Genomic DNA, 72089 nt, shown 5'->3' with positions numbered 1-72089 from the left:
TATTAGTTTATAAAAAACAAATTGTTTATACCTTAATTTCAAAAAAAAATTGTATCGGATAAAATGTAAAACTTTTTATATTCACATAAAATAAACAAATTTATAAAAAAAAGAATTGGACAATTTCTCCTCAAAATTAAACGTTAAGTGCCGGGTTACAATAAAACCATAATTGGCAATGTTGTATAAAAGTTGGGAATTTAGTTTTATTTATATAGGTTATAAATTACTATTACGTGGCCATAAAATAATTGTTAAAAAATATTGCATCATTTGACATCAACTATTGAATTATTATAAAAATTTAATCAAATAGTTACACATCACATTAGTAAATATTTCAATTTTTAAATACTGCAATGAAAATATTCAATATATTCTTATAAATTGTTAAAATAGGGGTAGGGAGTACAGCACTTTTTTTTTTGGTCATATTGTAATAGTCATTCAAGTACATATGATTCGAATGTGTTTTTGCTTAGTTAAAAAGAACATTAAAAAAAAATCATAATTATGCAAAAAAAAAAGTTGCTGCACAAAAAACTGATTTCAACCACAAAAATCACATACTTTTTGATTTTTCAACTTAAACAGTAATAAAATTACTTATACATGTCCTAGACTTATAATTTATATCGTAAATAAAAGTTTATAATTTTAGGCATAAATTAAAAATATTTCAACTGCTTTTGTTGTATTATGACGTCATTATTACACTAAATATGCAAACTTTGTCTGTAAAATTGTACTTTATTTTCTAATATAAAAAGTATTCTGTCTTCTGCTTTTTACTTTTAGTTTTTTGATTTAGAATATAAAATGTGTCGAGTCAGCTAGGCAGAAAGATATTACTGATGTAATGTCATTTTAATTGCATGTTGGTATATATATAAATTACATTTTAAATCACTTTCCGTTATTAGAAATTATGACTACTGAGAGCATCTGTCTAAGAGTAAAAGATCTAGACTTGTATATCATAGAACACATATGTAAATTTATTAAAATTAGTGTAATTTTGTTCTTTGAAATTTTTTATAATTAAACAATAAATGTTTATCTGTATTAACTTTTTTTAGCTTGAAGTATATTATTGTTTTAAAATTACTATTAGTTTAAGTATAAGTATTGTACATCTAAATGAATTAAAACTTAATTTTTTAGTTTGTTTAAATGTTTTAATTCTCTAATTTTAAAGCTTTTTATTAAATTTTTTTTTAATTTTAAATTCATAGCAGTTAATTGTTATTGTAATTACTTATATAAAATGATCTAAATAATCATAATTTCTAATAACGGAAAATGATTTAAAATGTAACTTATATACATGCAATTAAAATGACATTACATCAATATCTTATTTACATCTTAAATCTTTCTGCCTAGCTGACTCGACACATTTTATATTCTAAATCAAAAAACTAAAAGTAAAAAGCAGAAGAATTTTCTTTTTATATTAGAAAATAAAGTACAGTTTTACAGACATAGTTTGCATTTTCAGTGTAATAATGACGTCATAAGACAACAAAAGCAGTTGAAATGTCATTAATATATGCCTTTAGTTATAAGCTTTCATTTAAGATATAAATTATAAGTCTAGGACATGTATAAGTAATTTTATTACTGTTTAAGTTTAAAAATCAAAAAGTATGTGATTTTTGTGGTTGAAATCAGTTTTTGTGCAGCAACTTTTTTTTTTGCATAATTATAATTCTTTTTTTAATGTTTTTTTAACTAAACAAAAACACATTCGAATCATATGTACTTGAATGAATATAACAATACAACCAAAAAAAGTGCTGTACTCCCTACCCCTTCATTCTACAGACAAATTTTGCACATTTAGGGTGATTATGACGTCATAATACATCAAAAGCAGTTAATATGTATTTAAATATATGTCAATAAATATAAGCTTTCTAAGACATAAATTATAAGTCCAGGACATGTATAAGTGATTTTATTACTGTTTAAGTAAAAAAATCAAAAAGTATGTGACTTTTGGGGTTGAAATTGATTTTTTGGGCGGCAAACTTTTCTTTTTTTTTTTTTGTATATTTTTTTTTCAGATTTTTCTTAATGAAGCAAAAACACATCCAAATCATATGTACTCATAAGTCTAGCAAACATCACCCAAGTACTCGCTACCCCTAGTTTCCTACAAGACTATAAAAATACAGGAAATAAAGCATACTTTTTTAAGTCTATGCAAAAAGTATGTCCTAAAAAAAAGAAAATATAACAAACTCATAAAAATTTGTGCTTCAAAAATTATCCAACAAAACATAAAAAAGATTCCAGCCAGATCAGAATACTTTTTAGAAACCAAAATCTGGCTGGATATGAATACCAGAATAAGGTAGATTTACTGATTATAAAGAAATAAAAATACATGCAAAACTTAACAATATCAACAAAAATTACAACTTTAATTATCATTTTATTAAAATTAAAGAACTACTACTATTTAAAAATTTTAAAAAACTTACAGGCAAAAGTTTGCAGCTGAAGATATTGGAAATTGAATGTTCATCTGCAGTTACTTCAAGCAGTTTTCTGAAACAAGTAAAATAAATTTAATTATGCCTCTTTTCATTAAAATCTTTATTTAAAAATTTGCATAAGCAGATAGTTTTTGATGATAAAAAATTAACATTTACATATGAGAATAATGATGTATAAAAACTACACTTTTCACACTCAACTAAATTTCAATAAAATAAAAATTTCTATAGAAACTAATATTTAAAGACTTTAGTAGATGGTAAGAACATCTTATCTTAAAAGAAAAACCAGTTTAACATTAATAGTAATATTTGTTAAGTTATTACAACTTATTGGCAAACAATATGCTATTATTAGCTAAGTTCTTTTTAAACATAAAATCTGTAAATAATTTAAAAGAATTGTTCATTGAAAATAACCTACTTTATTAAGTTTCCATACACTTTTATTTGTTAGATTTTTTCTTTTTCGTTTTTATAATATAATAAATAACCTCTATACATTTTCAATTACTAATAATACTAAATAAGGCTATAGTGGTCCACCTTACAATTTTTAAGTTTGCTAAAAATTTGTATAAATTTAATTTAAAACTCAGAACACTTTTTTCAGCTCGATGAAAATAGAGCAATTTCTGAGATACTAAAAATCACAGTTGATAATTTAAAACACTCTGTATAAAAGTTACAAACTGGAATAATTAAAAAAAAAAGTTGATTTATTTTATAAATTTATTCTCATTTATCTTTTAAATCATCTGATTCAAACTTTAAAACTTTGTTATCAATTTTCCCTTTTTTTTTTTTAAAGCAGTAAATTTTTTATATTTATTACATTGAAACAAGGATTTTTTTGAAATTGTATCAAAAAACCATTTATGCGCTTCTAGTCTTACACTTTCAAGTTTTTCAAAAGTAACTTTATAAGAATACTTAAGTATTTAAATTTAAAAATATAGATTATGACATTTGTAAGAAATAACTCCTGAGTTTTAAGTTTGAATCAGAAACTTTGCACAAAAGTAAATACATTTCAAAAGTTATTTTTTTTATTTAAATAGTCCAGACCGTTTAAAAACTGACTTTTAGTTCACAGTTGAAGCTTTTTAATAAGAACTTATGATAACTTTTTTTGTAAGTAAATTACCCAACATGCAACAACCTTAAAAACAAACTTTTTTTTTTTTTTAAACAAGCTACTTTGTAAAAACCTCTATTATTATTATGAACTTGGTTGTCAAATAATCAAGTCAAATTATTACAAAAACAATGCAAAAAAGCAAGTGTATTAAAGTTATTGAAACATACTTGCTTGTAGCAACAAAGTCAAATTATTCGACAGCAATTCAAAAAAAATATTTATAATAAACTTCAACCTGAACATCTTTATGCGAATGTTGTTGTTGACATCAGGGTGGTTCAGCTACATGGTCCTAACATCTAATTTTTCTTTTTTCATACAACTGGTGTGGTTGTACAATAAAAGGGGATGCAAGTAATTGTGTTGGAAAACAATATTTATATTTAAATTTCACACTGTTGATAAATAGAAAGAGCTTTTTTATTAAATAAGTACTGTAATGCAATAAAGAGCATAAATATTACTATATCCAGATGTTTCTTTGGTTTTTAAGATTAGTAGTGTGTGTTTTTTTTTAAGTATAAAATGTCAATAAAAGCTTTATTAATGAGACAAATCACTGAATATTACATACTTAATCTTTGTATGAAAATTTATACGTTTATTAATATTTTTTTATTATATTTAGTTTATTTTTAAGTTACCTTTGCTTTTTGAAACAAAATATACTTAATAAGTTATACTATCATAATGTTAGATTAAAAAGATTGTAACTATAAATATATAATTACATCAATACTGAACTTTTTTTATTATTGTTTTTTATTATTCAGTTAATACTTGAAAATTAAACTTAGTCTTACCAACAGCAGGGTTTCCAGTAAAATTTCAAACAATTTGGTGAAATAAATCAAAAACCCTGCTTTCATTTTTTCATATAAACTTTATCGGTTATAAAAATCTGGATTTATAAACCATATCTATCTCTATTTTCTTAATAATACAAAAAAGGTAATACAAGTAAGTGGGTTTTTATATAAAATTTATAACTATTTTATCAGACTCTAGTTAAATTAAAATATTTTATTTAAATTAAATAAGTATTGTAGTGTAATACATAACATATATATAATTACTTGCTTATGTTTTTAGGTTCAGTAGTAATGTTTTTTTCATATAAAAAATGTTTAAAAAATTGTTCAATTTTGTAAACATTTTTGAAGATTTTAGGTAAATGTTTAACTAAAGTTTAATAACAAAACTGTTATAGTATAAAAAAAAGTTTTGTTACTATGATAAACTATTTTCGATAAATCAATAATCTCCTGATTACTTTTTTGTTTATTCTGCATTAAATTAATAATCTTGAAAATATTTAGTAACAAAAGGGTTTCCAAAGAAATTTCCAAAATTTTAGTAACAAAGACAAAGTAAATAAAATTTTAGTTTTCCTTTGTCTGAAATACAGCAGGATTTTCTAAACAATATCTTTTTATTTCTATAGCTTAGTATTTTTATTTATTGTATAACTTAAACTTGTGTAGTTACAATTAAGTAAAACAATAAAAACAAAATATTTTTAAACATAAGCATTTGTTTACAAATCTGGTGTGCACAGAACTTTATGGTATTTTATGTTCACAGATTCACTTAAAAATTACTAAACTTAACATAATTTTCATCTCTTTTTTTAACATATTTTATTATAAAAAAATTTTGTTTGATTTTTTTTATGTTAACACAGATATATACTAACATAATAGTGTTGTAAGAAACAACAGGGTTTCCTAAAAAATTTCAAAAAATGTAGGTCTTTATTTTTAGAATTAATTCTATCAACTAGAGAGCAGGAGTTTCTAAATATCCTATAAAAATCTTCTTTTTCTTTTTTGTGGAAAGATTTTTAAAGTTACAAGTTTTAATAAAATATAAGTAATTAATATGTTTTTATTTTCAAAGACATCAATTTAAGAACCTAGTGTCCACATACTTTTTGCTATCTTCTGTAGCCAGATTTGTTTATCAGTTACCAAGCAACTAACTTAATATAACTTTCATCTTTATCTTAACAATACTTTTAAATAGTATATTAGAATAATTTATAAGTTATCCTATATGTAAATGTAGATTGTTACTAACATACATGTATTTGCTATAGGCAGTATAAAATTAGCTCAGTATATAATCATCATAAAACATTAATGTAATATTTTTAGTATATAAAAATTTTGTTTGTTATTTTATATGTACAAATATATTTATACAACATAAAAGTGTTGTAAAAACAACAAGTTTTCCAAAGAAGTTTCAAAAACTTTAGTGTTAGAACACAAAATTATTGTCTTCATTTTTAAACAAATTCTATCAGCTAGAAAGCAGGACTTTTTAAATACTTTTTTATATACATTTTAATAACTTTTTCTTAATAGAATTTATAACACTATAAAATTTAATTCTAATAAAAATAATCAATATGTTTCATTTCTTTCAAGCGCATTAATTTAAGAATCTGGTATCTATAAAACTTTTTGCTATCTTCTGTTATGTTTAAAAGTTACCAAGCAACTTACTTAACATAGCTTTGGTTATTTCTTTAAAATACTTTTAGATAGTAGATTTAACTATTGATACTTATACTTGATACTACTTTAAAGTTAAAGTAATTTTCAATATACAAGGGATCAAAGTCAATGACTTAAACAAGTTCCTAAAGGATAGTACAACCAAAAACTAGCTAAAAATACATTTAAGTATAAATTTATTTTTAACCTACCTCCCTTAAATTTTACTATTTAGACCTTTATTAATACTTGAAAAATCTGAAAAAATAATTTTTGAATTAAAAGAAAGTTTTTACCTTAATTCTACTATTAAAATTCTATTGATAAGTATTTTTTTAAAGTAGAACACTAAAAACTTTTTAAACTACTTAAGAAATGTTTCCTAAAAATATGAGGTTTGTAGATAAAAAATAAATTTCAACAATTATAACAATGAAAATATATGGTCAATGAAAATCTCTAAAAAAAGATAAATTTTAGAACTTTTTTAAAAGTTTAATATTTTTTGAAAATTGATTTAAATTTAATTTTAACGCTTTTACAAAACATCGAATAATATGTACTTGTAAAACATACTCCCCTCTGGTCATTGATTTACTGCATAACAGATAATATTACTTTAGGAACAATTTAAAAACTAAATTATATTGTTGATAAGTCAATTAGGGGATTAAAAGTTTTATTAGTTGTTTGTTTTTTAACTTCCTGAAAGCAACAATAAGTGCTAACAGTATAAGACTTGTACCAAACTTTTAATATATATAATGAATAACGTTGTGATTACTAAAATATGAAAAGAAATTAATCTTTAAATAATGAACCATTTTCTGAGCATAGAACTAAGTTTTGTATTAACTTGGTTTGTTATTCTGATTCATAAAATGACTGACATTGTGATTATGAATATATGAGTGGTGTACAGAGTAAGGAAGTTAAAATAAAAATTAAAGAAAATAAATAATGATTTTGTTCTTTTAGCACTTTTGTAAACTATAAGAGAACATAGTATCTTAAAATAAAAGTGCAAACAGTACAACTAAAGTATAATATTTATGATACTTTTAAATTGAAAGTCCAAATAACTAATGTATAGGGAGGAAAAAAATTAAGTAGCCCAAACTTAAACTATAAATAAGTGCTAAACTTTGGTCTATATTTAGATATTTATTAGGTATAAGTATTCTATAAATAGTTTTTTTTAATCCTGACAATCAGTACTATTACCTGCTTTTAAGTTGGTGGTGTAACTTAAAGCAAAATTTGCAACAAATATTTTCATGTGCTTGCTCTGACCATAACAAAAAAGACTGATTTGCTAAAGATCAATGGTTTGATTAGTTATCAAGAATCTAGTTTGTAAACTAAGCCAAATATCTATGGAATTCCATGTTTACCCAAACAAATTTACACATGTTATTTTTAGCATCAGCAACATACTAAATTTTTCAAATAGATTGACTATATAGTTTTTAACTGCATAGAAAAATTTAGCTTTAACTTACTAGAAAATTAAAAACCAAGGTTTTACTAAAAGATTATTTTGTTAATTGCTAAAAGATATTAATTTGGACTACTTCGACTGTATGTATTTTAAATCATGTTGTGTATACAGATACTTAAGAGTTGTCTGATGTTTTTATAAAGTCTCATTACATTTGTGTTTATGTACATTTTACTAAATTTTGGTACTAACTTGACTATGACTGTTCATTTTCAGATGAATAATAAGCTACAAATTTCAATTTAGCTTTTTCTAATTTTTTTCTAGCAAAACAAAACCATAAATTGAGTTTTTAGTTTGTTGAAGGTATATTTTCTAGACAATATGGTATACTTTTTTGTTTAAGGTGAAGAAATTTTTATACTGGTATTTTTGTTCATATCAGTTTTTGTTGGTTCACTGTGATGGGACACAGTGATCACATGGTTGGACTAATGCAGGGGTTGGCAGCTTTCTATAAATTGCTGGCCAATTTTCCTAGATAAATTTTCTCAAGGTCTGCACTGTATAAATAAAAAGTCTTCTGCAGGCCGAAAATTTTTTAAACATTTGTAGTATCCAATATAGAAAAAAAAAAACAAAAATATGGTAGATTATTTTTCTAAGAATTTTTTATCTATTAGATGACATTAAAAAGAACCCAAAGAAACCTTTACTGTATCCTGGACAAACTTAAGTGTTATATTTGATGCATAAACCTTGGTTGAACAAAAATGTGATAAAATATGTATTTATCAAGCACTAGTAATGAGAAATTGAAAAATTACAAGCTTAAGTGTAATTTTTCACCAGTGATTTTTTTTTAACTGCTTTATAACTCATTTGTTCTGAGATGAAAACTAATTTGCAAGCCACAAACTTTTGTTTTGAGGCCCCCGTTTGCAGACCCTGGATTATTTTTACTTAAATTAATTGTTTTTGTTTTTAACTTAGCTTTGATAAACATGTGTTTGGAGATTAGAACTTAAGACAGGATTGCTACTTTTTGAGTTGAAAATACTGTCATAAGTTACAAAACCTTGTCCTGAGTCATCTTGAGTTTTTTTACTTTTAATTTTTTAAATCTTTGTTTTTTAACTTTTCAAAATTTAAAAATACAAGTTTAAAAAGAAAATTGGTGATAAAATTATTAGTTATTGAAACTATGTAAAATAACTCCCATTCAAAATCTAGAAAAAAAATTTGTTTAAGACTCATGTTTGCCACTGGTTTTTGAGGAATACCTTCCAAGTTTTCTAAAAATCTTCAAGGTTTTTGAAAGAACACCTTTTTTGTCTATTCTTAGTTTTAAGTTAAGTTTTTGGTAAAAAAACTGTATTAGTAGTATAACAACACTGAAAAGATACTGTAAGACTACTTTAATATGTTTTTTAAAGGCATAGGGGGAGGTACAACATTTTTTATCACTAAAAATAACATTGGCCCTTATATAAAAGCTTAAGTACATACTACAGTCATTTAACTTTTAGTATTGTAATTATTGTAAAAGGTTTCCAATAACAAACGTATGGACCACAAAATTTTTGGACTTATTAATCTCCAAAAATTAAAAGTCATTAAAAATCTATCTTCCCCCTTATTTTTTAAACTGGAGACCTCAAACTTTCAGGAAATGTTCTTTTTGTAATTAAAAAGACTTTGAAAGTTGCAATTTTATAATTATATAAAAATAAATTTTTAGATAAGTTAATAAAAAATAGGTGTTTTTTTTTTAATATATATTTTTTTTAAATAGAAAAACTCCTGCATTTAATTTTTTTTTTTTTATTTAATAATGGATTTTGTATGAAAAAATGAAGAAGATTGGTTATAAAATGAAGGAATAAATTTTTAATGAAATAGTCTTATTTTGCGTTTTTTGTGGTTTGCAACTTCCATTAGGAACTTGTTAAGGTCACAGACATTGAATTTTTATAAGGATTAAAAGGTCTTATAGCTCAGATAAAACTCAATATAATGAGATTAAGTTGTAAAAATTAAGGTGGACCCTCCCTATGACCTAATAAAAATATTTTTGCTGATGACATAATAATTTTGTCTATATAATAGATTTTTTCTGTCAAATCAAAATTTTACTTCTTAACATGTAAAAATTGATAAAATTGCAAGATTTTTAAGTGATTTTTGTTAAAAACTCCAGACATTTCTAGCTTTTTTTCAAATTTCTCAAATTTCAGGATTCCAGGTTTAGTAGCCACCTTTTTTTGTAAATTTAATGATGTTTTTAAATTAAAAAATTTAATTGTTAATTCATTGTATAAAATAAAACTTTTGTAAATAAAACTGTCTTGAACAGTATGAAAGCATTGAAAAGATACTGTAAAGCTCCTATAAATGTGTTGTTTTATAAAAGACTTTTATTTATATAATAGATTTTATGTATCTTATAAAAATTTCTTACATGTAAAAGTAATTTCTTGAGTTTTAGGATTTTTTTTCAGGATTTCAGGTTCCTTAAAAACCCTGCCTGAGTAGCCTAAGTGTGTGGTAACCCTGTTGTGAATTTTTCTACATTTAATGATTTTTTGTTCAATTTTGTGAATTTTATCCAAATTAAAAGTATATCTCTTTCTACCTCAAAAATAAATGTTTTACTTGCTTTCTTTCATATGTTATTAGATAGAGGATATAAAAATTCAATTGTTAATAATAATTGTTAATAATTTATTGTTGCAAAGGGTCGAGTAAATACTGATGTTTTACACAAATAAGCTTATTTGAATCTTTTAAAAGTTTGAGGATTTTAAAGGATTTAAAGATAATTATGAAACATAAATGATTGTAAAAGAATGAAGACATAACATAAATCTAGCAGCTTTTAAAAATTATTTAATCAAAAATAAATTGCCATAAAACATTTTGTTTTGAAATAATAATTATCACTAATAAGTTGTTGATTTTTTTCTTAAAATCACTAACCATGTGCTTTAGAATAAAATTTACTGTAATAAATATGCTATAAAAAACTTTATTTTGAGCCTTTAAATTGTTTATAACACTCTATCATTTCACAAAAAAATATATATCTACGGTTGCAAAACCTCATTTAAAATTTATCTCTATTTTTCATAGTAAACTACTTTTTAAAATTGTAAAGTAATGTACTGAAACCTCATTGAAACTAACTGGAAAACTTTTTTAGGTTTTAAATTAATTTTGAAACTCAAAGTACAGCCAAACATCAAAATCAAAACATTATCATTATGATATCAAAATATTTTATTTTGATGTTCATTACCACTTTGAGTTGCATGTTCAGAGAACGTTTTAGACCTTTACCAAAAGCTAAAGATATTGAAAACTAATTACACCTCTTCTCAAAAATTTTTTTTTTTTCAAATGCAAAAGTACAACTAATTCTTTTTTATTCGTTGAAAGTTGAAAAATTTAAACATCATTTATAAAATGTACACTAACAGATTAAACTTTAGAGTTGACTAAAAGCGAAAAGAAAAATCTTTATTTTTAATACTTTACAGTATAATTTTACAAATAACTTACAGTAATATAAAAGTCACATTCACAATAAACATCACCATAAAAATTGGTAAAAACTAAAATCAAGTGGTGAAACTCTTGTGTGTCGCTAACTTTTTAAATATTTTTTATCATTTGACTTTTGAGCACCTTACTCTAGCTTGCATTTTTTCAAATTAAGTGCAGTTAAAAAATTGACTAAAACTAAAAACAGACTGCTGGTAGACTTTAAAGGCCCTTGAAAACAAAACTTCTTAGTTTGTATTATTCTATTTCCTCGGGGAAACATCTTAAAATTACTTTGAATATTACCTTCTTTGGCTTAAAAGGTGTAAAGTTAAAGAAATCTTTAAAACATTCATTTTTTAGTATAAGTGGGTTTCCGTCAACAAAGTATTCTGAACACTGAATACATTGTAGTAATTGTGTTGTTTTATTTTTAATTAACGTCTTAGGCAGTATACGTAAGTTAAACAGGTTTAAAATCACAGCTGTGTTGGATAACTGTATTTGCAGGCATATTTATTAAACATAATTTAACTAATTTGTCCTTGACAAGATTTTAAAAGGTATCCGTGGTGTGAGTGACTTGATAACCGAATGGTTTTTTTGTGCACCAGGTCTTTAGATCAAACTTTTTAAGGGCTTATTTTCTGTTATTCAGTAACAAGTAAAAACATTTTTTTTAATATAAAAAATAATACAATGTATAAAAATTTAGTTTATAAATTTACTGTTAGTATTTGTTATAACGCTTGTTTGTAATTTTTAAATTTAAAAGTATCCGAAAAATAACTAATGTCAATTTGATAACCGTAAGCAACTAAAAGCTTAAAAATACATAACAAAAAGTATTTTTTATGCTATGAAAAACATAAAGTAGAAATTATTCGAAAAATTGGTTCATAACTACTTTGTAAACCTTACAACGTTTAAATAAATCTTAAGTTTAATAGAAATACCTGACGAAAGTTAGAATATAACAAATTATCAGGTTTTCTTCGGTTGTTAAAAATATAAACAATTAAGCTGTTATTTGTAAGTTTTGTTTTATTTCTTTCACTATTAGAAAATATATACTACAAAACAATGATATATTAAGAACATAAAATGTTTTTGCAACTAGTTTAAACCAACTTTAAAAGATAACACAAGTAGAAACCAAGGAGTAATTTTACATTTCAACTTTTGATAGCTTACTTTTTAATTTTTTAGATCAATTCAGACAATAAGCCCTTAATTATGTCTTTTTAATACTAATTGGCTATAATAATATTTTTTATGACGCTTTTCTAAACTAAAGATTAAAGTAATATTGAACATTTTTACATAAAACTTTTCAAAAAAGTTTCAATTATACTTACTACTCAAATCATCTAATCAAAATAACCAAAAGACTTAGGTCTAGGTTTCGTTCTTATAAAATTCATCAGCTAATACGACCAAAAAACAGTTGGTCATAAGTTCACAGACAATTTCATATATTTAGTTATAAAAAATAAAAATTTTAACGCAAGAAATTTTAGCGGAAAGTTTACAAAAAAAAGCATTACGTTATACCGATATCAGATTAGCTAAATAATAAAGTATTCTTGCTATAAAGTTCTAATTAGTACAAACTTAAGATCAACCCATTTCTTCGTGTGGTCGGTTAGTACTGATTTAGTCATTATCATGCCCAGTATGTACACTAAAAACTTGAACATTTTCTGCTTGTGAGTAAAATTGCAAGCTACGAAAATAAATTTAGACTAAGCATTAAAACTAAAACACAATTTAAATAAAGTTAGCATTTGATCATCACGTTTATCCATATGATCTTGAAAAAACTAGATTCATAAACCTGAATAGGTGATAGCTTAACACAGAAATTTATTTTTTTCGTAATATAAGTAATACATAAAACAATTAATTCATTTTTTGTATTTTGTTTACTGCTAAACTAACTTATATAAGAGTTGTAAACTTAGAAGTAATGGCTTTTTTTCATATTCTTCAAAACTTAGAAATTTTCCTGTTATTATACCTGCTATTAATTGAAGCACAATATCTTCAAAAATTTGAAACTAACAGTAAATTTTTATGGTCTTGCGATTTAGTGTAATGCTTAATAATTATTGAAAACTTTTTTGTTTTACTAAAAACTCTTTTAAATGCAATCTTCCTTGATAGAACAGAAATAACTAAATTTATTAAATTTCCAAAATTGGATAACTTGATTAAATTAATAAATTATAGTTATTTTAACTACTGCAGTGTATAAATTCCTTAATTTATCGTGTTTACCATACTTTGTTTTTTTTTTAATATGTTTAAGACGTTCAGCCCATTTCGCTTTTCTTGTCAACTCTGCTACAGTTTCAAGTTTTACGCGTTTCATACACTTTAGGTAGTTTAAGAAAATTTAGTCTTATGAAGCTAATGGTTAACTCTTTATCGTGTCCTTTTTTAAAAATGTTTATTTCTTTTCAGTTGCACTTACTTGAGAAATTACAGCTTAAAAATTCAAAAAAGTATAAAAATGAAGTATAAGAGTTAATTAAAAATCCTTAATAGGCAAACTTATTAATACTCACTTTAGTTTTTTAAACTTGGATTTATATATTATTACTTGGGCGATATATAAGATATAAAAATTTTTTAATATTAAATCTTTTTAGTTAATTAATTTTTTACTATTGAATGTATAATATAGAAAAGTAGTTATATTACTTCATATAAAAAATTAGTAGTGTGAGTTACATTTTTATGATTTTTTGTATAAAGAATAAACATAAAAAGCAAGATTTTACAACATAAGTTAACAACCATAATGGCATGAAACTATTTTAATTTTTATGTTGTCAAAAATCGAAAATTACTAAGATGGTAGAAGTACACAAAGTTTTTCCATCATTAGATTTTTATTAACCAGCCTTTAGTGTTTCAAAACTTTATTTTAAACTTAAAAAAGAAAACATAAAAAGCCTGTATATACTATTTACTAAACTGAGTTGAAAGTTTATTATGTTTCAAGTGAATTTCAAAAGTTTAAGTAGCTGCTATTTAATAAACAAATCTAAATACAACGCTATTATGACACTTTCATATAATTGCTCATGCATTTTATTCTATTTCGTTATTGTTTTAAAACAAAAACCTTAGCTAAGGAAACTTTGTATGTTTTAAAAAACAAAATAAAGTGCTAAAATATTAAACTATTAGATTAGACCTACTGCTTCAAGTCTTCAAGTTAAACAAAATCTGTGCACCCCAAACTGCAAAATAAAATATGCGCACCCCCTAAGTTCAAGTGTCTTGAATTTTTCCGTAATATCTAGTACAAGTTTCAAAATTACTATTCAAAACTCCTTTGACTTTTTTTGCTTTTCTACCAGATCTCAAGAACATCTAGTGTAAACTTCAAATTTTAGGATAATTTTTCATGAACACTTAAACAGATTTCGGGCACACTACAATAAATTTCATGCACACTTTGAAGACCACTGGGTTAGACAACGAACGAATTCTGTTCGCAAAAACTGTTTTTGGTATATTTGGCCCACTGAATAAAAAATATATTCACTCCTAGATTGGATAGAGCAAATTTTTTTTTGTTTGTGAATTGTAAACATCAAACATAACTTACTTATATAAAGTATATTCAGCCTTAGTAGAAAATGGTACTTTTTTATCGAGCTGTTTTGAAATTTTATACCGTAGAAATTTAAGTAGAACTATTAAATTACTTATAATGTAAATTAACAAACATAAAAAATTTACTATTCATACTAGTTAGTTATAAATAGTCGATTGTTAACTTTTATTTGGGAAAAACTAAAATTATGACAAAGGGTGTAGTTGGAACATAAGTAAAACAATTTACAAATCACTGCTTCTTGAAAAATTTTTACGTTCCGAAAAATTTATTCTTCTGTTCAAGAGTTACAGAAACGTGACTACTCAAGAAAAAATTATTATTTGTACAAAAGCAAAATTTTATTCAGCAAAAGTGACACTGACTAGTTTTAACTTGTCCCCATAAAATATTAACTCGGTACACAAGTCGTGTTTATAGAAATAAACCTGAATTTTATAATAAAAAACATCAATCGAAAATTAATATTTAAATGTACTTGTTAAGTTCTGATTGTATCAGTACACTTTTAATTAGCTTCCATTTTTATATTTTAACTCTTAGTTAGCTTGTAAGAGCGGGTATTATTTCAATACAACAAGAATTAAAATGATAAACACTGCTCTATGGTAGTGAAGTAGAACGATTAAATAATAATAATATCCTTAAGCTGTCATAAACTCTTCAATATGTAAAAATTAGTTTATTAAAGTATGTGCATTTACTAATAAATGATTTTTTGTTTTAGAGCATAATTGTTTAAAACTTAAATATTTTAGACTTTTTATTAATTGATAAAAGTTGTTCTTAACTACTTGCACATAATCAATATCATAAATAGAATAGTAGGTCTTAGGACCAAGTATTTTGAGCATCTTTGTTTTTGTTGTAAAACATAAGTATAAATTAGAGTTTAACAGCACAGGGTTTACACTAAATAAAAATTATATTCTTAAATGCAAAATTTTCTAAAACATTGCAATTTCATTAATTTTATTTCAAGCAATATATCAGAATTCGAATTTTAGACAAAACCAAACAAGCAATGCTTATGTTTTAAGAAATAGCTTTTATTTAACTACATTGAGATTATTTTTAATAGTTAACTTGTATTTCCTGTTTATTTGTTTTGACTGTAAAAAATTTAAATAGAAAACTATATTTGTTTTACTTTGATAAATAATTAGTGTGCTAAACTGTAAACCTTATTAGATAATTATTAGTTGCATTTTTAATTTTAATTGTGTTTTATATTACAAAATTCCTTTAGTTACGCGACCAGCTAAGACTGTTTTTTAATCAAATCCGTTCGCAAATCTGATAAACCCTGCCCCCTAAACAGAAAATTTGTCCAAATCTAGGTTAGAGTGTAAGAGACTTTACTTCCTGTTTGTGAAGAAAACAAAGTAGTATTGTGACGACTCCGTACAAATATTTTGCTTCGTACAAAAGTAACAATGTTTAGATTTGACTCGTTCCAATAAAACAACGATTGGGTACACAAATCAAGTTTATACAAAGAATGTTAATCTAATACTCACATACAAGTTTTCAAGTTGTTAAACGTAAAAATTTCTTCATTAAATTCTGATTATATTGGTATATTTGTTAGTGGGTAACAAAACATACCGTAGTTACAAAGATAAAATTAGTTATAATACCACAAGAACTAAAATGACAGGTACTTTTATTTTTTATTTGAATAACATTCTTTAACAGTACTTAATCATTTAATAACCTGCACTTAACATTTAACATTTAAACATTAAAAAAATGATAAAGTAGCTTGTATATACTATTGATATATAAAAAACTAAAATCACTATTAATTGAGAACTTTTTTATAAATAAAAGTTATTCTCTACTACTTAAACATAATCTATATTAAACTAAACATTTAGATTTGATAAAAACCAAGTTTTAGAATTTGAAACAAATAAAAAATTTAAAATAAAGTTTTTATTATATTATAGTAGTTAAGCTTTAAATTTTTAGTTTGGTAGCAAATATTGTACCAATTTTAACTAGAATGGATTTTGAATATTATTTAATGAAATGCACATGTATACAGAGCAATCTTAATTTATTAATAGTTTAGAAAATCTAAACAGTAAATCTAATTTATTATTTTATTTTTTAATTGTAAAGTTAACTTATCATTATATGTACGAAAAGCACGTATCCACAACAGCAGTATTAAATTATCAATATCTAACAAAGTTTATATAATAAATCAATTTTAGTTTTTTTTAAATCATAAATTAGAAATAAAATTATATTAATTAGTAAGAAAAGTAGAGATCTACAATAGCGTCTTAATTTATTTATGGTTTACAAAATCTGATAGCAAATTTACTTAACTTTTTTATTTTTAATTAAAATGTTAACTTTTCTTTATTAGTACGTATATATTTTTAAAAATTAATTATAAAATATACACTTAATAAAAATTTTAGTTGTTTGTTTTGTTTGTTATTAGCTGATAGTTGTATGTATAACTGTTTGTATGCTTGGGTTTATTTAGTGTGATATTTTTATAGGATAAAAAAATATTTTACAACTTTAAAGCTATAGATTGAAAATTCTTAGTTCACAGTTTTTATAGATATACTATTTACAAGCCTTTTTTAAAATTTAACTTTTTCTGTTTTTTTTTATTTTTTATAAATTATTAATTTAAAAACAAATTCAATATTAAATAGATTTAACATTAAAACCTATCATACCTTCATTATGATTTAGTTATAAAAGAATTTAAACTTTAATAAAAAGTTTATTCAAAAAAGTTAAAAATTTAGTCAAACAGCGATATAATTTAAACATTAAAACATAACGGTCTTAAAAAATAAAATACTATAAAAATGATTGTATTTTTTCCAAGGTACAGATTATTTAAAATAGTATTAGTATGTATAATTAGTTTCTTATTTTTATCTATTTTACGTAGTTTAGTTAAGTAATAAGTTGGCTGATGTTTTTTTACATGTTTATTGTTTAAAGTATTTTTCCTACTAAAACATGCTTAAAATAAAGATTTTATTGCAATCAGAATAACAACTTCACTTGCTGATCTAAAAGCATAAATAAACATTAAAACAAGCAAACAATTAAAACAAATTTTAAATTACTTTAGCAAAGTTAAACTGAAGTAAATTTATTATACTGTTTTTCTATTCAATCAACACCTAATATTATTTTTTTAAAGACAAGAAATACTATCAGGTTTCCAATAAAGTATCACAAATTAAAAAAAGTATATATAAGTAATATTTCAGTTTGAAGCTTTTTAAATTTATAAAATATATTAAAAAACAAAAAAAAAATATTAATAATGTTTATTAAACTAATATATTACTCAGACAAAATTTTCAATTATCAAAGACTTATTATTTAATGTAAAGTGTTTAATTTTATTATCTTAATTTTTTTTTATTACTAAATAAAAAAAAGTAACTATCAACAAAAGTATCAGTGAATAATTTTGCAAAAACAACTTAGACAAAAAAATTTAAACTATGTATTAAACAAAAATATGCAAGTTTAAAATGACTATCTTCTCTCAGAAACAGCAACAAATCTTTCTTTCTCTATATTTTTTATACTCTATTTCTCCATGATGTAGTATGTAAACACCAACAAATTAATCTATCACTACAAACTGGCGCGTATAAATATGAACTTTGGTGTTAGAATCAGTACATAAGCGGCCAATCACATACATAAGACGTTGATATTTGATTGACCCCTTATGTTTTTACATTTCTCTGTTTATCATTTAAAAACCATTAAATGCCTAGCTGTGCTAACTTTTTATGTATAGTTTTCGGTGTTTTTTTTTGTTTCGAGTTATTTAAAAAACGAATTAACATGTAAAACTATTTTTTAAAATGTATAAAATATTCACCTTATAAATCTTATAAAAAATTAACGCATCATTTAGTTGTTCTTTTTCTGTTTTTAACAATTGTTTTTTTTTTATACACTGTTAATCCTTATCATTAACATTTATTACTGCTTAAGATATTATGACCTATAGAATATGAAATATATTACAAATAGCAAAATCTGAAAATAAGTAATGTAAAGAGTTTAAAATTTTCTTTAGGTGGTACATATACCTTGACCACAAAAAAAAAACGAAACTAAAATTATTAAATATGGTATTTAAAACCAATTTTAGATACCTTTTGAAAAAATTTTCAATTTTTCATTAAAACTGTATTTCTATTCTATTTCTTTCTATTTATACTAACATTTCACTTAAATGAGACTAATACTGAATAAGATATATATTTCAAAAAGTCGAATATTAAGTTTTTTTTAAGTAATTATTTAACTTTGACAAACTGAAGTACTAATAAAATGTGAATATTTTTAACGAAAAAGCATTTGTAAGCTTTTTAACAGTTAATTAATTGCACTTAAAGAAAATAAACTAAGTACATTTAACAATAAATTATATTAAAGCTGCAAAAACATACTAACTTATCATATTACACAAATTGTAAAATGAGGTTTAACTTTACAACTACACAAGACTATATATTTTCTTTTTTTATTTTCTTAAGAAACTCACATCCACTAAATAAGCTTATTTAAAGTTAAAGTTTTACTTTTTGTTTCATAAATAGGATTGAAAAGTAATCTTTTGTGCTTTAATTATAAAGTATATATGATAGGACAACATAAAGTGTTTTAGAAAAAAAAAAGATTAATTTCTAAAAAACAACAATCTTCAACGTTTTTTTTAATCCTTTTATAGACTGACCGTATTCTATTATAAGTCATAAAAAACTATTAGAACTTATGTTCATAATTAAATACATTTAATTATACAATATAGAAGTATATATTAATTGTTTTATATTTAACTATGAAGCATAAGTTCTAATAATTAAATATAAAACATTTAAACATTTCATTACATAGAAGATAAAAAGCCTTGATTAGTAGTTTGCTTTTATAAACGAAATATTGCAAGTAAAACCGTTTTGTTTATGTTTATATAAAATAAAAAATTAAAAGAAATTGAACAAACAATTAATTAAGAAAACATTTTCTTAGATTAATTACTATATAAGATTTAATAACTCAAAAAGGTTTTGAATCTAAACATAAATCATGGTTATATATGAAATTTTATAGCTTTTTTTTTCAAATCTTATGTTGTAAGAGTTATATTTATTTTAATTTTTGACTTCAAATTGGCATAAAAGTAGAGGTCAGCAGGCATTTGGCGGTCGCGGGACCTGATGGTCAGGAAATTAAACTATTTTTGGGTCGCAGTTAAGTTATAATTATTCATGTTAGACCCAAAATATCTAGGGTAAAGCTTCGAATTTAAATTAGTTAAGACATAGTATTAAGACATATTCTGTGTCTACTTAACTATTTGATTTGCTTGTAAACATCTGATTTAATATTTTTTTTCAAAGGATACGTTTAAAAAAATACGATTTCATGTAATCTTTATTATATGAAATTTAAATATAGTTTTTAATTTATAATTTTAAAAAATTATACCAAGTACTTTGTATAGCTTCAGTCACATATAGTTTTACTTTAAAACAGTTGAGAAAATAAATTTAAATACAATAATCAACATTTGTAATAAAAGTTTAATTTTCTAACAAAGTTCTTCTACATTTAGAAAGCTAAAGTGTTTATAGACAAGCTGTTTCTGCTTATATTCAAATAAAATTTTCTAAAAATACTTTGCAGCAACTAACAGACATTTTCAGACACGTAATTTTAATTCATATGAATTACTAAACTGTACTTACAGGCTAAGTTCCTTTGAAAAAAACTGAACTGACAACTAATTAAGTTCTTTATGTTACTCTGAATGTATTTATTGCTTTTTGTAAAGTTTATTTGATTGTCCTAATATTAACATTAATTTATTACACTTAGGTATTTATAAAAACTTGAACTTGTGTCATACGCTGATAACTTCGACTAATTTAAGGTTTTCACGCTAAATAATAAATTTCGTTAGACTTGTATGAAAAAATTTTTGTGAGAAAAATATTTTATTAATTAGATAAAATTCAGAAGTAAATTTAATAAACTATTTTATATACATACACCAAATGCTTGTTTTAATTAAGAAATGAAAAGTTTCGATATCAAAGTCATCTTTTAGAGATTTTTAGTAAAGAGCAAGTTAAGAGGTAGTTTACGTTTTAAGGTAATTTTTTTATTACTCCCTATAATCAATCATTTTAAAATCATCAAAAAGTCAAGCTTATACAGAATAAAACTATAACATTTAAAAGAAGTTTCATGTAGGCAAATTAAACATTCTAGAAAATTGTTACGAAAATTTAAGTACAAATTGTTTAACTGAAGTTACAACATAGACTTTACTGGAAAAACGTACAGTTACTATCATAGTTAGTGTTAGTTAGTGTTTTGATAATTAGTATTACTATAATTAGTTTTGATAATTAGTAATATATAGTATTGCTATGATTGTCCTGGTCATAACATTAAACTGTATCCTGATGTATAAGTCAATAACCAAAAGGTTTTTTAGTACACCAGGTCGTTGGACCAAATATTTTGTGCATTTTTTTTGTTCAAAAAACAAAATATAATTACTCATTTTAAAAACGTGCGTTAGGTTTACTATTAAATTAACACCAAAATCGGCAAACTTTTCGTTTTATTTTGAATAAATTTTAAAGAACTGCTGCCTAATTTAGTTTGTTTCTGTTTTTATAAGCAAGTTCTCAACCAAACTTTGAGTGGTAATTTAAGAACCAATTAATCATATATTTTGATAACAAATAATATTTTTCAAAAAATTACGGTACACATAAACAGCAAATCTTACAGCTAAGCTAACTATGTTTAGTTTACATCTTTTATTTTTTTGAGAAGTATTATAAAATTTATGATAATCAGTATTTCCTTAACTTCTATTTTAAAAAAGTTTTTTCAAAGTAGGCCGTATGGGTCCCTTAATGGTTGTTTCAAAATTTTAGGTAACCATAAGCTGCAAATAGGCAACAGGGGACCCTGAGGCCAAGATATTTTAAAGATGACGGTGAAGAGCAAAAAAAGGTCTTGGGCGTATTATCAGTTTACTAGGGCCATTAGAATTAGTTGTTTGGGAGGGGGGGTTTTCTTTGAAAGGGGCATTATAAAAAAAGTTTGGAAAAACCTGGTTTAAACCCTCCATAAAACCGGTATTAAATCTGAAACTTAGACGAAAATGTATTTTAGACAAACAAAATACAAACATTCAATAAATATACAAATCAAGTTAGGTTTTCAGAATATAGCATACAATCGATATCATTGAACACCTTTTTGTATTTACTAAGTGAAAAGAAGTGTAATTTTTTAACTGCAAAAAGAAATTTAGAAAACATTTTACGTTTTTAGTTTCTTTTTAAATCTAATTATGTAATGAACTAACTGTTGGTAAACACATCATTTGTATATTAAAACAATAAAATCTTTTTAAACCAGCATTTTTTCTTAAAATTTTTATTTTTACTGCCCAGTGTGTAAAACAGTAGTTTATAAGTATTCCACATTGCACAGCTTTTGAAGAAGTTCAATACCACTGATCTAACATATAAAACATGAATCCTATTAGTTTGATCGTCCCTGACAAAAAGTTAGACTGTTTCCGTCTATTCCGAAATATAATATAGAAAAGAAGTTATATTACTTCATAGAAAAAAATAGTTAGTAGTGTGAGTTACATTTTCATGGTTTTTTGTATAATGAATAAACAATAAAAAACTAGTTTTTTCAATATAAGTTAATAATCATAAGTCCATGAAACTATTTCAATTTCAGTGTTGTCAAAATCGAAAATTACTAAGGTGGTAGAAGTACACAAAGTTTTTCTATCATTAGATTTTAATTAACCAGCCTTTAGTGTTTCTAAACTAAATTTTAAACTTAAAATAGAAAAAATACAAAGTCTATTTAGAATATTTACTAAACCGCGTTGAACGTTTTTTATGTTTCAAGTGAATTTTAAAACAAAAGTTTTAAGTAGCTGCTATTTAAGAAAAAAAGTTAAATACAAAGCTATTTTGACACTATCATATAATTGCTCATGCATTTTATTCTATTTCGTTATTGTTTTAAAGGAAAAACTTTAGCTAAGAAAACTTTGTATGTTCTAAAAAAATTAATAAAGTACTAATATGTTAAACAATTAGATTAGACCAGTAGTCTTCAAGTTTAACAAAACATGTGCACCCCTAATTTCAAGTGTCTGAAATTTTTCCATTATATCTAGTACAAGTTTTAAAATTACTACTAAAAACGCCTGTGACTTTTTTTTTCTATTCTACCAGAACTCAAGAACATCTAGTGAAAACTTCAAATTTTAGGATAATTTTTCATGCACACTTAAACAGATTTCGGGCACACAAAAACAAATTTCATGCAGACTTTAAAGGCCACTGGATTAGACAACGAACGAATTCTATTCGTAAAACTAATTTTTGGTATATTTGGTCCACTGAATAAAAAATATAAAATAGATTAGAGTGTGCAGAGTTTATTTTTTGTTTGTGAATTACAAACATTAGAAATAATTTACTAATATAAAGTATATTCAGCCTTAGCAAAAAATGGTACTTTTTTTATCGAGCTGTTTTAAAGTTTTATACCTTAGAATTAAAAACAGAACTATTAAATTACTTATAATGTAAATTAACAAATATACAAAAAGTAACTATCCATACTAGTTAATTATAAATAGTCGATTGTTAACTTTTATTTGGGAAAAACAAAAATTATGAAAAAAAGTGAAGTTCAAACGCCATAAGTGAAACGATTTACAAAAGTACTGCTTCTTGAAAATTTTTCTGTTTCGAAAAATTTATTCTTCTGTGTTACTTCTACTCAAGAGTTAAAGAAACGTGACGACTTTTAAATTATTATTTGTCCAAAAGCAAAATTTTACTCAACAAAAGTAACACTAACTAGTTTTAACTTGACCCCATAAAATATTAACTCGGTACACAAGTCGTGTTTATAGAAATAAACGTAAATTTGATACTAACAACCATCAGTCGAAAATTGATATTTAAATGTACTTGTTAAGTTCTGATTGTATTAGTACATTTTTAATTGCTTACCATTTTTACATTTTTTATTTTTTGTTAGCTTGTAAGAGCTGTTATTACTTCAATACAACAAAATTTAAAATGATATTAACCGCTCTTTTGTAGTGAAGTAGAACGATTAAATAACAATAAAAATAATCTTAAAACTGCAATGAACTCTTCAATATGTAGAAGTTAGTTTATTAAACTATGTGTATTTACTGATAAATTATTTTTTTGTTTTAGAGTATAATAGTATAAAACTTTAATATTTTAGATTTTTTATCAATTCATAAAAGTTGTCTTAACTACTCACACATAACTAATATCATAAATAGAATAGTAGGTCTTAGGACCAAATATTATGAGCATCTTTGATTTTATTGTAAAAGAAAAATATAGATTAGAGTTTAACAGCACAGAATTTACATTAAATTATTAAATGAAAATTTTCTAAAACAAAGCAATTTTATTAAGTTTAATTCAAGAAAAATATCAGAATCCGAGTTTTAGACAAAACCAAACAAGCATTGTTTATGTTTTAGGAAATAGCTTTAAAATAACTACATTGAGATGATTTTGAATAGTTAATTTTTTTTCCTGTTTATTTATTTTAACTGTAAAAGTTTTAAACATCAAACTATTTTGTTTTATTTTGAAAAAACATTTAAAGTGTTCTTAATTTGGTATTTAGTAAACCATAACCCTTATTAGATAATTATTTGTTGCATTTTATTATTTTTTTATATTACATGACTCCTTTAGTTACGCAAAAATCCAAGACTGTTTTTAACTAAACCGTTCGCAAATGTGATAATTCTGCCCCTCAAATAAAACGTTGTCCAACTCCAGATTAGAGTGTGGAAGACTTTACTTCCTCTTTGTGAAGAAAACAGAGTTGTATTGTGACGACTCTGTAAAAATAATTTGCTTCGTACAAAAGTAAAACTGTTTAGATTTGACTTGTTCCCACAAAACAACGATTGGGTACACAAAACATGTTTATATAAAGAATATTAATCCGATACTTACATACAAGTTTCCAGTTAAATTTACTTATTTCTTTATTAAATTCCGGTTATATTAGTATTTTTGTTACTGGGTAATGGGTCATAATGCCAACGATAAAATTAGTTGGAATACCACAAGAACTAAAATGACAGGTACTTCTATTTTTTATTTGAACTTCATTCTTTAACCATACTTAATCATTTAATAACCTGCACTAGACATTTCAACGTCTTAATTTTTTTATATGATTTACAAAACCTTATAGAAAATTTGTTAAATTTCTTTATTTTTAATTAAAAAATTAATTTTTTTTTATTAGTAGGCACATATTTTAAAAAATTAATTTAAAAAAATATATTTAGTAAAATTATTAATTTTTTTTTTGTTTGTTATCAGCTGATAATTGTATGAATAACTGTTTGTATGCTTGTGTCCATTAAGTATGATATTTTTATGCGACAAAAAAATTTTTATAACTCTAAAACTATAGATTAAAAAACATTAGTTCATAATTTTTGTAAATATACTATTTACAAGCCAATTTTAAAATTTAACCGTTTTTCTTTTCTTTTTTTGATAGTTATTATAAAGTATTAGTTTTGATGATTTTTTTTATATTAAATAGATTTAACTTTAAAACCTATCATACCTTCATTAAAAATTAGTTATAAAAGATTTATTAAAAGACATTAATTTTAATAAAAAGTTTATTCAAAAAAAGTTAAAACTTTTTCAAACAGCAATGTAATTTAAGCATTAAAACATGACAGTTTTGAAAAATAAAATGCTATAGACTTGGTTGTATTTTTTCCAAGGTACAGATTAATTAAATAACAATAGTATCTATATTTAGTATCTTATTTTTATCTATTTTACGTAGTTTAGTTATCCCTATAAGTGCACTGATGTTCTTTTACATGTTGATTGTTTTAATATTTTTTCCTGCTAAAATGCTTGAAATGAAGATTTTATTGCAATCAGAATTACAACTGTACTTGCTGATCTAAAAGCATAAATAAACATTAAAACAAACAAACAATTGAAACAAATTTTAAATTACTTTAATAAAATTAAACTGAAGTAGATTTTTTATACTGTTTTTCTATTTAATCAACACCTATTATTATTTTTAAAAACACACGAAATATAATGCAAGCTTCCAATAAAATATCACAAATTAACAAAAGTATGTATAAGTAATATTTCAGTCTAAAACCTTTAATATTTAAGAAATGAATTTTAAAACAAAAAAGTTTTAGTAATGTCTACCAAACTAATTTTTTACTCAGACAATATTTTCAATTATCATAAACTAATTATTTAATGTAAAGTGTTTAATTTTTTTATCTTAATTTTTCTTTGTTACTAAGTAAAAAAGTAACTATCAACAAAAGTGTCATTGATTAATTTTGCAAAAACATCTTAAACACCAAAACTTAATTCATGTACTAAACAATAATATGCAAGTTTCAAATTACTACCTTCTCTCAGAAACATCAACAAAGTTTCTTTCTCTATTTTTTTATACTCTCTTACTCAATGATGCAGTATGTTAACATCAACAAATTAATATATCATTACAAACTGACGCGTATAAATATGACCTTTAGCGATATAATTAATACTTAAGTGGCCAATCACATACATAAGACGTTGATATTTGATTGACCCCTTATGTTTTTACAGTGTATACCTTTCTCTATTTATCATTTAAAGACCATTAAATGCTTAGCTGTGCTAACTTTTGATGTATAGTTTTCGGTATTTTTTAATTAAAAAAATGAAATAATATATAAATTTATTGAATAATTTATATAAAGTATTCACCTTATAAATCTTATAAAAATTTAACTCATCATTAAGTTTTTCTATTTCTGTCTTTTACAGTTATTTTATTTCTACACTTTTAATCCTTATCTTTTTAAGTCATTAACATTTGTTATTGCTTAAGGTATTATGACTTAGAGAATAAGAAACATATTATAAACATCAAAATCTGAAAATAACTAGTGTAAAAAGTTTAAAAATTTCTTTAGGTGGTACATATAAGTTAACCAAAAATAAACCTAACTAAAATTATTAAATATGGTTTTTGAAACAAAATTTGTAACCATTTAAAATATCTTTTTTTAATTTTCCAATAAAACTGTATTTCTTTCTAGTTATACTAATATTTCACTTAAATGAGATTAGTACTAAATAAGATAAATTTTTTAAAAATCGAACATAATTTTTTTGTAAAAGAATTGTTTAACGTTGACGAAGTGAAGTACTAATAATATGTGAATATTATTAACAAAGTAGCATTTGTAAATTTTCTAACATATAATAAATTATACATAAAGAAAATTAATTACTTATATATAAGAATAAATTGAATTACAGCTGCAAAGACATACTAACGTATCATATTACACAAATTGTAAAATGAGGTTTAACTTTACAACTACACAAGAACTATTTACTGTCTTATTTTTTTCTTGATGAACTTGACATCCACTTGTTGGACACTTATGCAAAATTTTATTTTCCCTTATGTGTCCAAATTTTGATAATTTAAAGAAATTAATGTGTTTCACTTGATATTATGTTTTTCAATAAAAACAACAAATAAATATAGTAAAACTAATTCCCAAAAAAACTGTTTTTCATAAACAAAATAAGTGTTAATTTATAATGAGTGTGTTTCTGATTTCTTGATTGAACTGGAAATAACTTGTTGGCTAAGGGAAAATAGGAGAATCAAATGAGAGAGCGCGTGATCTACAGTCCGTGAGAGAGAGCGCGAGATCTACAGTAGAAAAAGAATCAAAAAACTATAAATACGCCCAATCAGAGCGTGAAGCAGGTCATTTACCTCGAAACAAGCACAAAGCGACACTCTGCTGCTCGCAAATTTGAGCGTTAGCCGCCATCTTGGAAAAGCTAGCTGATCTTTCGGAAAACCTTCTCTTGGCGCTCTGAACATAAGTCGCCATCTTGGAAAAGCTAGATGACATCCGAAAAAACCTTCTTATTCAACAACGTCGACGGGGCGAACAACTCGATTTGAGTTGTTAACGTGCCACACTCTTAAGCCTACGCATACTGTAGCAGACAACTTCTTTGGATCAATTTAAACACTGAATTCCACGATTGAGTCCACAGCGTTCAAGGAAACAAACTTGAACATTCATCTTATCGAATAAGCCCACACAGACTGTGGCGTCAACCTTAGCTACACTTCTACGAACAAGTTGTTTTCGTACTTTTAATTAATTCTGTCGTAATATTTATACATATTTATATTATCGTATCTACTTACTATTGTACTTGTATTGTATTATTTATATATATTTATAACATCGTGCCTATTTAATATTGTATTTTATCGCCACGCTCCGATTACGGAAAGGAACCGAAAGAAGACCAAGCAAACGTTCATCAAGATTCTGTACACGAGACGGACCAACGTCGAGTGCCAGAAACTGAGCGACCGGAGACCTGTGACACGTCAAGGAGGGAATCCAGAGCACATTTTCCTTCTAATTATTAACTTTAAATGTTTAGACTTATTGTGAGCTGTCATTGCGTTTATTTGTACGTAATAAAACAACATTACTTAGTTTTATTATATTTGTTATATAAATTATATAGTTATGTCCTTAAAACCCCTAAAAAAGGCATTAGTCTTGAAAGTGCCACGCACACGTTCGCGCACCGAAATGAGTTGTTCTGAGACTACTGCTAACCTGAAATCTGAAGAGATTGGCGAGCCTGAGACCGAGGCAATTTCGAAGGAAATCAGTGAGGCTCCTAGTCTGGGTAACAATACACTGAATAAGCTTATAAAAAGTTAAATTTTTAATTTTTGCTTCAAAAAAAGGATAGATAAGTAATTTTTGTGCTTTAAATATATAGTATATATAACAGGGGCGTGTTTTGACTGGTTTCCTGTTTCCTGTGAACCCCGTGAAAAAAAAGAAAATAAAAAAGAAAAAACTATTCTTAGAATATTACTAAAATCGTTGTTTATTGACTTCATTTTGGTTATTTGGTAAACTTTGAATAATGAATGTTAAATTAATAACACTGATAGATTAAAAAGTTACAGTAACAAAAAGTACTCGTTTTTGTCCACCTGAAATATTTTTTAAATAAAATTTTAACTGTGACATCATAATAAGTAAAAGTTTTAAAGAAGATTTTTTTTATGTAACTTTTTACTAAAATGCTCTTAGTTACCATTATAAATTGTTACTTAGTGTAAATAACTTTTGATTAAGTATTGCTTTTGAACTACTAAGTACAATTTTACTTAGAAAATATCCAATATGATCACTAGAGTTTTATTTTACTTAGTTTATTGTATATAATAATGTTGTGTGAAGCTTTTGTGTTATGTTGTTATATAATAACTTTGTGTTTGTACTTAAACATTTATATTATTTATAAGTCAACCAACTGGGTTTAAACCTTTAAAAGTTAAATTCAGAGAGTTTTCAGAATCATTTTTAGACAACTACACCATCTAGCAATTTATTCTTTTATCATTTGACGGTATTTGAATATTTTTATTTAAGTTGTTTTGTTTTTGTATATCTTTCGGCCACAAAATTGATTCTTAAATTTTAGAAATTTTTAACTCAAAGAGATTTCAAAACCATCATAAGAATCCCTGCACCATCAGGCAAACATTTAAAGAAAATTTAAAGATATTTTAATTTAATTGTATAAATCTAAACATTTTTTAGTGAAATTTTAATTTTATAGATTAAATTACTTGAAAAAAAAATATTATAAATTGATATATAAATGTAAAGAGTTAAAAATTTAAAAGAAAAATTTGTAAGAACTCCATCTATACTAACATTTTATCAAAACTTAAATTCTCTTAAAATTTTATTTAAATGTTATGAACTTACAAATTGTATATCAAAATTCAAATCTGTTATTTAATACAAAAATATTACAGACATAACTAACTTACTCTATAAAAAATTAACTTTTTTATCAGGAAACAATATTATAAAATAATTAAAATTAGAATAAATTTTCATTTAAATTATTTTAATTTGATTATATAAGTCCAAACATTGTTTTAGAATTTTTATAGATTAAATTACTTGAAAATAAATATTTTTATTATAATTACATATCTAAATGTAAACATTTTTAAGTTTAAAAGAAATATTTATAAGAACTCCGTCTATACTAACATTAAATTTAAAATTGAAATTTTCTTAAAAAAAAATTATTCTAGTTTTAATTATTTTAAAGTATTGTTTCCTGATAAAAAAGTTAGTTTCTTATAGATTAAGTTAGTTATGTCTATAATATTTTTGTTTTAAATAACAGATTTGAATTTTGATATACTATTTGTAAGTTCATAACTTTTTTCTAGTTCTTTTAGTTTTAATTCATCTAAATTTTATACAGAATAATAAATAATAATAATAATAATAGTTTATTGAACAAAAAGCGAAAAAAAAAAACAAAAATTTTTGCTCAAAAATGTTTTGGTTCAATGACCTGGATAGCAAAAAGACCTCTCGGTCATCGAGTTGCATACCCAAACTTAATCAATATTATAATGAGCTAAAAATGAAAAAAAAATAAAAAAATATTACATTTTTCTAATACTACATATATGTTTTTTAAGCAGAAAAAGACATTTTAAACACAGAGTCTCTTGGATAAATATTGCGTACTTAACTGGCAGTGCATACCTAAGAAATGCGTACTTAAGCAGCAAATTAAGTAGAAAAACATTGTGAACCCCCTTTTAAAAAAGTCTAGACAAGCCCCTGATATATAATAGCAAAACATTAAGTGTTTTAGAAAAAAAAACTAAAATGCTTAAAAACATCAATCTTCAACGTATTTTATTTTGTAAAATCCCTTTATTAATTGATTTCACTTTAAAATTAGTCCTAAAAAGCTATTAGAACTTATATTCATATTTAAAATATAAAACGATTATACTTTTCAATACATACCAGATAAAAAGCCTTGATTAGTAATTTGATTTTATAAACGAAACATTAAAACTAAAACCGTTTTATTTATGTATATTTCAAACTAAAAAATATAAGAAAGTAAAAAACAATTACTTGTGAAATGAAAGTTTTCTTATTTGATTACTATATAAGATTTAATAACTCAAAAAGTTCTTGAATCTAAACATAAATCATGGTTGTATTAGATATTTTATAGCTTATTTTTTCAATTTTATATTAGAAGAATTATATTTATTTTGATTTGCAACTTCATATTGGTATAAAAACAGAGGTCAGCAGGCATTTGGTGGTCGCGGGACCTGATAGTCTAGAAAATAAGACTATTTGTGTGCTGCAGTTAAGTTATAATTATTCATGTCAGACCCAAAATATGTAGGATATGTCTTCAAACTTATTGTATAAAATATTTTAGATAGTATTAAGACATACTCTATGTCTACTTAACTATTTGATTTGCTTATAAACATCTGATTTAGAAAAAAAATCAAAAGAATACGTTTAAAAAAATACAATTTTAGGTAATGTTTATTTTATGAAAATTAAATATAGTTTTTAATTTCTAATCTAAAAAAATTATACTAAGCTTTTTGTATAGCTTCAGTCACATATAGTTTTACTTTAAAACTATTAAGAAAAAAAATATTTAAGTACAATAATAAACATTTGTTATGTAAGTTTAATTTTCTATTTAAGTTCTTCTACGTTTAGAAAGCTAAAAGGTTTATAGACAAGCTGTTTCTATTTATATTACAATATAACTTTCTAAAAATACTTTGTAGCAACTTACAGACATTTTAGACACGCAATTTTAGTTCAAATGAATTACCACAACTGTACTTACAGGCTAAGTTCCTTTAAAAAAAAACTAACTGACAACTTACTAAGTTCTTTATGTTACTCTGAATATATTTTTTATGCATTTTGTAAAGTTTTTTTAATTATACTAATTAGTAATACTGTTTGATTACACTTAGTTATAAAAACATTATATTGTTATAAAATTTATTACATTTAGGTATTTATAAAAACTTGAATTTGTGTCATACGCTGATAAATAACTTTGATAAATTAAGGTTTTAACGTTGAAATATTTCGTAAGATTTGTATAAATTTTTTTTTGTGAAAAAAAAACTTTTTTCTGATACAATTTAAAAGCATGTTCAATAAACTATTTTATATACATAGACCAGATACTTGTTTTAATAAAGAAATGAAAAGTTTTAATATTGAAGTCGTTTTTTGAAAATTTTAGAAAACAGCAACTTAAGAAGTAGTTTTTCTTTTGTATGGTTAACTTTTTATTATTCCCAATAATCCATCAATTTAAAATCATCAAAAGTCAAGCTTGTAAAGAATAACACTATACCATTTAAAAGAAGCTTCATGTAGGCAAATTTAACATTCTAGAAGATTGTTACAAAAATTCAAGTTCAGATTATTTAATTGAAGTTACGACATAGACTTTACTGGAAAAACGTACAGTTACTTTAATAGTTAGTGTTAGTTAGTGTTTTGATAGTTAGTATTGCTATAATTAGTTTTGATGATTAGCAATTCTTATAATGTTGCTACAGTAGACTACCGCTTAAGTACGCAAATTGAACCCGACAAAAAAGTGCGTATTTAGCACGATAGTGCGTACTTTTTGACGACATAGTTTAATATGAAATTTAGTTGTTTTTTTTTTCTTTCTTATAACTAGCCACCAAATAATTAAGCAAAATAAACAAGTTTTTTTTTTAATTTCATTTAATACATATATCTAATCTGCAAAACTTTTTTTAAGATTTTAAAATGATTTATTTTTCCTATAAAAAGTTTCTACAGAATTAATACATACATTTAATATAGAAAGTCAATGTCAGTCATTGATATAAAAAAGAATATTAGCAGTATTTTCCATATTTTGTTTTGTTAGAGGGACAGTACCAAACTACATTGTGTTTACCAAACATTTTCAAAACATTAATGTGTGTACAGTTAAATTAAATTATGACTTAACTATGTTGTATTTGTAGGTTTTTTTAACTTTGTCATCTAGACTTATATATTTTATAGCTTTTACAGCTTATTGAGCTTTTACAACTCAAATATGATTATTCTTTTTACTTTTCTGCAACCACTACATAAGTATTTAGTTTATTAACATTTAATAACAGGACAGTCACAATCTCCGGCACAATATTTGTTTATTTATATTTGGTGTAAATATATTAAAAAAAAAATATGTAAAAAATTTAGATTTTTTTTGTCTTTCTGGATAAGTGGGTACTTAAGACAGGGTGCGTACCAAAAAAAGTCCGTACTTAAGCGGTAGTCTACTGTATAATTGTCGTGGTCATGACTTTAAACTGTATCCTGGTGTTTGACTCAATAACCGAAAGTATTTTTAGTACACAAAGTCGGTGAAGACAATTTTTAAACGTTGTTTTTTTCGTTTAGTAAACAATAAATAATTAAATATTTTGAAAACTTGTGTTAGGTTTACTATTGAACTAACACAAAAATCGGCAAACTACTCACTTTATTTTGAATAAATTTTAAAGCATTGCTGCCTAATTTAGTTTGTTTCCGTTTTTATAAGCAAGTTTTTAAACTAATTTTGAGTGGTAATTTAAGAATCAATTAATCATATATTTTTATAACAAATAATATTCTTTAAAAAATTACGGTTCACAAACACAATAACTACTACAGTAAAGCTACTATGTTTAGTTTACATCTTTTACCTTTTTATAAAGTGTTATAACTTAATTATAACCAATATCCAACACTTCTGATTTTACAAGATTTTTCAAAGTAGGTCATATAAGTCTCTTAGAAGCCATTCCAAAGTTTTGGTAGCCATAAGCTGCAAAGGGGTCACAGGGGGCACTGATGCCAAGACATTTAGAAGTTAAGGGTGAAGAGTAAAAGAAAGTTCTTGGGCTTGCTATTTTTACTTTACGTATTATTTACTTGGGCCTTTAGTATTTGTTTTTTGAGAGAGGGGCTTATTTTATATCTTCGAAAGGCGCATTATCAAAAAAAATTTACCCTGGTTTAAACCCTCCGTAAAAACGGTAAAAAATCTGAAACTTAGACGAAAATGTTTTTTAGACAAACAAAATAGAAACATACAATAAATATACAAATCAAGTTAGGTTTTCAGAATAAAGCATAAAATACATATTATTGAACATCTTTTTTATCTATACTAAGTGAAAAGAAATGTAATTGTTAAACTGCAAAAAAAAATTTAAAAAAAAAATTTACGCTTTTATTTTCTTTTTAAACCTAATTATGTAATGAACTAACAATTGGTTAATACGTTATTTGTATTTGAAAACACTAAAAATTTTTTGAAACAACATTTTTTTAAATTATGTTTTTTACTGCCCAGTGTGTACATAATTTTTAATCATTCCACGTTGCACAGCTTTTGAAGAAATTCAAGACCACTGATTTGACATATAAAGCGTGAATCTTATTAGTAAGATCATCCTTGACAAAAAATTAGATTGTTTCCGTGGTGTATGACTAAAAACCGAAAGGATTCTTCATACTCCAATCCATGGACCGAAGGTATAAAGCACTACTTTTTTTCGCTTAATCAACATTAATTTGACTGTTTTGTTTAAATTTTATGACTATTTGTATCTATAAAACAGTAAAAGGGGTTTATAAAGTACTCATATAGGATATATAACCGAATTGTATAATTTCTGTCTACATTATAGTGTTTTAAATCCTATTTCAATTTTAAAATTTGTTTAGAATTAAATATTTAGCTACAATCTGTGGTAACGCGTCATTCGAACATAAGTTTTAGCTAAATATCAAATTTTTTTACTACTAAAATATAAACTGCATTATATGTATAAACAGTACTAATATATAAATTACTTGCTAATCGTTTGATAATAATCATCCTAAAGAAACCACTATACGTTTTAATGTACAAAGCAAAATTATAAACAAATTTTCAAGTTTTTTTTTGTTCATTTTACACACGTCAGAGAATACACAGAGAAGCGTTATTTAAATTAAGAAAAGTGCTGTGCAGATCAATATAATAATAATAAAATATTATGAAGTATTCCAAGTTGCTTTGCTGTCCTACAGCTAGTTTCATATACAGCCTTTAGCTTCAGTAAAAAAAAAACTTTAGTACAACAAAATTTAATAATGTATTCTGTGAACATGATGTTTTTTTAGGTGCAATACTTGATAAAAGTTTTAAATAGCTTAAACAGACTAATTATATAAATTTAAATAAAAAAAAAATGGAGCAGTAGACCTGTTTTCATTTTTCTTTGTAATCTTTTAAAAACTTTTAATACATTTAAAAAATAAAAAGATGCTTTAATACATGACGAGAGAAAAAAGATATTTTTTTTTGATAATATATAAAATGTATAATAATTAAAAGTACATCACCTAAAAAATACTTAAACTTTACTTCTTTATTGTAAATAAAGTTTTAAGATGTAAACTTTCAGATTTAGCTTGATGAAAACAAAAATCTAAGATTCACCTAAACTAGATAAATGTTGCAAAAAATTAAACTCATTTTTAGAAAAATATTTAACTAACAAAAAATATAACAACTTAATTTTTTTATATTTATTAACTAAATTTCATTTGAAAACGGTTATGTTTAATCTTTTAAGTAATACTTCGTTGTACTAGATTTTTTATTTATAGTAACTTATCACTAAAAAAGTAATGTTTAGTAAATTTTCCAGTGCTTTCTTTTTACTTTATTTTTTAACTTTGGTCCTGTCCTGATAGTATAATTTTTTTTAGAACTATATGTATAAACTCTACTATTGATTTATACTGGTAACTTATTGTTTCTAAAACCTGTCAGTTGACAAGAAAATAGTTTTGTAATACTTAAATAATTATATATTAGTTCACATGCGAATAAATATTATTTTTGATGTTTGTTAATAGAGCATTTGGACTAACTACTTATAACCTCAAATCTTGTATCTTTAAACGTGTGTTATTTATTAAGGCTTTTATATAAATGTATATATACATTTTTTTTCTCAATATAAAGTTACCTTAAAAATTAAAACCAAATAAGTAAACTATAAAAAAAATTATAAGTTAAATATTTCAGTTATAACAAAATGTTTAAAAATTAAAATAAATCTTATTATTTCTAAGCCAAAGACATAAGTTTAAAAAACTTCTTAACATTAATTCTTAACATAAACATTTGTAGTTGTTTTTTGTACAGATTGCTTGTAGTTTTTCCTTAAGATACTAAATTACCTCAAAAAATTATTTCTGGTTTCTTAATTTGGTTTACTAATCATAGGAAACACCAGGGTTTATACGAATTTAATTAAATTTTCTTGTAGTAATTACAATCATAAACTTCTTTTTTCTTCACAAACTCAACAACTTTTTTCTACAATGTTTAAACTTAAGAAGTTTGATTTAAACTTTTATTTCTTATTTAGATGATAAAATCTTAGTATTCAGTTCCAACCTTGTTTTTTAAATTAAAAAAATGTAATGACTTCACATTATATTGGTTAACAGGCATAAAACTATGACATTTTTGTTGTAAATTTTATTTCAAAAATTATTTTAAACAAGGAAATAATTTTTTAGTTGAACTAAATTAATACATGTCTTTTTTTCAAAAATATAAATAGTTTAGTCAACTGTTTTAGTATTTAGTCAGTTTGCTACTTAAACTTAATTATTAAAAAAGATAACTCATAATTTATATTACTTAAAAGGTTACTACGCGTACTTCAAAGATTATTTTATAGTATCAGAAGTCTTTTTATTTACCTTTAAATAGTATACAAACAATAAACAGTCGATCGTTAATGAAAATATAGACCGAAAATAAATAAAAATTGTTATAATAACAACCAATTATAATATACTATAGCTAAGCTCATTATTATTACTTTAATTTATAAAATGATTAAACTAAAAATTATACCGTCAAGAATTTCTTTAAAATATATTGCTTGAAAGAGATTATATAATATTTTTCCAATTTTTTTTTTAACAACTATTTTTATTTGACAATATTAGTTAAGATATAATTAACATTGAAAAGATGTATACACAATAGAGCACCTTCTAAACTTTTTTCTAGTGGCGGAACCCTTTTCCAAAGTTCAACTTTTCCGACGAAACCCCTAATTTAATTTTACATAAAATTTTACAAAAACTCAATTTCTGTTAAAATTTTATACGCCAGGCCAGATTTTTTTTAAAACTATAATAGCATTTTTTAAGTAAAAAATAAGCTTTAATACATATTAAATTTTAAATCAAGCTAATAGACATCTTTTTAAACATTTTTACAGCATTTGAAACAATATAATATACCAGAATAAGCTTCTGATAAAGATTTTCTATTTAGTTTTTATGCGTAAACATTTAGAATTTGTTTTGAATGCTGCTACATTGTTTGCTTTAGTGATAATACCAGTATTTTCATGACTTCACGAAAAATAGTAATTCAAAAAATTTGCAAAAATTTACGCAACCAGGACACCTATTAATAATGAATACTCATAAAAGTCCTACCGCTGGATACACACTAAACAGATCAATAAATGCTATAATAATATATGTTTTCCATTTTATACGTTCCATTTTTTTTTAAGTTTTATGATTTATGGTCTTTTTCTTTCAAATTACTTTTTTAAATTTCGAAAGGCTTCGCGGAACCCCATTTCAGAAGCACTGCAATAGAGTATTCAAATTTTTGAGTATGTATAATATATGCAAATTAACAATTAACTTATAAAATATTAAAATGTCTAAACTAAACCTTATCATAAACAAAGCTCACCTACTAAATATCTCTGCAAGACCTATTTAGTTATGGTCAGAATCAAAACATTTATTTTCATTTCAGACCTAATGTACGTATTATGTAGTTAAACGAAACTAAAGTTGACAATATTAGATTATGACATAATACACAGCCATGTTTTTAAAAGTTTATTGATTTTTTTTATAACCAAGTATTACATTCAATTATAACAGATAAACAGCAAAAACTAATTTTTTTTATAAAATGTAAAAATAAGAAGGAATAAATGAAATTTTGATGAGATCGAATATATAACACTTGTTTTTTTTTTACTCGTGAATAGTTGTCACTAAACATTAAACGAACTTTGAATGTTTTTGTTTAAGAACAAAAACCAAACAGTGTAAACTTTAGCAGTAAAACTCTTCGACTTTAAAAACCATTACAAAGGCTCTTCATTCCATTGAAACGTTACAGGCATGCTCTCTTCATTTCCGTGAAAAGACACCAATTCAAAGGTGTTCGCTTCATTGAAGTTCAACTGGTGACCCGGAACGTTAAATCTCAGATGTCTACCTTCGTACAGTACTCGTCTATTACCTTCACCTATGATCAAGTACAACCTGAATTGGCAATTAGCCTGACTTAAGGTACGCCACGAGACTTCGAGCTCATAGTTATAAGCGTTGTATACAGATCTGACTTGTTCAGGGACATAGAACCAAGAACTTAGATTGTGATCCGTAAAGCTAAATCTTATGCGTCTAGGAGTTGGTGGACCGTTGTTGCCTTGTCCTTCTACAGGTTGTTCTGGAATTCCAGTAACTTCTCTTGGGACTTGTTCTTGATCGTTTGAATCTGCAGCAGTTAAAGTATTCTGTTCTTCTTTGCTTACATAGTAAGCTTTTTGGAAAACTGGAAGATCACACTCTTCCACTCCAACTTTTTCGAACAAATCAGGATGTTTATTAATTAGTTCAGTCATATTATGTGGATTAAAATCAATTGTTGGACTTTCAAACTCAGCAAACTTTCTGTGATACTTTTCAGCAATTTCTATTTCTATTTTCTTGTTTTTCAGTTCTTTCTGCCAGTCTTTTTTCATACAGTCTCTGGCGATTTTTGGGTAGTCAGACATTTTAGTAAAAAAACGAGTTTACTGTGTTATACAAACATAGTTTAATAAAAAATAAAAAGTTTTTTTGTAAAAAGATGTCATTAGTTTTTCAAACAAAGCTTTAAAATACATAAAGATACGTTGTTAAAATAATTGCAAAATATAATTTTTGCTGTAGTTAGACATTTTAGATTTCAAGAAAATTAGCAAGTTAACTGTCAAAAATGATAGATGCAAAAAACACTTTTAGTCCTATAATTAAAATAGTTTTACAATCAAAGAAATTAAACAGGTTATAAATTGTTTCAATGACTAAGTTTTGATATTCAGTTAGAAACAAATGAATATACTTCTTTAGTATTAAATTCTTTGAATTATTTAAAATATTAGTTAGCAGAGTGTTTATTAAAATTTGTTGATTATTTTTAACATAGGTTTAAATAAAACAACAAAAAATGTTTTTTTTTATTATTGTCAGGGTCTAAAACTAACACTTCAAAAGTATAATAATTTCAGTTTAAAGTGAAAACAAAAATTACAAATGAAAATAAAAACCAAATCAGTTATTTTAATCATATAAAGTAGTCATACAAAGTTAAAATAACTTTGTTTGACACTTATTAGTTTTTTGTTTTAGTTAAAGTTATCTAAAAAACTTATAAAATGTTATTAATTTTTTTTTCTAAATTGTTATCAACGAGTACTTGTATAAAATTTTATTACATTATACGTAATAATAGGTATTATAAGTACTTTAATAAAGTTATATAGTATTTATGTTTTAGTAAATATTAATCTATTTTACTATAGGTTGAACTAATGTTTGTCTAATAAAACAAATTATAACTTAGTAAATATCGTAGTTTGTTTAAATTGGATAAAATTAGAGTAGTTTATTTTTCAGAATTGAATATCTTACAAGATTTTTGAAAATATGTAGCTCATTTAATATGTTTTATGCTTTCTTTTATATTATTTTAAAGTAGTCGTTTATTAAACATTTGAAGTTTTAATGATTATAAGTAAAAATAAAAATTCGATGTTGTAGATTTATGATAATTTGAACAGCTTTCAAATTTTTTATAATTTATGAATTTAATCTTAAGTCTTTTTTAAGTTACATACTAATCTTTATTTACTGTTGTATGTGTTAAAATGCCTGTTATAATTTTGTATTTTTTTTTAGTTCTTAAAAGTATGAAGTATTTTAGAAAGTGGCTATTTTTAACGTACAGCTAAGTATTTTATTTAAATTAATAAAACTTTTACGTTTGTGGTTTTTAAATTTTTTACTTTTATTAAAATTTTCTCTAAAATCATAAAATAGCTTTGTACTACAAATAAACAAAAAATTAGACGAAAGGTTTTAAATTGAAATATAGGCAGCAAAAGCTTTTATTTTACAGTAATACTGTTTAAAGAAAAAACTATGTTTAGAATTTTTAGGAGTATGTAAATTTAATATTTTTTATTTTCGTATGTAAGCAAACGCTTAATTGTTAAATTAAGTCTGTCTGTAATATCTCTTGATCTTGACTCTTAATTGTCCTGGACATGACATTTAACTATTTTGTTATACGACTCGATAACTAAAAGGTGTTTTTTGTACGCCAGAACCTTGGACCAAATTTTTTGAGCGTGTTTTTTGTCATTCAATAGACAATAAAAGTTATAACTACAACTAGAGCAACTAAAATACTATAAGCAAACTAGTTTGTCCTAACTAATTGTTAAAAATAGATTAATTCTAAAATAGTAAAAGTAAAAAAACTTAATACTTGAAAGATTAAAGACCATAAATGTGTTAGATATATTTTTTTTATTCACTTTTTCTGTTTTAATTTAAATAAAAGTGAATAAACTTTAAAAGTCAACGTTCAAATATATACAACGCTTATCGGTATTACGATTATCACAAATACTATGTAGTTTATAAGTTATCTATCAACTTTTTATTGTTTTTTAATTGTATTTTCATATTTACATAATCACATATATAAAATTTAAAAGCAAAAAAAAAAGTTAGAAAAAGACAAAGTTGTTACTTTTAGGTTTTTATTTCATGAAGTAATTTATACATTTCTTAAGCTTATTATTGGACCTTGAAAGTAGTATTAATTTAACATAGTAGGGGATTTTTAAACTATTTTGCTTATGAATAGGCAAGCTAAAATGAATGAAGTAAATCCTTAAATGTTTGCTTTGTAAAGCTCACTGTTGGAAACAAACTCAAGATTAAAAAAAAACTTTTATATTCAAACATTTTATCAGGTTAAATTAAAATATAAACTGCATACATTTAGTTTTACTTCTTATTTAGCTTTTAATTATTGAAAGTATTAGTAGAAAACAAATGAGAATGTTTTATACATTTTGTTCCAGAAATTCTTCAAGTTTTTGTTATATGTTTCAAATGTTTTTTATTTTTATGGTACATACAAACTTAAGTTTTAATAACTATAACAAAAGAAAAAGTTTAGTTGGTAAAAATAATGAGTTTAAGGCATATTTTTATGCATAAAAATTAAAGGCTGAGTGTTTTAAAGGTGTCCCTTTTTGCTGGACAAAGTTATTCTGGATATATATAGATGTATTTTTTAAAGGTTAAGTTTAGACGGTTGTGAAATTTTTATACAATAGTTAGAACTATAAAACCAAATACTAAAATGTACACACAACAACAAGTCTGCAAAATTTGAACTTTTTTTATAATGAACTGTTTGTATTAGAACACATATTTTGGCAATTAAAAATACAACTATAAGTGCTCTTACACTAAAAATTCTTAATAAAAAAGTTCAAACTTTGCGGACATGTTTTTAAATGTAAAGTCTTGTTTACATAATATTTTTGTGGTTTGAATTAATGTATTGAAAATTTTAATTTTTAAATTTTATTTTTGAAAAACATACCTATATTTGCTTTTTTTTAAGTATAAGCCATTACCAAGACACTCTAACACAAAGAATTCTGTACAATTTTTTTTTTTGCATAAGTGTTCTTAAGTGTACAGTTTTGTATATATATTTTATTTATTGAAACTAATTATTGTATTAAAAATTCAAAGACCGTCTGTATGTTACCTTAAAACAAAACTTCTGTTTGTACAGTGTGATTTCATCCAGTGAAAAAACACCTATTGACCTACCCAATAAAAACTATTCTGTGCCAATATTTTAAAATATTTTTTTCATGTTTTTGATCAGTATTTATCAAAAAAAAATAATTATGATTTTTATTAAGAATAGTATATCATCTAAGTTTGTTATAAATAAACAAAGTAAACATTAACCAATTTTAATTAAAAGTAGTGAATTTAATTTAAACAAAACTTTAAATTGCTTTTTATCCAAAATAGTAATTAACTCTTTAGCAAAAAAATAGTTTAATATACTTTAAAACCAGATAATAAAAAAGAAGTCAAAAAATTAAGTATCAGTGAAAGTTTTTTATATTGAAAGTATGAGTTTGACAAGTTTATACATTATAAACAATCAACAGTTTATTTTTTAATATAAACTGAAAGTATATTAAACTTTTCAGTGTCAGTTGAAAATAAACATAATGGCTTTGTAAATAAGTATGTTTTTAGATTAGTATCAGTTAGTTTAAAAATAAAGTGACTACTCAATCAAATATTTTTTTGTATATATTATAAAATATTTTGAACTTTCAGATTTGTAGCAAAACATTTAAATACATTAAAAGTACATATTTAAATATATAACAAAAAAAAATCAACATCATGCCAATGTTGGAACTTCAGCAGAAGCTCTTTGGCCTGCTAAAAATTTCCCCCAGCCAGCAACACTCTCCGCAGCCGCCCCTCCACGGGGAAATTCTCTTTTGTGCCCCCAACGTGTGTGTCCACCCCCACCTTTTGATGACCTCCCCACCCTCCCACCACACCGGCTTCCTGTCATTATCAGCAAAAATCCCCACTCCCCAGGAAAACCCCCTGAACCAGAACACCACTTTGTTGCTGAGCTGGAACCCGGCAGAAAAAACCAGAAAGTCCAGTTTGGCCACAGAAAAGTCCCCAAGCTTTGATGAGAAAGGAAAAATTTCCCCATCCACCTTCAGCCTGCCTCTTGGTGAGGTGAACTCGTGTGAAGACAGTGACACAACAATTGAAGGGGATGGTGATGAGAGTTGCCATGGTAACAACATTGTGGCTTTCAATGGGAGGGTATACAGGCCGCCTAAGAACCATGCGAATACTGCATTTCAGGTTTGTTTGTTGTTAAGGATGCTAGTTTCATTGTACACCAATAAAATGTATGTTTTAGGCTAACTTAACTGTCAAGTTTTTTTTATATGGTATAGACTAGCTTAGTTTTAATTTTCAAACACAGGATATTTTCTCTTTCAAATTTTTTTAAACTAATACTTGAATTAAAATTAATAACTTATATTACATATAGGACCTAGATTCAATGACAAACATTTAAGGGCATAGGGGTCCACCTTGATTTTTACAAGTTGATCTTATTTTATAGAGTTTTATCTGAGCTATCAGACGTTGTTGACCACTTGAAAAAGTTCAAAGTAATTTTTGAGATATTAGCAATCATAGTTGGTGACCATTATAGGTTCATAATGGAGGCACAAACTAAAAACCCAAAAAATACCATTTCATTAAAAATCTATCTCCTCCTTCATTTTTTAAGCAATCTTCTTCAAATTTTTACAGAGAGTGTATTATTAAATTTTCAGTAGACTGAATGCAGGAATTTTTTTAGTTTAAAAAATGAAGTTTTAATTTAAAAAAACACCGATTTCTTTTTTTTTTAGTCTAATTTTTTTTTTAATTCCATCATTCAAAGTCTTTTAAACTATAAATCGAACGTTTCTTAAAAGTTTGAGGTCTCTGGCTCAAAAATGAAGGAGACGATAGATTTTTAGTGTTTAATCAAATTTCAGAGAAAATTGACCCCAAAAAGTTTGCGGTCCATATGTTTGTATCGGAAACTTTTTATCATAATTACAATATCTCAAAAGTTATATAAGATTTTTTAATTCTATGAAAACTGGCTTGTAGTTTGTACTTGAAGCTTTCATATAAAATCCAATGTTATTTTTAGTAAAAAAAAATCTGGACCTCCCCCCCTATGCCCTTAATTGTATTAGTCATGTTAATTGAACTACTGTTAGTTGCATTAAATTACTAAGAGGCTAACTTTACTTAATTTGTTTAGTTTGGAATTCAATTCAAGCTTTAACATTGATTTCATCAGTGGTTTTTGGTAAAATAGAATGCATACTTTAGAGCTAAAAATGCTCATCTACTTATAAGTTCAATTGAGGAAAAATTATTAAAGAAAAAATATTGAACAAAAAACTAAGACATAAGAAGGAATTAGCATCATTGTGGAACAATCAACGTAAAAGCAAAACCCCAAATTTTTGATAAACAACAGTAATCATGAGTTAACAATAAGCAAAACAAATGCACTAATGTTTGGCCTCAAGCATTCTATCTTACCAAAAATTATTGATGAAATCAATGTTTAAGCTTCAATTGAATTTCAAATTAAACAATTTACTGTAATTGTTTTCAATAATTTTAAAAATAGTGATTTAAAATTGCTCTAAGCATTTTTTTTATTTAAAAGGTTACATATAAAGCTAGTTTTTACTAATTGAAAAAAGTTCTCATAACCAGTTTATTTACTTTTAATAAAAACATTTTTTTCAGCATCCTGATTTAATCTTCTTTTTTTTAAATAATTTTGTTTAAACTAATAAAAAACTCATGAATCAAATTTTTGTAACAATTTTTTAAACAAAGGTAGACTAAAACATAATTAAATCCCAAAGAATACGCTTTATTTTGAATTATGTGCATCTTGAATCTTACTTAAGCTCAACTTTGGTATAACAGATCCATTTTTTATATCAAAAAAAAATTAATTGCTCTATTTAAGAGTTCTCATATATTTAATTTTACCAAAATGAGTAATTTAAATTGAGTTCAATAAAAGTGCTTTACATACACTTACTAACATATAAAGTGTTTTTCTAGTAAGAAGTTAAACGATGTTTATGGTACATTACTTGTAAGTTCATTTAAAATAAAAAATCCCCAACTTAAGCAATGCCTTAAAGTAAAATGATATTAAATTTTTAAAAATTATAAACAAATTTATTTTCTCACAAACAGATAGACTTGGGAGACATGAGAAGCGTGTCTGCTTATTTCCGAAATGAAAAATGCACAAACGGTGAACTTGTCATTTGCAGTCATGATTCCGTCTACAAAATACTACATTTTCACAGTGGAGGTTGTTACTTTTATTTATTATAGATAATTGAGATTCCATGTACAAAGCATTAAATTTTTATCGAGTAGACTATTTATTTTTATAAATTTTATATTTATCTTAAACATACAATTTTTGCAAATTATTTTGAAAACGTTTTCATTTTGTTGATCGTTTTCACAGTGAAGTTTATTGACGTTTTTGTTGAGTAATTAAGTTATAAATGCTTGCATATTGTTGAAATATTTAAACCATCATCCTATTTCAAAATTACTAATTTTTAAACAGAATTTCTAAAGTAAATCTTAAATTATGATAAAATAAACTATCAAATTATTTTTAGTGAAACTTATTAACCAATACTTCTTTTAAAGCTTTGCTTAATGCAAAAATTGTGAACAACGTTTTTGGTCCATTTAAATTAGGGTTTCCCAATTTTTTTCAAAAGGCCCCCTCCAAAGAAAAACCTATGGACCATTCCAACAGATTTCTTAAAAACTACTTTTAAAAACGCGTAAGATTTTATTTTTACTTTTCATCCAGAACATCTAGTACAAGCTTCAAATTATGGCCTTAAGGCCCCTTTACTGCTCATAGCCCCCTAAACTCTTGTCATGACCTACTTTGGTAAACCCTGATTTAAATGTTAGAGGTTTCTTACTAACATTTTTTATACACCTTTTTATTTGTAGTAATTATGTGAAAACCAAAACTCTTGATATATAGATTAAAAGTCAAGTGTTAAAAAATTAAATATAAAGTTTAATCAAAGCTTAGTCACATTTTCTTAAGAGTAAATAACAATTAACTACAGTCAGTCCAATATCCAGTTTAAAACATTAGCTTCTGGTTGATCTAAAACTTTATTTAAACAAATTTTATTTATCTATGGCCATAAGGGAAATCATAACATTTGTACAAAACTAACTTTGGTGCTATTGTAAAAAAAAGTATTTTTTGATTTTTTAAGGAAATAGTTTAACTCACTGACTTTGATCCCTTTTATCTCAACAGTTAGTTTTTCAAGAAGTAAAATGTCTCTGTTAGCTGAGATAAAATTTTACGAGTAATATATGATACACAAGGTGCACTCCATATATGAACTTGATCACTCTGTTTGTAAACACAATCTTTACTTTAGTCTAATTAATAAACAATTAATTAGTAATAAAACTAATCATTACATTATAAAGTAATTATGTATATTAAAAAACAACAGCAAATTCACTAGGGTTCGACCTGCCCACAAAAGTATTGAATGATTGGAAGCTTTACTTAAGTACACAATTAAGGCCATTAGGGGGGGTCCAACACTTTTTTTACAAACTTTGGCTTTTATATGAAAGCTTAAAGTACAAGCTACAAGCCAGTTTTTATAGAATTTAACTTTTGAGGTATTTAGTTTTTTGTAAAAAGTTTTGTTCCAATACAAACGTATGGACTGCAAACTATTTGGGGTCAATTTTCTTGGAAATTTTAAAAATCCCTAAAAATCTATCTCCTTAAATTTTCAAGCAATCTTCTTCAAGTTTTCAGGAAATGTTCCTTACATTAAAAGAAAAAAAGGGTTATTTTTGTATTCTAATAGCTTTAAAAAATCAAAGTTTTATAACAAAAACTATTAAAAAAAAATTTTTAATTTCAAAAAATATATATTTTTACCTAAACTTTTTTAAGTTTCAAAGTAACGTTTTTTTGTTATTGTATAAAGATTAGACTGTGAAAGTTTGAAGAAGTTTGCTTGAAAAATGTAGGAGAAGATATATTTTAAATAAAATAGTTTTTTTTTGCTGTTTTAGTTTTCCCTTCCCATAAGAAACCTGTTATGCTGCCGGACTTTGACTGGTCATATCTCAAAAAATAATTCGAATTTGTTAAGACGATAAAACGAATCTTGAACCTTAGAAAAAACTCTAGAAAATAAGATCAACTTGTAAAAAACATGGCTTACCCTCCCCCCTATGGCCTTAAATTTAAATACTTGCAAAATAACAAATAAATGTAATCTTTATATAAACTACCAAGTTGTCAAACAGCACAAAAAAAAATTAACATTACCAGGCCTTGACCTGCTGATAAAAGTGTTACACGACTGGAAACTGACTTGCAAGGGGGTGGAAACCTATGTGACGTCACTTAACGGGTTGCCAAGCAACCAGTTGCACCCGGAGGAGGGTTTGTACCGGAGGGTTACCATGGAAGCGTGGCAGCTCGCCGTGGATGAATTTGGCCGGGTTCAGAACTCAAACCACGTGCAAAAGTTTGAATTATTATAATTTATAAAATTAGATATATTATTGTTATTTGATAAGTTTGGTGCAGAACTCAAATCAAAGTTTGAATTATTACTGTTTGTAAAATGTATATTTTATTGTTGGTTGACTAGTTTAAGTTATTTTAAAATAAATAACATTTTAATGTTATTTGATGAGTTTTAGAAAGATTCAGAACTCTAATAACACGCAAAAGATTATTGGGACATTTAAAAAAAGTTTCAAAGTTAAGCTATTATAAAAAACTTAAGAAATTAAAAGTTTTAAACTTAAGTAAATTTAAGGCTTTTTAAAATTAGAACTGCAACCATGTGTAAAAGTTTGCTTGAACTTTTCTATCTTTTTGCAATTTATTAGTTTTGTTTTCGCTCAATAAGTTATATTTTGTTTAAACATGTTTTTTGAAAATTATTAGTTGTGATAACTGTAGAATAGTACCTTAAAAAATTTAATTAAGTTCTTTGGACATAGATAAAATAAAAAACAAAAAAGCATATTTTAAGAATGTTTTTAAGCTTATTTTGATACTTTTTCAAAAATATATTTAATTTTTTATATTTTAATCATAGTAAGTTGTATAAGTTTATTTCAAGATGTTTTTAACAACTATTTTTCAATAGTTGCTCAAAGCAGTTTAATATATACTAAAAATAGTTTTAGTATGCAACGCATTTTGACCTTTACATCTATTCAAGCTCTTTCTTTTTGATCGTTGGAAAAGTTTTTTTGAAAGCATGTTTTATTTGTAACAAAAACAAATATATGTATAAAAAATTTAATAAAGTGTCTAAAAAAATTTCTAAGTTTTGTAGACTTAATTGCTATGATACAAACATCTTTTACTCTTTCAGTATATAATTTTTTTTTAAACTTTCAAGTCATATATGGAAAGAAAGTTAGTCTTTTCTCTAAATTTTAGTTAGACTTTGAGGACTTTCAATTTTCAACATGAAGTACCCATGACAATTATTTAACTATTGATAAATAAAAAATATCTGTAAGCACAGATGTGTTATTCTGTTTTTTTTAATTAACACAGGTTTTCGACAATTTTAGTTGTAAAACAGGTGCTTGTTCTTCTTCTCTTTAAAAATAAAATAAACAGGATAGAAGGATATACAAAAAGGTTTTCATATAAAAACTTGCATGTTTAACTGATCTGTTCCGCACAGACGCGTACTCTTCTGCGAAGTTGAACCGTCCATCGTTTTTTTTCTTTATTTAAAGGCTTTAGAGTTTGTAATACAATTTCAAAAAAACAAATATGTACACACTTATATAGAAAAATACTGCTTACTATGTACTACTTACACATATTATCTTCTCCAGATGCGTGTTCTTCTGCGTAGTTAAAGTAGTTTTTTTATTTACAGGCTCTAGAATTTGTAATCTAATTTCTAATTACATTTAAAGGAAAACGGGTCTAGTGCCCTAGCTTTTTAATAAACAAGTTTAGTTGCCTTATGATAAATAAATATGTATGGAAAGGTACTGCTTACTATGAATTGCTTACACTAATTATATCTTCTCAACACAGATGCGTGTTCTTCTGCGGGGTGGAGCCGTCGATACGGAGGGAGGTGTGGCCGTACTTATTGAAGCACTACAGGTACGACATGACGGTGCTGGAGAAAGCGGAGATGCGGCGGAACAAGAGCGACAAGTACGAGATGATCAACGCGAAAAGAGAGAACATTCAACAGATGGTGGAGAATAGTAACGGGTTTGTTATAAAGTGTGTTTTTTAGAGTTTTAAGTTGTGTGGTTTAATTTTTATCTGTAATTTATTAATATTTGCCAGGTGGCTGAAAATAGTAACGGGTTTGTTTAAAATATTTTAATGTTTTAAAAGATGTTTGTTGTTCTGTAATTGTTAGTGTTAAGCGGTAGAACATTCAACAGATGGTGGAGAATAATAACGGGTTTGTGATAAAGTGTGTTTTTTGAGTCTTAAATTGTGTGGTTTTATTTTTTATTTTAATGTATTTAACTGTAATTTATTAATATATGCCAGGTGACTGAAAAAAGTAACAATTTTTTTTTTTTTTCCTATACTATTTGTTTAATATATTTCTTTAATATATAATTTTATGTTTATTATTTAACTTGTTTAGTAATTATTAATTATCAACAATTAAAACATTTGCCAGATAGTTGATTAAAGTAATGGGTTTGTGATATACTGTAATTTTTTTTTTATATCTTCGAGGTCTTTTTTTTTTTTGTATATACACAAGGTTGTTATTTTGGTAATATTTTATTTAATTACAAGTGTTGTTGCTTTATATTGTAGAAATAAGTTTGTACATATTTAAAAAGTTTAAAATTGTTTCCATTCTTGCCTAAAACTTAAGAAAAATAACTACTAAATATTTATTTATACAAGTATTTTTTTTATATTTAATTTAAAAAACTAAAATACTACAGTTTGAGTTTACATCAGTGGTTCCCAACCTTTTTGATGCCCCGCACCCCTAAAGTCTGTTAATTTGATCTCGCACCCCTAACACTATATGCTGTAATTGTTTATTTATTAACTATCATTCCATTTCCTTATCTTTGACATGATTGAGTACTAATTAAATAAACTGTATTCTAAGAAAAATAAAAAAGTTAATTACTAAGAATTTTTTTTTTCATTAAGTTTATACAAAAACAATGCTTCAGCCTATGACTTCGTCATTTAGTTTTTTAAGATTTGAAAAAGTATTAGAAGTGAGGAAAAAGCACTAGAAAAGTAGTAAATATTAAGCTTAAACTTAAAACTAAAATTTTTATACATTTTGTTATGAATATATGTACTTAATAAATAAAAACCAGCTGTTCTAAGTTAAGCTTATGTGATCTTTTATTTTCAAAACTATTAGCAGCTAGGAGGTTTTAAAAATAATAAAGGTTTGACTTAAGATTTTAAAAAATTAAAAGATGTTTAGTCTTAAGTTGTCAAAAGATATGTATAAAAGCAAATACAAAAAAAGTTTGTATGCTTACAACACAAATAGAAAAAAGTAGATTGAAAAAGGAAACGGTATAAGTTCAAAAAAGAATGAATAAAATAAAGTTGATGTATTGAAAACTTTTGCTGATTTATAAAAATTGGTTTCACTAAAGCTAAAAACAAGTTTTATTAAATGGTATAACACACAGTAATTGCTGAGAATTTTACAATATACTGATGTTAAATCTTTAAACACCACTTTCTGCACAACTAAGCTTAAAAAAAGATTACATTATAAATGTAATAGACTTAACAGAACCTGTTCTTAACAGCTAATAAAAAACTTGCTGAAGATACTAATTTTTATCTAAATATTTCAATTAAAATAGATGCTAGCTCATAAACTGTTTTAAACAATTAATGGCCAGTTAAGAAAATAAAATATTTAAAGAATAAATGATTAAAATTAAAGGTGTAAAACTCTAAGAAAGCTTTACTGAAATTTTAATTATAAACTAACAGCTATTAATAAAAATAGTAAAATGAATTTACTTCTAGAAAAGCGCTCTTGCTCTATGACGTATTAATAAAATTTATCTGTTTAGAAAATTAGCGCCAACTTCTTTTTATAACAAATTGTACTTTTTAACTTTATAAACTTTATCAGAGAGTGAAAATCTCCTTCTTTATCATACAAAAATGAAAAGCCATCTCGCACCCCCTGGAATGCTGCCTCGCACCCCCAAGGGGTGCGAGCACCCCTGGTTGGGAACCCCTGGTTTACATAATAGTCGCACAATTCAGGTTACAGTGGTTTTAAAATTAGAAAAATTTTGTATTGATTTTTACACGTTAGTAAGTGTTGGCTGGTTCACAACTTACGTCTAACAACTATTTCACAAAGATAAAAATAAATCTTAGTAGTGCAAAGTTATATGCTCAGAAAATCAATTACTTAATGTTTTTTTCTGTCTTCTTTTTTCCTTTCGTAAATGTGCTTAGACGTATGATTTTTTTTTGTTATGTAAAAAATCTAGACATTAAATTGCAATAATTTATGATTCATCATTCAATTAAACTTTAATTTGTTAAAATTTGGTTGTACAATTCATGTTTGGGAGTTATTTTTGAATGAAAAATGTGGTTTAGTTTGAAAACTGTATCCAAACTTATATCATACAGTCCTTTTTTATTTTGCATAATTTAAACAATTTATGTGATACATTAAAATACTTTTTTTTGTAATCTTCGTAAACTTTTTAATTTCACTAAACCTAATTATGTATATTTTAAGTAAAATTTGAACTAAAATGTCAAAAAAAAAACATAAACTAGTTAAAGAAACGTATTTAACTTAACTAGAAAAAATAAGTTATTTAAATTAATTAACTAGCCAAACAGTAAAAACCGTAAAGATGACTATAGTTTCTGGCGCAATGTGATATTTTATAAATAATAAAATCAATAGTTTTATATTATTTGATTAAAGAGTTCTTCAGTACAAAAAATACACAATATCGAGGTACTAAACAAAATTTACTTTCTTACTCCAGCAGTACAAACGGTAAGGATGACAACAGTTTCTGGCGCAATGTGATATGCTCCATAGAGAAGGATGTACTGAGAACGGATAGAAGCAAACCGTTCTTCATGGGAGAGGGGAACCCCAATCTGGATGTTTTGCAGAGGATACTGTTGAATTACTCCGTGTACACCAAGACTCCCTATACACAGGTATTTTATATAGCATTAAAATACGATTGAATAAAAAAGTTTTGAATTTTTTATTCTTATGAATTTTCTTTAACTATTCCGTGTATACCGAAACGCATTTCAGACAAGTTTGTAAATAGTTTTTCAGTTTGATTGATTTTTTAATAACTTACATGATTGGAAAAAAAAATAAATACAGTTTATTTACTATTAAACTATTTCGTATACACATAGACTCCTTATACACAGGTATGTATTTAAAGTTTTTTATTTTGGTTGACTAAAAACAATTGAAATAATATAATAGTTAAAATTGTTCATATACTATTGAGTTACCAGTATATACCAAAACTTCCTGTGCACAGGTAAGTTTTTTTTTTTTATACAAAGTTAAGTTTTATATAAAAAATATGATTTTTACTTCAAAAATATCTTCATGTATATGTGCAACTGCATCATTGAGTTTTTATGACTTTTTTATCAAAGTGTTTGATAAAGTTTAAACAATTGTTTCATTATTATGGTACAGTTAGTTATTCTATTTAACTTAAGTATAGTTTATAGTTGCAAAAAAACGTAATAAAAATTTCAAGTGGGTAACGTTTTGCACATGTTAAAACAATATTTATTAAAATTATCACTAAACTGTCTAAAACAAATCTTCCTATTTATTCTTTTTTTTTTTTGCCTTCTTGAACCGTCTTAGAACCTTAAAAAAGTAGTACTATGACCTTTTTAAAGTTAAGTATTAAAACAGAAGTAAATCTTTTTAATAAGATAAAAGCTTAGAACTAATCATATTTTTACAACCTTTGTACTTTGTGTAGTTTTCCGAACAAGGATAATCGTTGGAAAATAAATTAAAACTGAGAATACATGCAAAGTTGTTTAATATTTCATGAACATACAGAATATCTGCATTCATTTTGTAAAGTAGCATTGTAAATGCACGAACAAAAAAATTTACATTGAATTCGTGATATTTGTAATGATAATTTGAATTAAACACAGTAATTTTTTAAATATTTATAAACTTGAATTATATTTTACTTTGTATTTATATTAACATGTTTAATAAGTTTATTTAACCATTTCAATATACGTTTACTATTAACAGTAAAATTTTTGAAATTTTATTTGAGTTCAAAAGTTTTTTTAATTAAATTATAAACATGAACGTTAACTTTTTAACATTTTCAACGTGACATTAATACTTTGATAAGGATAAAACGTTTTGTAAAGTTTAAATATTTTAACTAAAAGAAGCTAAAGAAAAAGTTCATCTATCGCAACATTTAAAACATGTATGAATTCCTAACTTTTTTTGCAATAAAACTTAGAATATGAATTAAGATAACAATTTTTTGGCACGACTAGGTTATTAACAGTTTATTTTAATATTCATTCGATTCTAGTAGTAAAAACACAAAAGTGACTGGTAACAAGACTACAATAATTTTAATTATCATTTACTTTATGAAAACATTAATTACTTAAAACACTAGTGCTATATGTTCAGAGTTGCCACGAAACCTGGAAAAATCTGGAATTTTATGCAACTTTTATATGTTAAGTAGTAACATTTTGATTTGACACGAAAAATCAATCATATAGATAAACAAAATTGCCAACATTGAAAAAAATATTAAAAACACGTTTAAAGTAGCTTCACAGTATCTTTTCAATGTTGTTATACTACTTAACACAGTTTTTAGTCTTCAACTTAATTTAAACTAAAAATCTACCCAAAAACGTTTACTTTTAAAAACCTGAAAAAAATATCTCAAAGTTCAGTGGCAACCCTGTATGTTTTTATCAACTGTATCTCTTAATACGTGATTCCACACTTTGTTTTATGTTAGTAGCCATTTGAAAATAAACATATTAATCGAATTACTGTGTTTTATTAATATAAATATACATGAAGAATGTGCTTGAGTATAAATGTAATTAAAAATAAACATGTATTTTAATAGCGCTATTTTTTTATTTATCAAAACAAAGTATATTACAAATATACCTAATCTCACTAAAAAAAGTGTTTAATATTTTTAAATGCTGTTATTTGACAGATCATGCAGACGTATTATTCTTCCTACTTATAAAAATAAGCTCGTATTGACAGTTTTATTTTAATTTATAATTCTTTTTTTGTAAACATGTCAGACTTATAAGCATCATTATTAATAAAAATATCAGATGAAATATATATCTCTGATGTTTTTTTTTAGTATAAATGTTTTTATTAAAACTTATTTTATGTTAGACTTGTTAGCACCGTTCTATAAAGATATTTTCTGGTGTTTTTTATTAATTTACATCAATTTCTTACAGGGAATGAGTGATTTGCTAGCACCATTATTAATAGAAATTAGTGACGAAGTTGATATTTTCTGGTGTTTTGTCGGTTTGATGCAGCAAACTTTGTTCATATCATCACCAAGTGACAGAGATATGGAACAACAGGTATGTTATTGAATTAATTAAAATAAATGTTATTGCAAATGTTGTACTTATTTCAAAAATTTAAATACTTACAAACATTACTCTAAAACTTCTTCAAACTTAGTAGTGGTATTTTCTATACCAAATAAATAAGTTTTAATAGAAAGTTCAGTTTTAAAACTTGTTTTTTTCTGGCTAGAAATTTAATAAACTTTTAATCTAATCTATTTGTGCCAATAATAAATTTAAGTACAATTAAAAGCAATCGACTATTTTACATGAAAATCTTATAACTATTGTATATAATAATTGAAAACTTCGTTTGTTTTTTCTTATTTTACTTTTTCTCTAACAGATTGGAATTGAAGTTTGTTTTTGTTTGTATTTTTTATTTTATACTTTAGTTTTATCATTTGTTCGTAATTATTTTTCAATCTTAATTTGAATATTTATATTGTCTAAAGTTTTCTTTCATAAAAATAAGTAGTTTTTCTGATAATAAAGTTAGTTTTATTATTTGACATATGTTCTTAATTTTATTTATTACAAAAAAAAATATTTTGTTGATCTAATAATTTGGTTTGTTTATTTTTTTAGTTTAATTTAAACAATTAAGTAAAAAAGTAAATATTTGTTAATGATTAGTTGAAAATGAATTAATCCAACTTATTTTTGTAAGAAAATAGTTTATGTTTGCCTTTGTTTTTGTGTTATTTGTTTTTGTTTGCCAAATTGTTTACTTTATTTATTGAGAAAAATTCAAAGCAGTAAATTATTTTCTCCAATGCAGTTGATTATAAACAAACGATTATCTTAATTTATTTTTTAGCTACCTAAGTTTAATTGCTTGTTCTGTAAATATGTTAGGTTATTTTATGAATGTTTTTTTCTTTTAGTTAGTGTTTTATTTTGAGATTAGGCTTGAGCTTTTTTTTTGACAAATATTTCCTAATAAAATTAAAAAAAACTTAGATGTAGAAATAAACAACAAAGTTAACAGTTTTGAAAAATTGTTTAATGGTATCAATTTAAGTTATGTTTTGAAATCTGTCTGATTTTAAAAAACTGTTTAATTTAGAAATTAGTGAATTATAAAATCTTATTTTTCTAATACACAAGTCCTAGTGCCAACTAATACTTAGAAGTAACATTTTAAAATATTCTTAAAAATACTTGATGATTCTTTAGTTACATCTAGCTTTAGAGATTAAACTTATCTAGCAACATAATAATAGTTATTTAAAGTATTTGAAAGTCTATATTACCCAACTTATATAATGTTTAAATTAATTTAGTATTAAACTTAGTTTGTTTTATTTGATCTAAAACCCAAAAAAAATCTCAATTACTGTTTCATAGACAACAATGAAATACATCTATATTTTTTCTAACAGCTCCAGTACCTGCGAGAACTGTTGAGGTTTTTCCTGCCCTCATTCCACAAACATTTGACCACTTTGCACAACGATGGCGCCATGGAGCTCCTGTTTGCGCACAGGTGGGTATGGTATAAGGGATACGTGTTGAGTATTTAAATAACTAAAAAAAATAGTTACTAATTTGGTTTGGTATTAAGCGTCTTAATGGCTGCAATCATTAACATTAAATACATTTCTTTTTGAATTTTTTAAAAATTTTATGATAAAAAAAATAATCTGTTTTTTGCGCTGTGATAATTTGTATAAAAGTTTGTACAACGCAAAGTTGTCGTTGTTAGTGCTGAATTAAAATAGTTAAAGAGAATGATATTTAGCAAACTTATGAAAAATTCTTATGTGTTTGATAAAGAGTGTTTTGTTTACCATACTGTCATTTGTCTAAAACTTTGTGCAACTTGAGCAAAGTTAGCGTACTTGACTTACAAAACGATGAGAAAACAATATTGAAAATATTTAAAACAAAAATTATAAATAAAAGAAAAATGAACAGCATTATTCACATGTAGTTTATGATTAAAGTTTGTTGTTACTAAAAAATATTATGTTAAATACAAAGGTTACAAGGAATATAGTATTTAAACTCTATCTTTTTTCACAACAGATGGGTGTTGTTGTGCTTTAAAAGGGAGTTTCCCGAAAACGAAGCTCTGCAGATGTGGGAAGCGTGCTGGGTTGTGGAGAATTTCCACTTATTGATTTGCGTGGCTGTGATTGGCTTGTACGGGTCTGACGTCACGAGGTTAGATGAACTTGTATTGTATAAGTGTTTATTGTTTAGCTATATATACAATACATATGTTTCAATGAGCCTGCTTTGATTTCTGATTCTAACAGCTGAGGATCGTAGCTTCATGAAACAATCGTACTGTCTTTTTACACTTCGAAAGAATTATATAAATTTACATATAATTAAGACTAGCTTATACCCTTCACAGCTGTTTCATCGTTTTAGTTCGCGTTCGGTTTTAATTTGGTATATGGCAAACTACATGCTTCAGTACATAAATTTATGAAAAATTAGCAAGTATGTTTTTTTTTTGTTATTAAATACAGAGGCACACCGAGAGGAATACTGGGTGCCAATGGATAATCGTAATAAAACACAACGATTATTATGAGAAAATACTTCAACAAATATTAAAATAGACCATTTTATCACTTACACTTATCAAATAAGAAATATTTCAAAAGTACACAAAATAAACTAATAGTCTATAAGCATTATTAGTAATCAGTTTTATAAAATCCCATTTTTATTATCAACAAAACAAAGTAGACACTTTGGTGGTGCATAGGCGTTAAAAATTATTAAAATGAAAGAACGAATATTTTAAAAGAATAATTGTACTCTTTGTAATGTGTAATAAAATAAACAAAATTATGAAACTAAACCAAAGTTTGAACTTAAATAAAAGAAGTAACAACTTTCAAATAGTTGTCAACATTCCTATAATTGTTATAGTTTTGAACGTATATTTATAATATCAAGAAATAATTGAAATTATATACAACTAACAAGTTGTATGATTAATTACACTGATTTTTTTTATTAAAAGAAGAAGCCTTATGAGTTGAAAAGATTGAAAAAAGTTTATTCTTTTATCCTCAGATTAATATATGTACTGCAATCTCATAAAATGTATTGAAAGTTCAAACAAACATTTATGTAATATACAATTCAGAATACTTCACAAAATAAAACATTAGATAAGATCTTGTGAAAGTAATTTTAATCTCATGTAAGATGTATTGAAAGTAAATTTTTGTGGCCGAAAGTAATGTGACTTCAAAAAGCTATACATTTTAAACCAAGATATTTTGCTGTTGTTTATTTTTTTCAATCTACTATAGTTTTTCAACAAGATTCGATAGAAGTATTTAAATTATTTATTTTTTATTAAAACTAAAATATTTAAAAACTATTAAATTTATAAGAAATTAATTTTTATATTGTTGACATTGTAAATTTTTTAAATGATATTGCGCTAAACATTGAATTTTTAGTTTAAATTAGAAAGCAAAATATACTTCTAAGTTTAATGAAGACAATGATTATTATTTAGATAGTAGGTTTTAAAGTAAATATGATAAGTATAAATAAATTAATTGCTATCTGAAATGGTTTAAATATTGTAAGTCGTAGATAACTTAATTCTTACAACTGTTATGGTCTTTGTAAAATATGTAAACTTATACATACGTTTATTGTAAACTTTTATTAATACTGTTTTTAGTATATTACAAAACGTGTCTGATTTTCAGTACCGACAAGCTAAAATAGTTTTATATTATTTATACATTTAGTTGTTAACAAACTGGCTATACACTCGGATAGTTTTGACATTATGCTTTTATTTTATTCGTAGAAGCACTTTACTACTTGTTAATTTCCTCAATAATTTAAGTTAAAGTAAAAAGTTGATAAAGTTTCTGCTTTAAATTGTTCATACTTCTGATTAGTCATTTAAGTTTTATGAACCTGCATTTATTACCCTCACCAGTGTTTCAGTACGTTAAAAGACAAACTTTTGTTTTTAAGTTTTATTTTGAAAGTTTAACACATTTACACTTATCAAAAAATAAAAAAAGCAATAATAAAGCTTTTCAAGCTAAATTTTCGACTTTAAAGGGATAAGGGTTAAGGTAAACTCAAAAATAGTTCTTAAACAAACTTCATTGTTAAATTTTTATAATCCCTTTAGAAATCTAGTGAATGAAAGTTTCGTTGTGAAATGTATATTTTAAGCACAAATGTGAACATTTTTTATAATGTAAAATAAAATAATACTACTTTTGTTTTTTTATCAAGTACATTTTTGTGGTTAAGGTTGTTTATTTTAATATTACTTAAATGATAAATGTAAACTAGAAATTTTAATATTTATTTTTTGAGTTTGTAGATATATACATGACACTTTGTATTTATCAAATAATTATTTTAAAATTAAAACTTACATTATAGTATTTCAAGTGTACACTAAGTTTTTGTATAATTTTACAAAACTAATTCAATGTATATGGCAGTAATGTTTACCTTAAATTTTGTTTAAAGTAATTAATTTTAAAATTAGTAGTTGTTTACTATATAAGTTTCAAATTTGTAAACAATCAAAATGGTTACATATAGTTATTAATTTGAATTTTTGAGATATTTTTATTTTTATTAAGTTCTTTTATTGGTTTTGTTTAATTTTCATTTTGGTGTTTGTGTGTCTTTTAAAAAATAAACAACTTTTTTTATGAGTTTTAATTATAACTGTCACTAAGCTTAAACTGCTTAAACCATAAAAGCATATATGTATTTTCATATATGTATATAGGACTAAATACTATAAAACGTCTATTTATCGTGTCTATAAATACATATTCTCCTTTATTCTTAAGTCTTTACGATTAGTTCGAACAGTAGATTTCATTTCCTGCTAAATTTAGATTTTGCAAAAATTAATGAACTTATTTTGGTAGTTGTACATTTCGCTTTAAAATACTCAAACTAGTATTCTAACAATAAAGTTTTTGTTCCTGATTTACACAAAAACGCCTAGTGTTATTTTCACATAAATAAATATTTATAATCTACTTTTTTTATAAGTTTTCAGATACTAGAAGTGCTTTAATTATTTATTCGTTTTGCTAGGCAGAAATTTGTAAAATCAAGGAACAGTTATGTAAACAACATTTTTTTTTTTAATTTTGATTTAGTTTTTAAGCTACACAATAAACACTAACATAGTTTTTACAAATGGTTTAAATAAGTTTTCAATATACATGCTATTAAAAAATAAGTTTTAAAGTTTAGCAAAAAATTTAATTTCATAAGCATTTAACAGTTTTAATTGGAAATATTTTAATTTAAGTTTTGTAAAATCAAGTTCAGACTTATTTTTTAAACAAGTTTATATGAAAATTGATAATAAATTTAAACAAAATCTTTTTAAATAAAAGTACTTGCATTATAATCTATTCATATTATTTTATAAGTGTGCGTTTCAATCTTTTTTTACGTGAAATTTTCTTAGGTTACAGGTGTGTTTTTTAATGTACTTTTTTAATCATCTTTATAATAAACCAGATATTTCCTATGTTTAACAGTTTAAAATTATCAAAGATCAATCAATGTCGAATTAGATTTATTAATTTACTTTTTACAATTTTAGGTGTGTATAAAAGTTACTAAAATTTTACCAAAAGCTATTTCAAAAATTATAAAATTTAAAATATTATACCTTCAGTGATAGGTGAGTATAAATCAAGTTTTAATTTAATTTATAGCAGTTGTGTTTAAGTATTTTTCTTGAATTTAAAAAATGCTTTGTTATGTACATGAGCAAAAAATGTATTCTTGAAATAAGACAAACTTCTTCTTGTATTTTTATTGTAAACAAGTTAGTTAGTTTTTCATCATGCAAGTTTCTAGCAAAGACTAAGCTAAATGAAAACTATTCTTTGATAAATTACTACCTTAACCAAAAACTCTATCAATTTTTAGGATTTCGAAAGTAATATACTTGTGGTAATGAATATATTGAATTAAAATGTGATGTACAGTTTACATAACAAACCAAAAATATTTTGGTGTTAATCTTTTTTATATATAGGCTTCTTTAAGTAATTATTCATTTAAAAATTGAAATCACATGGTTTTATTATTTGAAAATAATTAATTGCTTTGAGTTCTTTTTTTATTTAGAATTAAAATGAAATTCATATATCTTTTTTTATGTAACTTTTTCAAGTTTCCGTTAGGTATTTTTTCAAAGCTTTTATAAATTAATTTAGGTTTATCGCATTAACGGTCAAATAACGAAGAAGTTTAAAAAACAATTATGTTTTTTTTCTGAGTTTAGCTTTAATGAATAATCAATCAAAACAATACAATTTTTATCAAAGTGTCTTTTATTTACTGTAATATTTTCAAAACTTTTTTTTCAGACAAGACTAAATTCTCAACAATTTTTAAGCTAACTCAATACCAAGTACAAGTAAGGTTTTTTAATTCTCCTTCATACTTAAAGAAGATTAATTCCAATGACTTACCACAAAGTAAGCCCCTGATTAAATTCTCTGTAATACTAAGTAGATTATTGAGAATGAGCTTGGCTCCGTACTACTTTTGTACCTCACAGCAAACTGTGGTAAAGTTTTGCTTGAAAATAACCTCGAGACCCGGTATAAAATAAACTTTATGTGTTTAATCTATCTAAACTTATTAGTTTTAAATGAAATAAGTTTTGTAGTTTAAATTTATTTTTTAATGACCAACATTACTCGAAAGATCTTTTTTGTGGTACTAAAGTTACCTTTTACAAAAAAATACAGTATTAATAGTTTTTTTAACTTTTTTATACTTTTTAGACTGTACTACTCATTTTTTTACATCTAGTCATTTGTTAACTAGTCAATAAACACTTATATTTATTTATTTTTTGTTTTAAGAGACTAAATTTAAAATAAAAATTCAAAAACTAAGTTTTTGTCTCACATCATAAGTTTTACTTGATACTATGATAATTTATCTTATTTTAAAAGAAAATTGTATAAAGGTCAGTTAATAATTCAAAATGTGGTTTAATTTTCTGCTTGCTCTTTTAGTCTTATATAGCAAAGTTAACTTTCCATAAACGTTTTTTCGGAAAACAAATAAGAGAAAAGTTTTATTTAAACAAAAAACTCCATGTTTTTTTGGTTAGTATATTTTTCTTGTGTAGCTTTTACATGTCTTTTAAATAAGTAAAACTATAAATATTTTAAAAATCTTTTGTTTGTATAGATAAAAAAGTATTTTTTTAAATGCTAAACAAAAATAACCTTTACAACTTAAAACTTCTGTAATATTAATTTTCTGTTACCGTACATAAAGCTATTGTAATACTTTTATAAAATTGATACGTTTTTATACTCACTTACAATTTCATATTAAATATGTAGCAATCAGTAGATTTTAAATGAAATTCAAATTTGAAACATTATTTAATCAAGCATAATGAAACGTAGCTGTTAAGACTTCGATGACTTTTGATAAACTAGTAAGTACTATAAAAAACTATCATTCATGTTTTAGTTTTTTTATGCATTTACTTATCTTTCATTATATTAAACAAACAAATTGTAAACTTTGAAATTGACAGAAGTTAATTAAGTCGTGTTTCTAGACTTTATGTAGTTAATTATGATGGAAACATGATTGCTCTTGTTTACTTATTAGCCAACTGAAAAATTTTTGTGATAGTTTTTCAATATCTATCTTAATAAAACAATAGTTTATGCATGTGATTCGCAGTAAGTGTCTGACAAATAACTTTATTTTATTAATTTTAGAAAACTTGATATTTATAAAAGAATTAAACTAAATTTAGGAAAGTTATTACTCCACATAACAATCCTATAACTTAATATTTAACCAATATGTATGTAAAAAAATATGATAAACAAAACCAAATACACAACTAGAAAAACCTGTTCTAATAATTTCAATTATCTTATTCTACATTAAACTGCAATCAGACCAAATTTTGTTACACTAAATTTATTTATCAATATTAAACAAAAATAAATCTTAAAAATATGCACATAAATATACATAAATAATAATACTAAATAAAACATATCAGAAAATATTAACATTTAATATTTATTTTCTATTCCAGATTCAAATTACAATCAGATGAAATATTACTACAATTATTAGTAAATAAAACGCACATTATTGATTTTTAGCAAATATAGTATACCTAAAAAAAACTAATATAATGTTTAGTTCTAGATTCTAACTGCAATCCAACGAATTATTATTACATCACACTCAATTATTAATAAATGAAACTCACATTGTTAATATTAAAAATGTAATATGCCTAATATAACATTTAATTCTAGACTCAAACTTCAATTAGATTGAATCTTGCTACACTTTACACAATGATCAACATATAAAAAATTTACAAAAAAATAACAAAAATATTAAAAGTTAATTCAAGATTCAAATTACAATCTGATGAAATATTACTCCACTTCGCTCACTTATCAGTACATAATTGTTAAAAAAATAAAATTATATATTTGCAGATTCAAACTGCAATCAGACGAAATCCTCCTCCACTTCACCCACCTCTCAATGCACATGAACGGCTCGCTGGTTCTGCAAAAATCAAGATCGCTGCTCAACACGCTCCAGAACCTCAAGTCGGTTCCCTGCACCTTCGCCCACCTGTTTCCGTTGCCCGCCACGACGCGCGTCAGTTGCCACGGTGACGTCAGCGGTTGCCACGGCGACAGCTGCCTGAGAGGGGGTTCCCGGGACAACTTGTTCCAGCGGAAGTTGCAGGTGAGAAACTTTTTCAACAAAGTTGTGAAGTGATCTCCTGATTGTTAGGAAGAGTTTAGATTGGGACTTTTGCTATTAAAAGAGACAAGTTGCGATTTTTTAAAGGGTTAAATTGAATTTTAGGAGGTTTTAAATGTTTATAAGTTTTTGTTTTGTATAAAATTTATTACGATTTTGTAAAAAGATATTTATATGTTTTGTAGTTTTGAAATAATAACTAAACAGCAAAGATATTTCTGTAACTTGAAGTAACAATTTGGTTATCTATTTTTATTAGGTTTATTTCATATTGGTTTGTAATTATTTTAAATTAGAGTTACAAAGATTATAATTATAGTTTATTATCAAGTTGTATTCATAATTTAAATCATGAACTTATTTATCTGGCACATCATAGTTTCGATTATGATTTTTACCTTTTTTTGAATATATTTGTTGTAATTTATGGCATAAGTACAGTCAAGTAATATATATTGTACTTTTCTTTCTAACTCTTTATTTTTTTATTGTTTAAGTACTAAGTTAACATTTTTTAATTTTATTTTTAAACAAAACGGTTTTTTTCTAGGTTTATTTTTAATCATTGCTGACTTCTGAAGGTAAAAAATTCCGAGGTAAAAATATTATGCAGTCGATTTTTTATATTTTAATCCATCCGTTTAAAATTACTTACACAAAATCAATATTTTCAAAAAAAAAATTTTTTTTACTCTCTGTAAATTTTTGTAGTTGATTGAAATTGAGTTTTTTAGAGATTTTAAAAAATTTTTGTTTTCGTGCAGTATTTTTTGTGTAAACATGTCTAAATGATTCATACTACTTTGAAAATAAACATTCTTATTTTTTTAAACTGCTTAAAAGTTTTTGTAATTTTATCTTTTAAAACAAACTTTATTGATCTGAAATTCTATTTTAACTTAAGATAACTGATATGTGTCTAAAAAGCAGTTTTATTATTTTAACCAAAATCATTTTTGATAAAACTAAACATTCTGTACGTTGAAATCTTGTAACTTAAAACAAATCATCCTGTTGTAAATATCACAATAATTTTATTTTGCAATTGTTTTAATAAAAAAAATTTATTTGACTATTTCTTGGTATTGTTTTATTTTTAGCAGACATAGACATTTGCACTGAAATGATAATCAAACATCTGTTTTTTTTTATTGTTTTACATTCGAAATTTTACTTGCCAATGAAATTTATATCTACTGTAAATACATTTTTCAAGGACAATTTTTGTTTTGTGTGATACGGTGCAAATTTCATACTAATGGTGTTATTTGAGGAAAAATACATCAAAAAAAAAAACTTTTAAAACATACTCATGTCTTTTAACAGCCCTGAATCATTAATTTTTTACACAAAGCTTAAATTAAACTTGCACTAGTTTTAACAGATACACTTCACTAAAATCCTCATTCAAAAACGTGTTTTTGCCTGTTTAAACTTACTTTATTTTGTTTCTGATTGTTTTTTTTTTTATTGTAAACTTGTTATATATATTTATATTTTGTAATTGTTTTTGAGCATAACTTTTGCGATACTAACTGCAAATTTGTATGCTGCTAAATCATTTATTTTATTTTTTGTTTTATTTTTATTGTGTCTAAAAATTGTAAAATAAACAAGTTCAAAGACGAGGTTATTATTTATTTCTTAAAATAATTTCGAGTTATTTATAAAAATTTTAAAATATATTTATGTATTAGAACTTAGTTAAATCTTATTTATGTTTTATCATTTTGTAAAAGTTGTTAGATTAAGTCCTTTATTTATGACACTTTTAGTTTTTAACCTTATTTAGAGTTTTAAGTTTAAGAAATTTCACTAAAGTTTTTAAAGGCGCCTCAAAGTCAAGGGTAAAATTTAAATATTTAATAAGTTTGAAGTCAAACAAGAAGAAATTGTTTAGAGAAAATTTAAAACTCACAAATAAGATTGTAGAATTTACTCTAAACTTGTTTTTCTGTCGATGTTTTAAACGAGATTTTTCTTTACTTTCATTTTGACTCTTATAAGGACATTAAACAGATATATGATTACAATAGTATATATAATAATATACTCTAATTATATATCATAATTACAGAAGTAGTTAGATTTTTAATATTTTTTGTTAAAAAAACTTAGTTAGATAAACAAAATAATGTTGCTTTTTTAAATTCGTGTTTTGATAGAAAAAACTAAAAAAGCCTAATGAAATGTAATTTAAAATGAGTTTTTGTATAAAAATTTTAACGAAACTAACAATTTTTTTTTGTTTATAAGTACTACCAGTTTTTAGATTATTTTTATTACGTAAAACATACCAATATATTTTATTAAAATCGTTTGGAATTTTAAGCAATAAAAAATGGAAATACCAAAAACTTGTCTTTACAATAAACCTTTAATTAATCACAAATTTCCACAAAAGTAAAAAAATCCATTTGTTTTCAAAAGCTACAGTTTGTACTAAAAAAAATTTTTACTTACACAAAAATAAAAATTTAAATAACTTAAAAAACATTTGTCCAATACCACACTTGATGTTAAACTAAAACAAAAAATATAAAATTTCAACATTGTGTTAAAGATACAAATCTACTTTACAAGATAAAAGATTTTAATCAGCTTTTAACGCCAAAAAATGCTTGTTGTGTAAGTTTTAGAGTCACATTAAAATGTCGAGACATATATTAATTAACACTTTTAATATATTGGACAACCCAAAAACATTGTCTCTTACTTTAGAGATCATTAACTTATGTATGAGATACTATTTACATCGAAGAAATTTATTTTTGTTTTATTAATGTTTACGTTTTAGATTCATATTTTAGTATCATTACTGAGTTGTTTAGTTTGTAAACACAAAATTTTCTCCACATCAGGATAAATAAACTTTAAACTACATGTTTTTTTTGATATTTCATAGTTTTATATTAGCTTTTGAATATCTTAATTGTTTCTTTCTTTTTACTCCGATAAGAAGAAATAAACTTTTTCCGAGATTGAATCAATAGGATAATGACCGTATATTAAATCGATCAAACTATTGATTTTTCGAAGACACTTTTTTTAATATGTCTGCAACAAAATCTTTAATATTTAACCTTTTGAGAAAGAAAATATTGACAACATTTTCGTCTAAAGTTACCTATATTATCATTACTAGTTTATAATGTGTTTATGTTTTTTAATGATTACACGTTTTTAGAATTTTTTTCTAAACATAGTTTTACCAAATCGTTGAAAAATCTTTTTTTTACAAATTCTTAAAGTCTTAAAAGTTTGCCTGTTTTATAGTTTTACCTTTTAGTTATGTCCAATGACTTTAAATCTAGGTTTGAAAAACGCAAATCATTCACCCAAAACTTACGATAGTAAAAACTTTTTGGCGTTCCAGTAACCTTTAGTTTTCTTTCACAAAAAAACTGACCACTAATTTCAGCAAAGCAGCGTGTAAATGTGCTCACAAGAGATAGAAGTTTTCGAACAAACAAGGTTTAGCTCGGAACAAACAAACAAGAGAGTTGGACTCATTCATTATTGATCGCTCTCTCCCACCAGAACGGAAAATTTTGTCAGTTCTCTCTCTTTCAAACGTCTCAATGGGAAAAAGTGACGTCATTTTCTTTGGTGGAAATTTTCCTGAAACGGTGTACAAATGTTGCGTTGGATGCTTGACGGTGCTTTACATTGGAAAATAATGATAAATGTCACCGCTTTAGGGAAGTTTTAAAGATTATTTCAAGTTTTTAGAGTTTTTTAATACATGAAACATACCAATAGGCTTGATTTAAATTGGTTGGAATTCTAAGCAATAATAATTGAAATACCAAAAAATTTATCTTCACAATAAACCTTTATTTATTCACAAATTAAAAGTAAATTACTAAATAATTTCCAAAAAGTAAAAAATATCCATTTATTTGAGGAAGTTAACGTTCTTAACTTTGCTTTAAAGTCAAAAAATACGGGATAGATAAGTTTTGTGACGAAAAGTATTGACAAATTTAAGCGTAGTTGTTTAGAATAGCTCTAGAACTAAACTTTATAATTTGCAGTTGTATAGTTTCACAGAAAAAACGTTAGGTTAATCAAGTTGATTATTTAGTTAAGCAGTAAACAACATAATCAAATACTTTTTAAACTTTCTACTTATTTTGTAAAAAGTATAAAACAGTAATTAAAACAGATTTAAAAGAGCTATTTACAATACTAATGGTATTGTTAATTAAACTTTTAGTTTGTTTTACAAACAGAGTAAAGCTAAAAGTTTTATTGAAAATATCTAACTTTGAATACAAGCACAATTTTTTTTAGAAATGAAAATTTGGATACAAGTTTAACAAATTTATTCCAAGTGGTTATTCCCAAAAGCATTTGAATCACTGTAAAACAGCCAAAAAATTTTACATGCAAAATAAATCGATACAAAGAACTATTAATAACCTGTTGTTAAATAAAACTTGACTAAACATATAAAACAAAAGAATTTTTTCAGGTTATCTTAATTTTTAAGTCAACTAAACGCTGGCAAAACTTTAAATTTATTTCTTAACAAGTTTGTAGCATACGTACTATTAATAGTTGTATGTATTTATTTATTATTGACTGACAAAATGTCTATTTGAAAAATAATAATACCACTTTGGTCGTTTTGTTTCATATATTTTTACTCTTTATTTGATTTTTCTATACGTTAAAACTATATAAATTTTAAAATTAATATTTTAAAAGATAAAAATTAATTTACAAATTATTGAAAATGTACTAAACGTAAAAGTACCTTTGTTTACATGTAAATCAGATCAATGAGCTGCATTTTTATCACACGTTTTTAGCTCATAATTGAAAGCTTTTTGTTTCTTCAAAAAACTTATAACAAACTTAAACTTATTTATAATAACGTAAAGTACATATTACTAGCTAATAAGATTTTAGACTCAAATTTTTATTTGACATTTGACCGTAAAAGCACCTATCGGACTGTAACATGCGAATTGCATCGATTCAAAACGCGATAATCTTCGAAACAGATGTCAACTTTTTTGTGGCTTTTAAATTTCTTGTAAATGTCGATAATCCGTTGTACGGTTGGTTAATAGTTCAAATGTCGAATCTTTTGATTAATCATCTCGAAATTAGTTTGGTGAACTTTGTATTAACTAAAAATACTAAGTTCACATTTTGTCTATGCTTAATATATATTTTTTAGGAAAAAATATTTGTTTGTTACAATTGCAATATAAATTAGTCTTAAGACTTATATAATACTTTCATCTAATTACGCAACATAAAAACTTTTAAAGTTATCATTAAAAGTATACATAAAAAAACAAAGCCTATAATGACATAACTTTATGGTTGACTAACTTTTATTTAATATTAAAATTAAGATTGTTATATAAGATGTAATTAAAGTTTGTCTAGCAATTCTTTTTTAGTAAGTGTTTGTTAAATAAAAATAAATATAAAAGTTATTTTAATATTTAAATTTTTTAAGTAAGTATATAACATTTTAAGCCTAATAAACTTATTAATAAATTACAAAGATGTAGAATTGTATTAGAAAAAATTTAAATGAGACTACAAAAAGTATAAACTTTAAAATTGACTTTTTTCAGCTTATTTTAAAAAATAAGATATTTCAAGTCATCATTCATTTTTTAAGTTTAATTAAGTTCAACCGAACAATTGATCGTTTATGTAATTTTTCTCACACAAGTTTAATTATTAATAACACAGAATCTAAGGCGTGTATGTACAGTTACAAGATTGTATGTCTAAACAAATTTAAAGATAAACTTTTACTCTCTTTGCAAGTACACAACACTTAAACTTTTGCTATCAAATATTGATTAGCTTCTTACACAATAGTTTAGCCTTCTCTACGCTAAACTACTACTATTGATGGTTTAAAAGCTCTTTATCTTTATTTTTGTTTCTACAGCTCATTAGGGTTTTTATTAGAGTTTAGTTGTACTGTATATAAAACAGTTTGTTGTTCAAAATTCATGAATTTCAAATGAAGCATGGAGTTAAAGTATAGTATTTTAATGCTAATATTGTAAATAAAACAGTTTACAAAGCAACATACTTAAAAAGTTATATTTTACAACAAGCAAAAGTAAAACTTCTATATATTGTAAAGAAATTTAACTTATATCTAAGTTTTCTTACGTTTCAGACAAATTAAGTATGAAGTATAATGTTAAAAACTTAAACTTAAAGAAGCTGATTAGGTTTTGTGCTCAAAAAATAATTTTTTTATCATTTTAACTAATGTTGTTTTTAAAAAAGTTTAAGTGTTTTATCACATTAACTAAAGATTAGAACAGTTTAGGTAAAAACTAGCTTAAGCATAAAAAAGATATGTTTTTCGAAACCAATGTACTTGTTAAACAAAATTTAAACATCATACTTTACCACAGAAATAGATGTTACACATAAAACCAAACCTAATTACGTAAAAGCTAAAATAACCACACGACAATCAAAACATGTAAATATAGTTTCGGTTCCCGCTTTCACGTGAATTCAGGTTTCCAAAATAACCGCTATTCACGGTAACTATGACATCACAATGCGTCGGTCAGTAGCGCGTATCGAAGCCAGATCAATTCTCCATCAAACTTGCACTATAGCGGTTTGTAATCATCCAGTGTAGTGACCTCTGTGTGTGAGTAATTGTTGACCTTATTTGGTCATGAACACATATGGAAGGTCATTGCTAATTTGTTCTGTTGAGTTGAATATTCTATGGTAACCTTTGAGTTCATGTGTACTTTAATAAAGCAAATTTAGCTTTGATGAAATGTATTTTCAAATTAAATATTATTATGCTGTTAAGAATAATAGTTCAATAAGATTAATTTCTATAAACTTGACATTGTAGTTTTTAAATTAGCTTTAAGGTTTTAGAAACTTTCCTAAATCAGTTTATTTAACAACCTTTACCAGACAAAAATTTATTTAAGTTTTTTTTTTGTTGTACACTTTAAAATTACTTAAAGTAGTTCATGGAATACTATTGAGTATTCGTTTTATTCAAGCTTAAAAACACAATCAGAAATATGCTTGTTTAAAACCTTTTTCTAAGATAAAAGAAGAATATACTTATAAGTATTTGAAAGCTGTAATTTAAAAAATACTTATGAATAACTACAAATCAAAAAACGTTGAAACAGTTTATAAATTGAAACTCAGTTTTATGCTTAGAAACTTGCAGCTGAAATGTTTTCTAATCAATATCCTGAATTTTGGTGGCATTTTTAGCACAGATAAGTTATAAGAGTCAAAGTTTGATTGATATATTTACATTTCGAGACTAAAATGATTAATTTTATATGTCTAGACCTATAAATATATTTTAAAATGTATTATTAGAGCAAATTTGATCGATTTTGACGAGTTTAATAACAAAAGTTAATTTGTAACAACAATTTAGTATTAGTAGCATATGTTTTACTTATGTAATGGTTTATATTTATCCAAACAAATTAAATTTGTCTGCATTTCAACTTTTTGATCATTTTCGCGACTTAGTTAGAGAAAAACGCATTCAAACTAACTAAGAGCCTCATTTAGTGGAAAATATTGTTGTTTGGTATCTATATGCTCGTCAAAATGTTTTATATAAACATGTTTGAAAAATACCAATTTTATTATAGACTTAAATTTTGCCTCATTTTATAAAACTTTTATTCAATTAAACATGTTTTTACTAGGTTACAGTTTTAAATTAACTTTTATTGAAAGTTTTTCCCAACAACTTGTATAAGTTTTATTTTAAATTCTAAAAACAGCTACAAACTGTTAAACTACATATAAGCTTTTTAAAATAACTACACTATACAAGTTATTAATGGCTATTTAAATGCACAGCTTTTATTTTTTATGGACTATTTTGAAACTTAAAAACCAACCGTTAATAATTAAAGCTAAAATGGAAGCCTTTTTAAGCAAAAATAAAATTCATCATTTAAATTACGTAAAACCAATTTAATTAGATAAAATATTATTGCGACGTTAAATTTTTAAGGTCAATACTTACGTGTTTGAATTTTATTATTTTCGTAAAACAACAAATTTTCAAGTTGTAAGACTAAAATCACAAGTTGTTTTCAATAAAGACAATTTGATTGAAGTTATCGAAATTATCTTGTGACGCATAAAAATAACGATTTAATTTTAAGTACATCAAATAGACATGTGTTGAACAATAAAACACGACTAAAATATTCCTTATTTATATGTACGTGTTTTTTTGTAAACTAAAAAATTTAATTTTAATTGCAATGTCTTTATTCACTTTACAAAAAAATATGTATGCCTTCAAAATTCAGTGTTAATCATTAAAATTTAAAGTAATTGTCGTTTAATAGAAAAAATTTACTTTGAATTTTCCATCCTTTTTTTTTTCATAAGTATATAAAAATAACAAAATTCAAAAACAAATAACAAATTATACTCAAACGGTAATGAACACGTACTTGGAACTACGGTAAAATAAATCAATATTTTGATATGTGCTATGTAATTTAAAGATGTTATATTAGATGTTTTATATAAAACAGTATGATATATAATTTCAAGAAACATTTTTGACACAAAAAATTAACTTTTGTAAATAAACCAATTTTAAAATAATTTTTTTCTAATTGATTTGTTATAATAATAAAAACAGCTATGAGCTATGCATTTAGCTATAAATGTTTTCAAAACAAAGAAAAAGGGGAATTGGCGTCATAGTCAACTTTTAATTTATAAGGTATTAGTTAGTTTATAAGTGAAAGCTATAGCTAGAAGACGTTTTCTTTTTTGACAAAGTTTATTTAAAAAAGATTTACTTCAGTTCGCATTAAATTTTTATTAAATCATGAGACCAGTATTGATTACTCACAATAGGAAGTTAAAACCACATTTAAAAACACAATTAATTCATTTATACCATTTGTTTTCAAACTCATCTC

The 72089-nt window shown here is 24.5% G+C and overlaps 1 protein-coding gene across 3 annotated transcripts; it reads left to right on the top strand.

Moving 5' to 3' along the window:
• The first annotated feature begins 42408 nt into the window (after nt 1-42408).
• LOC145831244 (TBC1 domain family member 16-like) lies at nt 42409-63987 on the top strand. 3 transcript variants are annotated; one of them, XM_082938402.1, is made up of 10 exons: nt 42409-42959; nt 44892-45012; nt 47053-47251; nt 48802-48987; nt 51756-51936; nt 54250-54381; nt 55755-55858; nt 56401-56538; nt 62865-63123; nt 63692-63987. In XM_082938402.1, the coding sequence occupies exons 1-10, from the start codon at nt 42474-42476 to the stop codon at nt 63701-63703; spliced, it is 1818 nt and encodes a 605-aa protein (XP_082794528.1). In that variant the 5' UTR covers nt 42409-42473; the 3' UTR covers nt 63704-63987. The 3 variants fall into 3 exon arrangements, with proteins under 3 accessions (XP_082794528.1, XP_082794527.1, XP_082794526.1); XM_082938401.1 differs by lacking the exon at nt 63692-63987 and having other exon boundaries at nt 51759-51936; nt 62865-63661; XM_082938400.1 differs by lacking the exon at nt 63692-63987 and having other exon boundaries at nt 62865-63659.
• Nucleotides 63988-72089: the final 8102 nt, after the last annotated feature.

Source organism: Thalia democratica, chromosome 3 (assembly GCF_965202585.1).
Source record: "Thalia democratica chromosome 3, ktThaDemo2.hap1.1, whole genome shotgun sequence".
In the NCBI taxonomy this organism is placed as follows: Eukaryota; Metazoa; Chordata; class Thaliacea; order Salpida; family Salpidae; genus Thalia; species Thalia democratica.
Note: the sequence above shows the minus strand (reverse complement) of the source record. Positions and strands in the feature narration are given on the sequence as shown.

Excerpts from the sequence above, each read along its gene's own strand:
- LOC145831244 (XM_082938400.1), top strand. The coding sequence starts at position 42,474 with ATGCCAATGTTGGAACTTCAGCAGAAGCTCTTTGGCCTGCTAAAAATT. Across the intron at positions 51,937-54,249 it reads CCAAGACTCCCTATACACAG|GGAATGAGTGATTTGCTAGC; the intron begins GTATTTTATATA and ends AATTTCTTACAG. Across the intron at positions 56,539-62,864 it reads TACGGGTCTGACGTCACGAG|ATTCAAACTGCAATCAGACG; the intron begins GTTAGATGAACT and ends ATATATTTGCAG.